General features: G+C 37.8%; 1 protein-coding gene across 1 annotated transcript; it reads right to left on the reverse strand.

The window, feature by feature from the left end:
• Window positions 1-34,921: 34,921 nt before the first annotated feature.
• Window positions 34,922-49,132, reverse strand: LOC149087337 (uncharacterized). The gene is made up of 4 exons (XM_089231392.1): window positions 48,999-49,132; window positions 39,461-39,630; window positions 37,849-38,040; window positions 34,922-35,718 (listed from the first exon to the last, which is right to left on the reverse strand). The coding sequence occupies exons 1-4, from the start codon at window positions 49,006-49,008 to the stop codon at window positions 35,635-35,637; spliced, it is 456 nt and encodes a 151-aa protein (XP_089087518.1). The 5' UTR covers window positions 49,009-49,132; the 3' UTR covers window positions 34,922-35,634.
• Window positions 49,133-57,623: the final 8,491 nt, after the last annotated feature.

Genomic DNA, 57,623 nt, shown 5'->3' on the forward strand with positions numbered 1-57,623 from the left:
TAGTCTTTTCATAAATTATTGTAATTTTTCAGTTTTCTTAAAAAAATTATAGTTTTCTCAAAAATAATTATAATCTTCTCAAAAATAATTAGTTTTCTCAAAAAAAATTATAATCTTCTCAAAAATAATTAGTTTTCTCATAAATAATTATATATTTTTAAAAATGGTCATTTTTTTTTTCATCAATAATTATTTCTTTATTTCTTACCTTCACTCAACCTTCATTTATAAAAATGTGGTAGCGTCTCTATTCAGTGGTATTGTTATTATTACACCTTTATTATAACATCAACGAGTTTTATATATTTGTTGGAGTATATGCACTATTTAGTATACAAGCTCTAGGCACACAAAATTAAATATTCGCATAATAAAACATCTTTCAATGCTCATAAATTTTATTATTTCATAACAAGTTAATTTTTCATTTCATAAAATTATAATAAAAAAAATTCAATGTTTTTTTTACTCTTTTTTTTATTATATAAATTATATAAAATATAAATATATTATATAAAATATTTAGATATTTTCACTATTTTTGTTTCTATATTCCTTATCTATGTGAACTTCATTTATTTTGATAATGAATTATAATTTTGAAAACATCTCACTATTCTTTCAAAAGTCATGAAATTCATATAAATGAAGATACATTGCGAAATTTCAGTTTATGAAATTGAATACACGGAAACTGTGAATTAAAGTTTAACAATAAAACAGATGTATTTGTTCTTCACTTTCATGTACAATTTAATATACTTTTTCAAATAACAACTTATTTTACTGGGTGTAAGATAAGAAATTATCCTTAATCTAATGTTCAGAGTATTATGTGTTCAATCCTCATGTACAAATTTACAATTACAACTAATGAAAATATTTATAAATTTATTTTCATAACCAAACTTTTATCAATTATAATCAAATATTCAATTGGAAACATAGATAACCATAGCTCTTATAATTAAAGGTGATTTTTTTAATCCTAAATTTTTGTTTATAAATATTATAAATAATCTTCATGCGCACAGTATTCGATTATGAATAATTACACGTTTTTTTTATTAAATATAATGGTAAAGAAATTCGATTTTTTTAGTTTCTATTATGCATAAAATGTTGCCATTTAAAAATGCTTTAACCATGCATTCAAAATTTGCATTTGAAAATGCATCTAATTTTATATATTTTCTCCTAGTTTTACGAAAAATTATTTCAAAATAATTAATAATTTTGAGTAATTATAAATATTTATATAGAAAATACATTAAAAGTATGTATTGAAAAATATCGAATTTTCAATTTTATGTAATCTGGATTAGGTAACTGTTCAATTTGAATTATATTCATCGTTTACAATCAAATAATTTAATGCTTTCGGTTTTCACCAAAAAGCAATTAACATAGTGTGGAACATTAATTTTAAGGTAAACGTGATTCTTTTGTCATTCTTCTTAGCAGCCTCTTAGAAAACTTTAATTTATTAACATGAGGAAATTAGTTGTATATGCCCAGTCCAGCTGTGCAATATAAATTCATATTGCAATTTAGCATTCAAACAATGTACTATTGATGTCCTTAGAAACTGAACATAAAACAATTAAATTAATATTGGAGTTAGATTTAAAAATTTTAAAAACTGGAAATCTTTAAAATTGGTCAATTACTTTCTTACAAATATTAACTAGAACGATAAGAAATTTTTAAATATCACTGATATCATAAAATTTAATAATAAAATTGATAGTATTCAGCATAAATCTTCAGTTGTAGATCTTGCATGAGATGTACGGCTGGTGAAATAATTTCAAATCGTATTTAAAATTAATCAATTATTTGAAAACTTATGAAGAAAATACATGAAATAAATGTATGATAATTACTCTCATAGAAAGATTGAAATTCAAAATAATTATTTAATTAAATTGTAATAAACATCAATTTACTCATCCAGTTATCATAAAACTCAGTTATACAGTTGTATTTTGTCCACTGATGTCTTTTAATACTTGTACTTTCTCTCGTGCTCTATTGGGGTTCAATTTATATCCGTAATATTCATTTCCATCCTGTTATTTTTGTTGTATCAACTAATGATAATCATGTGGAATTTAAAATAAAAATCATGTATTAAACTCTAATTTTAGAAAGGTAAAAAAATTAAAAACTATGAATTTAATTCAGGAAGTCTGAAAAATGTTTTCATTATACCTATCGATTAAATTTACAAAAGTTTTCGCGTTCAAAATATAAGAAAAAAAATAAATGTTGTAGTCATTGGTATTTTTGTCAGCCCATAATCATTAAAAACTTTTTTAATACTGAATTATTTATTATTTTATTTTGTTTCTTACTCTTCTTACTTCTTGGTTCTTACTTTAATATTTTACTTTGTGATTGCCAATTGTTTTAACTACTGAAAATAGTTTTTACCAAAGTAAGAACTTGATAAAGGACTATTCTTCGAATCATAGGTGGAGATAGACTTGCATGTCTGGGGATGGGGGGGGGGCACCGCCCATGCCTAGGGCCTCCGAACTCTTAAAGCGTCCTCGAGAGTAGTGGATGTGATACTCTTATAAAAGTGTTCTTAATACAATAATATCAGTGATTGTAATGACCTAATTATAACACTTTTTCAATTATGAGTTATTTTGGTGGAAAATTCAGACGAACTAACCTTTAAAAATATTGCATTATTATATTTTGACTAGTAAAAAGTTTGTTGTGAAATATGTTGGTAAAAATTATAAAAATTTACGAATCTATAAGTTAATTAACTTTATTCTTATAATTATTTAACATAATGAAGAGAAAAGTTAATCAAGTTGATATTAAGTTAGAAATTCATTCGACATTTTTTTTTTTTTTGGTATACTTGAGTTTTGTGATGAAATGCAGTGATTATTTGTTTTAAGTTTTTATTCTTTTAAAACTAACTTCGTCTAATTTTACAAAATCATTGTTTATTTCACATGATTCAAAACAAAGTTGTTTTACTAATGATACAACACTGATCATACTTTTCCAATTGATTATTTTTCTAGTTATAGATTCTATTTCTCTGTATTTTTCTATTGATTTCTTTAATTTATGAAGTATCTTCAAGTTTCAGATGAAATTTTGTGATTATCGACTCCTACATCAGCCTAGCCTGACTCTCCGTGTTCACTGTTGGCCTATATGTTACTTATTTTGAGCATAAGGCACGCGGTGAATGCCAAGAGAAAGGTGATTCTATGTCAACATAAATACGTATGCAGGTAAAATATTTCTGATATTTGACTCTTTCACTGTCATAGTATTCAGAAACAATAATGACGAAGGATGGTGTCTTGAAGCTACATAAAATATGGATACTTTAGCAAGGGGTATTCTAATTCCCCCCCCCCCATATTTTCTATTATGGGGCCGTTCAAGTATTACGTAAGCAAATTTTTAGTCATTTTTGACCCCCCTTCCCCCCCCCCTTGTCAGCAAAATTTCGTCATCAGCTCTGCCCCTCTGAATCCTTACTGATATTTTCATAAAGGGTGGTTGATGACGTAAGCATTATCCAAATCCTCTCCCCCCCCCCTTGTCATCACAAGTCAGCAAATTGGAAACCCCCTCCCCCCACATCGATGATGACGTAATACTTGAACGGCCCTTATTTACAGATACTCCGTTTTTGCTATCAAATTTTAAATCTGAAACAATTTTGTAAACTTTCTTAATCTTGAATGATATTGTAATAAATTGAATGATTTGCAATTCAAAAATTAGTTCACCAGTGGACTTTTTTGTCTTATTTTTGATTGAGCACACCATAAGTATAATACGCACAAAAAATTCATTTTTAAATTTAGAACGAGCAATATATATATTTCTCTTATCAAAAGGCTCATCAACCTTCACTGGAGTGAAGATTTAGATCAGGGTGGTGGTAAATCGTCATTGGTGATGTCCAACGTGAATGTCTGAACGATATACCTCAAGTTTTTCCCAACCTATTTTTTACAAGGAAACCGATATTTTCTGGATATTATGCTGAAGCGAACTCGGAAAGAAAAGTCATTTTGCCTCCACCAGGACTCGAACCCAGATCCTCTTGCATACCAGGAAAGCATGCTACCATCTACACCACTGGAGATACGACCCAGCCTTCCTTTCGTGGACATGCTTACCCGGTATGCAAGAGTGCCTTTGTTCCTGTCCCGGTGAAGACAAGACGACTTTTCTTTCCGAGTACACCTCAGCGTAATATCCAGAAAATATCTGTTTCCTCGATATCTTGGGCTGAAAACAAAGCCGTCCATCTCAATTTCTTTACAGTTCGGGAATTCAGGGATTATCATCCCAGAAATTTACATTATTTAGGGATCAAAAACTTCTATCAATAGGATAGGTTATGAAATTACCTATCCTATTAACAGGCATCAGGATACGACGAAGCCATCAGAATTGTTAGCTCTTCATTTGAAAGAGCTATTCACGTTTGTTTCAAAATAATTGAAACTTGCAATCATAGTTCACGAAATGCTCAAATTGGAAAACTTAAATTTACAGTATGACATTAATTTGCATTTTCATCTTCTATGAGCTTCTTCTTGAGTATATCGTGGTAAAAAAAAATACATAAAGCACATTTAATGTCTCTTAAATGACAAATTACTTTTTCCTCTTTGTTATAAAAAATCCTCATTTTTCTTTTTTGTTTTTAACCCTTTATTTGGCAATGTTGCTCTCAATGTTTTTTTTCAATTTTTCAAATAAAGGCATTTTATATTTTGAACTCGTTTCGATATTAATTTTCCTAAGCAACTTCTAAACATTCGATTTTTACGTATGAGCTGTTCATGAAATTTCTATAATTATTATTTCTCTTATTTCTTAACAAGCCAAGCAAGAACGATTTTTGACCCTTGCATCTAGGAGGGAAATACCATGTACGGAGGAGATACAATGCGATGCATTCTTCACCAATGATAGCAAAGTAACTTGGCAAACAATAAATGATATTTTTATACTATTCAAATCTATGTAAATCAGAAAAGTTCAATGTGCTCCCTGAAGTGCAACATCACATTATTTTTTTTAACATTGGCCATAATCAAGGAAACAGTTATTTTCCGGATATTATGCTGAGGTGAGCTCGGAAAGAAAAGTCATCACGTCTCCGCCCCAGGACTCGAACCCAGGCCCTCTTGCATACCGGGCAAGCATGCTCCAGCCATCTATTGGCCATAATTTTTTTTTTCCTTGTTATAACATTTACAGGGTACCCCCGTCATTTGCTTAATATAACTCCTCAAAATTTTTCTCCTATGGATACTTCAATGCTTACTGATTGAAGGGTTAAAAACTTAGCACCACCTGAATAAAAATGGATTATTACATGAATATTTTCATGTAAATGGATATGAACTTGCCCGAATAAGTATTGTACGTCTTTCCTGACCATGTATGTGAATCAAAACTAGTTCGCAAATGAAAGATCAAGATGTGTCATTTCTTAATGATAAAAACACATGTGCTATATTGATAGGCACAGGACACACACACACACACACACAAAACAATAGACACATGCAATGATATAGACACAGGACATTTGAATGTCTAAATATCCAACATCAAGGGAAAGATCAGCTAATACTTTTTTTAGATATAATACTAATATTTTTTTCATACCGCAGGAGAAATTCAAGCGACTATTTGAAGGTCTGTCGACAAACACAACTTTGGAGAACTTGATTTTGGCTAATACAGAGTTAAATGATGTACCTACTAACGTAGAGAAAAATTACGGGTAAAGAAGAGGATATATATCTCTGAAAATATTCAGAATTACGTGTGCGTTTGCTTGGACAGTATGAGAAAATGCATGCTGATGTAGTAAAAAATCGTTATATTGTGTTCTATGCTTCGATCATGGACTTCGTGAATCTAAGCACTGAATCAATTTCTGCGGCACGTTTCTAGATTGAACCTCAACCACGGCTCCTGTAGTCAATGCTGTTTAAGCGATGACAGCTGGATTGCCTTTTCTTCATAGTACTACACCACACTCACGCGGATAATGTCATACCCGCTGTAAAAACCAAACTACGCTTAACAGTTTTTTGAACTTGATGTTATAATCGAATATTAATATGTACAAAATAACTGTCAATATATATCAACCACTATATACATAATATTTTTATTGGATAAAATACGAAAATTATGGCAAATATGTTCTTAGTTGAAACATAATAAAACCTTAGACATAAGTGTCGGTACTGGTCAAAGCGCTTAGAAGTATCTAAGCTGTCTTAGTTCACTAAATTATTTTATTTTTGTTATCTGTTGACCCCCCATAGAGGGCACAAACTTTCTCAAAAGACAGTAAAATTCTTTAATGTTGGTATGTGATTGTAGTAATTTAATGTAACTTTCATTTTATTTTGATGGCTGATTTATATATACAGTCAAACCTCGTTAGTGCGTCACCCGGTGAACACGTCACTCCGCTTACCGGATCACTTTTTGGAACTCCCAATTGGAATTGCCACAGCTATGGCTTACTCCGCTTAACGAGTCACTCCGTTTACTAAGTCATATTTTTGCTCTCCCATGTGTTTGTATAGAAATGGAAATTTCATGTGGACATAAAAATTTCACCCATGTCCAAGAAATTAAATGGATACTGCCAAGACACTTCTATATCGAGCCTCCTAAACATTAATTGCAGGTGAATTTATAGTTTGAAAATATATTCAATCTTTTAAGTCCCGAGGCCTCTTTGTTGTGGTCACGTGTTTCGTGCCTGCAGCTAGACAAAAAGCTATGGTCTCAGCACATCGTATTAGAAAATTTTTGGCCTGTAAACTCTTCAGTGGCTTTAGTAAAATGAGTGTTCACATTTTTTCCATTCAACACCATTTTTATAATACTATTTTTCCTACCGTAAACACAGGCTACTTTTTTCCAAAATGAAAAAATGATTGAAACATGCGTCCTACAGGCTGATTGCTTCAGGTTCATATAGTGTTGCATAGTCAGCATAGTTCCGCCCGTCCGAATAACTAGTTAGGCAAGCCCACCTTCTATAGAGGTCTAATATTCGCAGTTAGGTTGTAGCAGTGCTGTTTTTATAGCCTCGTTAAATGCACTTGTTTTGTTGTTGTAAAACTTTCGTTTGGGCAAGGAAGTACAGTACATGCTTTAGTTTGGATGAGTACCAAATTTTAAAGCCAATATTATCCTGATAAAGAAGATATAAAATGGTTTTGTTGAACTATCAAGGCCTTTTCGTGAAATGCATAGATCTAAAAATTTTACAGTAGTCTCGCTTATCCGACCTAAAAGGGGCCGACAGAACGTCGGATAAGCGAAATTGTCGGATAATAAGGAGGTGTTAAGAAAAAGCCTATTAAACGTCAAACTATGTTATAATTGTACGAATTACGGACCTAATAATCATGTTTTACAACAAAACAACAGAAAAGTTCACACCTGTGATGATTTAAACAAATTTTTTATCGTAGTCTCTACTTTCTTGACGAATGTCGTTTCTTCTCTGCCAAGTCTCGCCATCTCTGCAGCATTATTATGTCGATTCCTGTAGCTTCCGTTTTGTTGCTCAATGCATTGAATTGCAGTTTCTAGAGCCTTAAATCTGTCCTTATGTGAAATTATGAGAGGCTCAACAGTTGATATTTGATCTTCAATTACATTTGAGCGACAACTTCTTCATAAGGTCTTTGATACTGATCCCCATTCTTTTTCATAGTGTAGACGGGTGCGCCACTGTCCAGACGGGGTAACTAATTAGCTGCGGTAGGGTCGAAAGCAACAAAAAACGATTCCGCTCACACTCGCAACTTGCAGTTCTTGTTGCCGATTGATGCGGCTTTTTTTTTTTTTTTTTTTTTGGTGGGACGTCGGATAATACCGAATGTTGGATAAGCGAAGGTTGGATATACGAGACTCTACTGTACTGGTAACTCCAAAAGACGGGTAACTTTGTCCCAAAAAAAAGTGGGACAAAGTAGTGGAAAATGTTTGAGCCAACACCGGGAACCGGTAGTGGTAAAACTAACATCAACTCTCTGTTGGCGGAAAATGAGCTATTAAAATCAACACCGCCAAAAACTGTGGAAACCCAATCTTTCTCTAAAAGAACACTTTGGAAGATGTAAACATTGTAGCAGCTGCTCGGAAGAAAAAAATATTCTCCAGGACTGGTTGCAGAAACTGGAGCTACTGTGGACTGCATGGATATTACAAAAAAAGGCTTGGAATTGGCCAACAGAAAAAAAGACACCTTTTTCTACAAATGGTCTAATATCGCACAAGTTATCACTTTTTCTGTGAATATTGGGCATCCAAGCAAGAATTCAAAATTGTTTTTTTTTTTTTTAACTTATGAAAGACTGATGCAAAGATTATACTTAGGTACTGTATACATATAAATGTAAGACTTCTAATAAAAGATTGATGTTGTTTAGCTTTTTTTTTATTTAGGGGACCGTTCAAGTATTACGTCCGCAGATTTCTAATCATTTTTGACCCCCCCTCGTCAGCAAAACTCTGACCCCCCCCTTCCTTCCCCCTTGTCAGCAAAATTTCTTCAGCTGTGCCCCCCCCCCCTTCCTAACGCATATTCGTATCAGTGACATAAGCGGTGGGGTGGCAAATTGTTTTTCTTAACAAAATAACATTATATGTTATTATAACCAATTTCTGTTAATTTCAATGCTATTTGAAGGCTAAAAACTCTCAAAATTTCTTCTTAAGAAATTCATTAACAACCCCTCCCCGAAGCCATATATGCTAAACCCATGGCCCGCGGACCAAATGTGGTCCTCGGACTTATCTGATGTGGCCGGCCACCTCAAACTTAATTTTGTAAGATTGAACTGACACATTTACAGATCACTTAAGTGACCCGTGGACAATTCCAGATCATTTAAGTGGTCCGTTGCACATTTAGAGATCCCTTGAGTGACATGTCACACAGTTCTAGAGCACTTCAGCGGCTCTCAGTGCAGTTCTACATCACTCAAGCTACTCCGCAGCACATTCCCAGATTACTTAAGTGATCCGCGGCATAATTACTGATCACTCGAGTGAAGCGCGGCACATTTGCAGAGCACTTAATCGGCCAGCGACACATTTCCAGATCACTTGAAGGTTCCGCGGAACATTTAGAGATCACTAAAAAGGCTCTGTAGAGGATTTATTAATAGGGAGAAAGTTAGTTCAGGTGCCCAATAACCATCGGAAGATTCTTTTTCATTTTTGGCACACCGAGTTAGATGCCATTGAGAATATTTTTATAAAGGGTGGTTGAGCTAACGTAAGCATCATTCGAACCCCCCCCCCCTGCATCAACAGTCAGCAAACCCGGAACCCACCCACCCCCATCGATGCTGACGTAATACTAGAATGACCCCCTTATTGATTGGTAAACCTTTTTTTGACAAAGAAGTAAAACAGTGTAAACTAAGTATAACGATAAAGTGTATTTTTGTATTGATATGTGAGAATACTTTTTCACCAACAACCAATGGGTTCCATTGTTCCAAGCATGTCTTAGGCAGGAATTACATTGTAAAATTTTTAGAAAAGTTCTTTTATAAAACTTGGAAAATGCAACCGATAAGGTTATTGGTTATATTTGCTCGAATGCAACCGATGCGATCATAGGTTGCATTTCTCAAGTTTTTCTTACGTAACGGTCTTAGGCCGGGATTACACTATAAAAGTTTTGTAAAAGCTCTTTGATAAAACACGAGAAATTCAACCAATAAGATCACCGGTTGCATTTTCTCCAATGTAACCGATGCGCTTATTGGTTGAATTTTTCAGTTTTATAAAAGATCTTTTATCAAAATTTTATGCCAGTGCCACCAGCGTGGGAAACGCAATCTACCAGAAGTAAAAATTGACGGAGATGAATATCGCCACATTCGTCCCGTATACACGGGAATCAAGTCCGTACGCAGGAAGCGGAATGGTGTGTTGCATTGCATATTCAGGAATTATTGGAAAGAGGCTCTCTCAGCCTCCCTCATAAAATTTATTGGTGGGGGGGGGGGAGCTCAAACAGCTTCAGCGCCCAGGTTCCGGTGACGATACTATCAAAAGAGTGACATTGGCTTGATCGAAAGCGTACAAAGATGTGTGACGGGATCATTGAGAGACGGGCATGCAGGGTAAAAACTATGAAGATAGATTACAGCAGTGGTTCTAAACCAGGGTTCATAAGCACCCTTCCCCCTCCCCTTTTTGGCCCTGGAATATTCTAACATTCTGGGAGAGGGGAGGGGTTACGGGTGGACGTAAAGTCGGAAGGCAGCCATATCATTTTTTAGGGGGAATACAGAACTAAGGAAAAAAATTAGTACGTGAAGAAATGACAGGTTTAAATAATTATGGTGGGAAAATTTCAGATTCTCCAGCAGAACTGCCCATGCATAGGGTACTTGACAGCCAAGGTTGACTTATCCGCCGTCTTGAAGCGAATCGTGACGTCAGTATTATCAGTATGGATAACATCATCTATATCAGAAGGTCTCCGTGCGAAACTCGTGAAGTCACTGAAGAAAATCATCTCACCTATACAAATTGGATATAACAGGCCAACGCATGCGCCATCTTTACTTATTTTTGCGTAGTATATCCAATGGGTATAAGTGATGTCACGAACTTTGCGAAGAGGCTTTCTACTGCAGATGGTGTTGCTATAGCCCAGTGTTTCTCAAAGTGTGTGCCAACCTTTGTCATGGGCGTCGCGATGAGTCGGAGATATTGATTTGTGTACATATTTATGCTTTGAGTTATTTTGTATGGGAAAATATCGTCCAAACTATTCAGAGGGAGCCGCACATGAACCATGAATTTGGCAAGAAACCTACGGGTGACTAAAGTTTGAGAACCACCGCTATAGCTAATCACTATTCCTGTCCTGCTTTTTTTTATTCCCTTTGGAAATAAAAATGCTTTTTCCACTCTACCATAGAGAACGATGAGCCCAACCGGTTGTATAGGCACCTTTTGCCCATGCACAGTGCCGTCTTGACATATGGTCTACCCGGTGGGAAATATTTTGATAGAAATCAATACTGAAGTATAAAATATTTGATGATTGTGAAAACTCACTGAGGCTATAAGTTTTATTTACAAAGGAATTTTTTTTATGCTTTACGATAAGCTGCAGAGAAGTTTCAATAGTAATTGTATAGTGCCATGAAAGTATATATTCCCGAAATAATAATGGTATGTATTGCAAATCAATCCCATAATTGGGAGAATGACAAGACTCTAGCCCGAGAGCAAGTGGAAATCCACTTTTTTTTTGCTGTATACTTTATATTAAAATTTTCAAAGGTTTCACCTATGGGAACCCCGAGAATCCTAGTCTAGTTGACCATCACATTTTGGAGTGGGGAGGCCCAATTAGAGAATTTTTCACGAGCCTTTCCTCGCAAAGTTAGTTGTATAGTGCGAAAAAGCAAAGGAAGAAAGGATTCATTCCGGGACCGAATCATGTTTGTACTATAGAACCAACCAATTGGATGTGGAAGCCGGAACTCCCCCCCCCCCCTCCCAATAGAATATTATCTATTTTCTCGAGGAACAATCTTAACTATTTCTGGTACAAGTATCCCTCGCTTTACGCGATTTTAGGAACTATAACGTGCAAAATTCGGCTTGGAGTTTAATCCTGTGTAAATGGGCTTCCGAATTGAAGATATAGCATAGTTAAATCCTTTGACAAAGAAATACGTGTTATTTGATGATGCAGTTGAGACGAATATCAAAGATATTCTCGGATACAAGTCACTCACTGATGAACAACGATTGGTAACACATTGACAATGCCATGAGAAATTTAATCGAGAAAAGTGGTTCCAGTGAAACTAGAATTTTTCATATTTGCGAGAAAAATATGAGGCTTTGCTGCTAAAGCTTTTGTAATCAGACGAAAAATGCTGCTTGCCAGCAGAATATCGGTTCTTTCAGTAAAAAAAGAGTTTTACCAGCATAATCATACCGGGCTTTTCCGGAAAAAAACCATCCACACTCACTACAATCAATTAGAAGTTTGCGAACACAGACTTTCCCATGTTAAATTCAACTTAACGCGATTTCGTCTTACGTGACTATTTTGCGGAACCAATTAATCGCGTAAGGCGTATTTCGTAGAATAAGCGCTTAGTGCTTGAGGCGCTGATGTTAAGATATAGCGCAGACGCTAGTTCGTATTTTGAAAGTTTGAAGAAAATTCGAAAAATATTAAAGAAGTTGCAATTTATCTCTTTTTTTCTAATTCGTGACTCGGTTAATGAATGGTTAACATTAAAACTACGGCTCAACACGGCTGGGCATAGAGCCCCTGAGTCAAGCGGGGCCCTCAAAAACCTTTGAAGACATTTGTTCCTTCTGAATTTATTGTTATTATATTTTATTATTTCTTCTCAATATTTAATTTTTTTATTGCTTTACTTGTGATTTGATTCAGTGTTATCGCTATAAAATTTATATAAGTTATGGGCATCCCCTTTTACCGAGAACTCGTTAAAATCGCTTTGCATTCGAACCTTCGAAGAGGAAAAACAATTACACTGCTCTCAACACTGATTTTGTTGACAAAGATAATTTCAGTGATTTTAGGATAATTCTGGAGTGCTAATTTCGCGTCTGGCATTGGTTTTGTCAGATTAGCTCTAGTTTCTAAGATAAAGAAAATTATATTTCAATGGCAATACACACACACACATATATAAGCAGCGGTCAAATCACATTAAAACTGTGCACTATAAATGAATACAGCAAATCTTTGGCAAAGATATTTCAGTGATTTTGGGGCGTTGATTCCAAATCTGGCATTGGTTTTGTCAAATTGGCTCTAGTATTTGATATAATGCATACGCTCATCAATGTGATTTGTATGCTGCTTATGTATTACCATTGAAATTTAATCTAAAAAACTAGAGACAATCTGACAAATCAATGCCAGATTAGGAATCGGCAGTCCCAATATACCCTGAAATCATTAAAATTCCTTTTTAAAAACATAAAAAAAAATTTTTTTGTTGAATAGTGTTTTCAAAAGACATCGTTATAGCTCAATATACAGGGTCTTTATAATTAAAGTTCCACTTTGAAATGACCATAAAAGGAAAACTACTGGTCAAAATGCTATCAAACTTGGTAATAGTTTACAGGAGGTCATGGGACTCAATTTTCCGCAAAAAAAAAAAGTTCAAAAACTCACCACCAGCGAAGAATGGCACTGTGTGGAATATTGTTAAACGAAATAAGACATGAAGACATCAGTTTAAAATATTTTTAATCGTTTCTAAAACGAAGCTGTTATGGGTTGAAGAGCAATCGACAGTTGGGCCCGTGACATGCACTGCGAATGCTGCTCGCTTAGAGTCGATATTAAGACGTTTCGTGATATCTGAACTTCAGCAACGTGGCATTTTAGACACCACGATTTTTATGCAGGACAGGGCTCCACCTCACATTGGAACATGTGTCAAACAGTAACTTCAGCACCATTTCACGGATGACCGGATTATAAGCCGACACTTCCCTACTTTTTTGGCCACCCCGGTAACCATACCTCAACACCTGTGACTTCTGGCTATGGGGTTACCTCAAACCCACTGTTTATGGTGATAACATTAACAATTTGGCGGAATTGAAAATTGCGATGCACCGACATTTCCGTAACATTCCTCTTGATATGCTAAGAGCCAGAAGCGGATTTAACGGTGCTCACACCACGCGCGCCCGGGGCCCCGACTTCTAAAGGGTCCCGAAAATCCCAAACTTCACACTTTTTCCAATTTAAGGGGCCTCGATCCGTCACTGAAGCTACTGTTGCAAACGCAGTAATGCTTTCAAAAATGGTGGCGCCACATTGAACATGCTTTGCAACACGTTTTAGAAACGATTGAAAACATTTTAAACCGATGTCTTCATGCCTTATTTTCGTTTAACAATATTGCACACAGCGCCATTCCCCGCTGGTGGTGAGTTTTGATTTTATTTTTTTATATTTTGCAGAAAATTGAATCCTATGACCTCCTGTAAACTATTACCAAGTTTGAAAACATTCTGTCCTGCAGTCCTTTTATGGCAGTAATGGAACTTCAATTATAAAGACCTTGTATAGTATTTGCATTTTTCATATTGTGCAATGAGAAACGTATGTTTTCATTACGTCTTACTGTTGTTCCTGGAACTGATGATCCAGAAGCCATGTTCTCGTAGATTATAAGATTACCCTATACCCTGGAAACGTTCGATCCATCTAGCATATGGAGCACTTAATATTTACAAGTTTCCTGGGATCACCAAATGCATCCCCTAAAGACCTCAGTCAGTTACGAAACTTTTTATATGAATAAGACTTTCCTCAGGCTCAAGGGTCATATTTGATCCGAATTGGTCAAAGGGTTTAGTGGGGCTAGAGATGAATATTCTACTTAATAAACTTCATAAACACGAGCATCATAACGCGTGGATGTAACATAACAATGGCAATGCTTGCTAGTCTTATTGAAGCAGGATGATTTTCATCACAAATAAATTCAATAATTGATTGATAATCATCCATGAATAATAACAATTTATACCGCTTTAATTGCGGTGCGATTTTTTTATTTTTGCTTTTCGAAAGAATTTGGATAGAATAAATTACAATTAATGGAAATTGTACTTTTGCCAATTTTTTTTTAACTCTGATTTTTTTTTTTTTTTTGGCAATTTTTTGGTATTATGTCATTAGCTGTTGAGCTCAGCTTCACGAATTTTCAAAAAAATTATTTCGTTTTTTCAGGACATGAAGATTTCGCTACACAAAGAAAAGTACCAACTGTTATACTTGCAAGAAGTGTTGCACCAGGAGAAGAAAGCTTTTACGTAGCTTAGATCTGGAGAAGGGAAAGTTAAATTAGATATGTCACGGCAATATACAGGGTAATTCAGAAAAGATGAGAAAACCTTTTTTCCCCAGAAATTTTTAGCCATTTTTAACTCCCCCTGTCAGCAAATGTCAGTAAATCTCTGACCCCCACTCCATTCGACAGCCCTCCGATTTCGTCAGCTCTGCCTCATACCTCCTAACGCTTATTGGTGGGATTAAAGCGAAGGGCACGAGCTCCCCCCACCAAAGACGACCAAAAATTTATTTTTTTTAATGCAAAAAATTTTAAATTTGTAAGAAAATTAAAATTTGGAAATATAATACTTTATATGATATTTTAATAAATTTTCAGTTAATTTCAATGCTATTTGAAGGCTATGAATTGCGATCCACTCCATAAGCCAGAGGATTCTCAAACTTTCTCCACCCGCGACGCCACTGACAAAGGCTGGATGAACACCAGGGCGCCGCAGCGCATAGTTTGAGAACTCCTGCCCCAAGCTATATATGGTAAACCCTTGGCCTGCGGACCAAATATACCCGGGTTATCCGATGTGGCCTACTCTCCCACCAAACCTAATTTTGTAAAAATGAACTAGACGGCACATTTTTTTACAGAACGCCTAAGTGACCCGTGGCACAATTCCAGAGCATTTAAGCGGCCTGTGACGTATTGTCACTCAAGTAGGTCCATGGCACATTCACAGATCACTTAAGTGACACGCAACACAGTTTGTAGAACACTTAAACGGTCCGTTGCACATTTGTAGATCCCTTGAGTGGCATATGACGCAGCTTCGGAGCACTTAAGCGGCTCCCAGTGCAGTTCTACATCAATGAAGTGACTCTTGGCACATTTGCAGATTAATTAAGTGATCTGTGGCATAATTAGGGATCACTTGAATGATTCGTGCTACATTCCCAGATCACTTGGATCCGCGAAACATTTAGAGATCACCAAAGTGGCTGTGTAGGGGACATCAATGTTTTTAAAGTTCATTCCAGTACCATTGCATAAATAAAGTGCTAAGAAAGGTAGTCAGATACCTTAGTACAAGGGTCTTCACCCTTTTGTAGAAGGAGGGCCAAATTGAAGCTTCCCATGAAGCCCACAGGCCATCAACTCACGTAATTTATTGACATCTTCATAGAAGGAGCCAATCAGGGCTTCGAGTTAAACAGGCACAAAAATAATTGAAGACTTTTATTTATTCTATAATTACTTCTTTTATCAATTTCGATTAGTTCTTAAATAATGTTTCCACTAATTCTGAGAAAAGTTTTTGATTAATTACTGATTTTAAATTATCTGAGATTGAATTTTAACCTGAAATCACTTTAAATGATTCTTTAATTATTTATTTCGATAATTCTGAACAATTACTTTCTCCTTCTCACAATGTATCATAAAATAATGTCTTTCAATAATTATGTAACGACTCGTTCGTTGATTATGAAATAATTTCTATCAGAAATTACGAAATTATTTCTCTAAAAATTTCGTAATTTCTGATTATTTCTCTCATTGATTTATAAGTTATTTTTTGATTATTCTGATTCTATAAAAAAAATCAATAATTCGGAAATAATTTGTTTAAAAAAAAATCTAAAATTATTTCTTTCAATTATTTCTGAGTTTTTATCAATTCGTTCCGGGATTATTTCTTTCATTTATTCTAGAACTATTCATTTTATTAATTCTTTAATTATTTGTTTCATCAATTCTAGAATTAATCGCTTTTCATTGTTTTCAACCATTTTCTGAAAATTATCGGCCAAGTGTGACCAGTGGGCTATGCGTTGAACACCTCTGCCTTAGACCGATATTACACTATAGAAGTTTGATAAAAGGTCTTTTACAAAACTTGAAAAAAAAACAAAAACAACCAATAAGCCTATTGGTTACATTCACTCGATTGCAGTGTTCACCAATGAGGATCTAGATGCGTGATTCACGCATCAAAATTCAATGTTACTCCTCTAAATTGCGTTAAGAAGTGAAAAACCACTCCTTCAAATGTTACGTAGTATGTTTGTTTGCTTGTTTAATAGAATTATTTCACTTTTACTATTTTTCACTGAAAAAATTCCCCTATTTTTACAAAAATACTCCTAAAAATTCTGAAGAGAAGTGAAATTACTCATCAAAATTATTTTTTCTGTTAACACTGTCGGAATGTAACCGATACGCTTATTGGTTGCAAGTTTTACGAAAGAACTTTTATAATGTAATCCCGGCCTTAGTACTTCCAATGACTTGCTAAAGCAAACTCCGTCGCTTCCAGGTCAAATAATAGCGAACTAAAAAAAACTAAAACTGAAACGGGAGTGGTTATAAGAAAACAGAAAGAAAAAGAACGGGCTTGTGATTTAGCGCTAAGTTAACTTACTCATACGTCGTGTCATAATAATAACACTACTTTCGACCGGGTGTGGTCAACTCAACAGGCTGTCCTAGTTCCTCTCCGGGAAACACAAGCTAAACGAAAAGAATAGTAACAAGAAAAAAAAAAACGCAAAATATAAGAGAACTATCTCATGCGTTCGATCGTTTTCGATGTTCGGCCATTAGGCTTCGAGAAACCGAACGGTAATTGCACTCAACATAAATTGCGTGACCAGAGGAAAAACACAGTCTCCATCTCTCTCTATTTTTTCTCTTAATACACATACACTACATTACCTTTCTGTATTTCAAACGCCCACCCTCTCCTAGCCCGTAAGCCCTCTCTCTCTCTCTCATTGAGTTTATTTTGATCTTATCTCTTCTAAGTGAGGGAGCTTCCAATTTCCTAGATCGTTTTCCCGGGGTAAAAATACGGGTAAATTAGCCGGGTAGTTCAGAGTCGGAATGCTCATTAGCACGTACGGAGAATATTAAAATTTATCCGTAGTGATCGTCGAGATCGATGGAAGCTGGATGTGGTCATTAAATGATTCTAGGAATTTTTATTACCAGGGTATTCATCTATTTACCTACTTTATCTGCTTTATGGTAGTATTAGAAATATTGTAAATAAAAAGAAAAGTGTCGTAAATATATATATGTGTGTGTGTACGGAACAAAACATTTTTATGGAACGAATGCGCAGAGTTTTTGGTAATTTTCTTATAAATTTTTGAGATACAAATACAAAAAAACAGATGCTTCAAAGACCTATAGTTTAATTTTAGGGGAACCTGACGGAAGATCGCTGTGCCTCCCCCCCCCCCCCCACTGAATGTTATTATTATACAGGGTGGGTAAAAGGTCCGTAGAAACTTTAAGAATGAATAAGAACCGGAAAAATAACCGAAATAAAAAACGGTTTGCAGGGTTAGCCTCGCTAGGTCACGGAAATTCTTTTGTCAGGAAAAAAATAGCTAAAAAAACAGCCGATAGGTGGCACTGGTACGAGCAACTTCGGTGGAAATATGCAAATGAGACGGTTATAAGAACTTGCGCTCCTAATCCACAATCAGTTCACCGTTGGAAACCATGTATGTGCACAAGGATGCTGAGTGCGAAGGATAAAGCTCTGTTAATGAAGTTGTTTTACGTGAACCAGGAATCAGCGACCATCGCCTTGCGTAAATTCGCAGTTCAGAAGAATGTGAGGACTGGAAAAGGGCCTTTAACAGCGACATGTAAAGCTTGTTCAGCATTTTGAGGAAACTGGAACGCTGGAGGAACGTGTAAAAGCCGGACGACCATGTTTAAGGAAGGCACGTTCGCCGCGTGTTGCAGCCGAAATGGAAACGTTAGCGTCCGAATCAGCTGCAGGGACCAGCAGTGCTCGTGAAGCCGCCAGACGCTTGGGCTTACCACCATCCTCGATACACAATATTCATCATGGAATCCTTGATCTTTACCCATACAGATTGCAGTCGTGCTATGAACTTTTATCAGAGGATACCGTACAGAGGGAACATTTGTGGGAGATGGGCTTTCTCCAAAATCGAACAGAATCCCACCTGCGCCTTCATCGCTTCATGGCGACGTTAATACACATAACTATCGCATCTGGGCGGCGTCTAATCCACGTGAGTACACGCAGGAATCATTGCATTCTCCAAAAGTGACAGTGTGGTGTGGGTTCACAGGTTCGTTCATCATAGGACCCTTATTCTCTGAAACGCAGTGCCCAGTAAATGGGTGGAAAACGGCTTCGGTGAATGCGCAGCGGCATTTAACGCTTCTGCGCGAGAAGGCCGTGCCATGTTTGCGTGAAAGAGATGGGCTTTCTACCGCCACGTTAAAGCCGGGTTTTCCTAGGAGCAGGTTTTCTATGGTGCGCGCAGCGTGAAAACGCTGATTGGTCAAAAAACCTGAATTTCAGGTTTTTAACCAATCAGCGTTTTTGCGCTGCACCCGGCGCTGAAATTCTACTTATAGGAAAACCCAGTTTTATGCAAGATGGAGCAACTAGTCACACTGCTACTTCGGTCAAGGCATTCCTGATACAGACGTTGGGGGAAGACAAAATCATTAGCAGGCGTTGCAGGTTCCCATGGAATCCTCGGTCTCCAGATTTGGCACCGGCAGACTTCTGGTTATGGGGATATTTGAATTCCCGGATGTATTGATCCGGTCCATGCAATCTGTCGGAACTGAAAGATGCGATCCGCCGAGAGGTGTCATGTATACATCCGGACCTGCTGACTGTACCGTTGCTTGATTTGTGACTCGCCTGCAAGATGTTATCCCTTGTGGTGGTAGTGGTGGTCACGTGGAAGACATACTGCTGTAATAAACGATTTGGTTGGCATTCTGTTCGTTATTTGCATATCTTTTCTTTGACTTGTGTACGTCATAGCCACCTATCGGCTGTTTTTGAGGGTTTTTTCCTGTCATCAAAAAATTCCCGTGACATAGCGATGCTAACCCTGCAAACCGCTTTTTATTTCGGTTATTTTTTCGGTTTTTATGAATTTTTGAAGTTTCTACGGACTTTTTGCCCACCTTGCATTGTTACGGGGCATTATTTATTTTTATTTATTTTTTTACATTATACTTACTATAAAAGGACCAGCGAAAAATTCTGGCCTGGGGGGAGGGGGAGGTCTTCTGACGACCTCAGCCAGCATAGGGAGCAAGACTCCTTCAGTGCAGTCACTGTGTTAAGACACTCTCAAACTGAAATTACTCGTACTCGTAAGAAAAATTATACAAACGCGCTCTTGGCGGAAAACAGAAAAGCGAAGTTGCGATAAGGTACGTGTTTCGAAAAATTCCAGCTTCTTGGATTATCCGGAACCTCGAACTTACGGAACTCGAATTATCGAGAACCATTTCCGTCGGTATAGAATTCCTATTTGTGTATCTCCAATTATTTTCATTCGCTCGTTATGCGATATTTATAAATTTATAATTAAAATAAACAGCATTTATTTTTTCCCCGTGCTCACTAGAAACGAACTCCATATCCACAGAAACGAAGATAAATCAAAACGCGATATTTGCATATTATAAATATAATTCTGAGAAATAATCAAAAAAATATCTCGGATAGAACTTGTTCTGATCACTTCGTATTTTTATATCAACTGTCGCATATTATAATGGGGGAAAAATAGAAAATGATAAACTTTTGCTTGGCAATCCAAGTAAGGTTAATCCGTCTAATAATAATTTTGATGAAGGGTATACCTACCATGTTAAGAAATAGGGGGTAAGGGCAAATGCCCTGTTCTTTCTGAAGTGAGAGCAATCGCCTTACTTTTTCTGAAAAACGATCAACCTACACCCCCTTTTTCACATGACATTGACGGAATTTCACTCAGTGCACTGTGGAAATTGGATAATTCGAACATATTTAATTTAAATTTTGTGGATAATTCGAACTTTAGGAATTCCTCTTGAGTTTCCCCATTTATAAGGATGTTGAAATTACTTGTTTAATTCGATTTCTTTCCCTACTGCTTTGGATAAATCGAAGTTTGATCAATCAAGTCACATGTAGAATGTGACGTGTCCCTTTTTCCTCAGAATTCCCTACAAAAAATTTTAAACTTTCAAGCATAATTTTTTTGTTTACTAACTTTTTTTTCAGCCACATGTGTAGCCAATATTTAGAAAAAATTACAATCAACAAAATCTGAACTTTTTGTTTCTGCTCCAAGCGAGAAGCAATGATTTCGTTACCAAAAAAGCAAGGCTTTTTGTTTCTGTAGCTGCTAGAGTTGCACTGGATATTGAATGACTTCATTATCACATGTCAGTGACGGATGAATATGCTACTACTCAGGAAATACGAAAGTGTGTATGCGTGCTAATCAAATTCACTGAAGACAAAATTGTTAAAAGCTGTAGTGTTGTAATCCCAGTCACTTGTCTAGTGAAAATGTTTTTGAATTTCGCGTTTTCCTAGTCCCATTGCTTATTTATTTTGGAATATCTATGCCACTTAGCAGCGTTTACAATCATGTCTAAACGATATTCATACTCTTGTTAAACTGTTTAAAAAGAAAAATTGTGGTTGACTTACGGGATGTGATTAAAAAATAGAAAATAAAGTTACTTTGAATCTTTGATGAAAAGGACGGAAACGAATCTTAGAAAATGACAGTGGTCCCTATCATTTACCGAAGCTACGGGCATGTTAAAAGAACATTTTCGACTGTTGAAGCTCGAAAATTACGTCTTTTATTCTCTAGATGAACCGGAAGATGTTGTACAATGTTTAAATGCATCCAGGAGAAAACAAATGGAATAGTTTTCGTGATCGTTTACAGTTTATACCAGCGGTGGCCAATCTTCTTTCAATGCCACCATCAAGATTATTTTCGATGCGTGTGCCACTCTACAAATTTTAATACCTAGAGTATACGTCCTGTTTTTACGGGACACGAGCATTCTCTTCGTTTTCTTGCAAATTATTGTTCAATCCTCTCCTTTTTATCGTGAAAGTGTTCAGTTTGTCACTCTTTTGAGTTCTTGTTTTTATTTCCGGGTCATAAATCCGATTATCGTAATGCAAACTGTGTAAGTACGTATATCGGTAGAAGTTCAACTTACAACATGTTGGGTTTGTAGATACCGGAACCTAAGGACAATGTTCTTACCTCACTCCCAATAAAATTTTCCAGAGGGCTTAGCTAACCCACCCCCAAAAAAATTCATGGATATACAATGTAATTGTATTAGGCAATGCATACCTCCCATGTAGACGGCCTGACACATGGGACGTCAAGCAACTGTGGCCAAAAGTGAGAAACCGTACGGAGAAACGCACGAACATCACATAATTATTATTGTAAGAGTGCCTCCCATACTAAACATAGGTTTGTCAGCCTACAAGATCGTCATTCATAAGAAAAGCATTGTTTAAAAAGATGGAGTGAATATCTCTTTGATTGAAAAATTGAATAGAATTTATTTAATTTTTGAAAAGCCTTCGCGTTTCCGCGTGCCACGGGTCGGCCACCCCTGGTTTATACAAACACTAAATGCAACAACGAGAAAATTGACATGGTAAGTGATAGCATTCAATGCATTTTTATATAATCATTAAGAATTTTTTTGTGAAAATCTAGTTATCTTACGTGTTTGAATTGTATAACTCAAATTTTGGATAGCTCGAACTTTTTGCTGTCCCTTTGAGCAATTCGACTGTATTCGTTAAAATCTGAAATCATAACGTGATACGTAATCAATGCATTTAAATCCAGTTTTATGACTTCTGATATTTTACGGTCATTTTGTATCTATCTAAGTCTGGCCATGCGTTTGGGGGGGGGGGAGATGTTTTAGTGAGAAATTTTTTTGTCGTTAAACCAAAAATCAGGAATCAAACTTATTCAAAATAACCCGCAACAACAAAGTCTAGTTCAATATTTCAATTCCGTACCTGTTGAAGTTTAAGAGCTAACCACTTGTAAAACTAAAACCCAATCAAACATTCAAATCTTATAAATTAAGAAACCCAATTCTTTTATAGAAATTTGTATCAGTAAATTAAGCAAAAAAAAACCCATAACAATTTAGATCCCAGAAGCGATGGGGGAAATAATATCAGACCGCCATCAAAAATCCAATCTTTATTATCGATCTAAAAATTCCACGAAAAATTCCAAACATATTTTAAAAAAAGGAGAAAAAAAAATCCTTCTCAATGAATGGGGAAAAAAAAACGTAAATTCCTGATAAGGAAAGAAAAAGTTAGACTGAAAAAAAAAATAATAATAAATGTGGGACGACGATCGTTGGTGTCCATAAGCATCAGCTCAATGTGTGTTATGTAATGGCGGCCATTCCGGGATCGTCGTCGTCGTTGGGAATCACGTCTGGGAGTTTTCTTTGGAGCTGCACGCGTTTTCAGTCCCACCACACTCACGCACCCAAGCTTCCATTCGAGTTTCTAGTGGCATCGATCGTCATCCTCGCTCTTGGGCATCCGTAGCCATAGCGACGCTATAGATCTTCCACATCCAACTCCCCATGCTTCCACTTTCTCATCCTGAAACACCATCCAGTAGAGGAATCATCATCCTCTTCCACCACCACCACCAAGTCGGATGTCGCAGCTTGCCTTTCCCAACTCTCACGCGCGCACACACACACACACCAACCTACACCATGGTTGGTTCATACTCATGGGCCAGTAACGAGTTCTACGTGATGGTTCGTTCTTACCCACCTTTTCTCTGGAAAAGGGGGTTGGGAAATACTCTCATTCTCTCCCCCCTGTGCTGGACTCTTACCCACTGCTATTTCCACCACCACGGCTTTTGTCTTGGCCGTTCACAGTGTAGTATAATACAATGGATTTTCCCGGCCACCACCAACACTTCTTGGCGAGTTCCCACCACCTACCGCTCTCGTATCCTAAGCTATGTTATTTCCTCGCAAATTTATGCGAAACTCTAATTAGATATATCTCAGTCTCGCTGCTGCTGCCAACTACTCGAAGCTTAACTTATTATTATTCTATTTTTGTTTTAAATTCCACGAATTTCCTCTTGAAGCTTAACCACTGTCTCCACACTTTCGACTTCCGTACCCTGGAAATAGGAGGGTAAAGGGAGTTTTTTTTTTTACGAAAAGATGTCTTCCGTCGACTGGAAAATTGCCTTGTTGTTTGGAAACAAAAGAGATTTTTTTTATATATATAATTATATTTCTTGTTTGTTTTTGAAGAATGTTGTTGTTTAAATACCAACAAAATGCATTTCATTCGTCCTTAGAAACCGTTTAATTAATTAGACTCAAGATTTTTTTGTTGTTTGTTTACGAAATTTGTTTAGGAAATTTCTGGTTTGTTTGGATATTTTTAGCATTTAAGATACCTGACTCAAGCGTCATTTTGAAAGAAAATACAGATTTTCATTTTTTATGAGAGCCCCATTTTTAGTGATTTCAAAACAGACCTTGTTTTGTTTTTATGGCACTTAGAACTGAAGTTAACTCCACTTTAGTGCTGCGTTTTTTACATACTAGTCATCTGAGAATAAAAACTTTAAACGTGTTTTACGAAGATTGCTATTTTTGACATTTTACATGAGTTTGAAACTTGATTTTTAAAACTATACTGATTGCATCATCACAAAATTTTAATATTACATTTTCCTATGTGCAATACTGTTAAACTTTTGTACCAAAAATACTGTTCACAGTATAGTATAACATAAAATGTATTTTCCATCCACCGCCACTCCTTGGCAACTTCCACCACCTACCACTCTTGTATTCTAAGCTATGTTATTTCCTCGCAAATTTGTGGGAAACTCTAATTAGATATATCTGTCACACACGCAATATATATCTGCGCGGTCTCCCTGCATCACGCCGTGCTGGGTGGAAAGTCCCCCTCTCCCGTAGTAGTCGATCGATCGTGGCGAAGGTAGTATGGAGCGGAAAACGCCTCATCGGATAGTGCTGTTGGTACATCCGCTGTGCTAAGCGCCCATTGCTATCTGCTCGACCATAAATCAGGTGCATATCAGCGTATTTCTCATTCGTGTCGTCAGCCATCACGATACTCATTGAAACAGACAACTAGCTGCTACACGTGCTCACTACCGCAATAGCGCTAATTTACGTCGACAGCAGCGCGTGATTCTACACCAGCGCATGCGTTTCGTGACGCTGCTTATGTCAGATATGGTGAGCGAACCCACGAACGCATTCAGCTATCAACTGACATCCACCTTTTGTCTCCTCTGGACTCGGAGCCTCCATGCGTTTTTCGCGATTTTCACCCTCTCAGCGTGATTTGAGAGACCATATTCCATTGCAATTTTTGTTCCTCTTGATGCCTACTAACAACCGTGTGGGTTTGTCGGTCCATTAACAGAACACCCTGAATAGTATTATATATCAGGTGTTGTTTATTTCAATGCTGCACACCTGTTTTAAACGCACGGCCAGTTCTACTTTCACAATCATTGGCATCAGTTTCGTTTCCATTTGACAGAGGACAGCACGAGTCTAATGCTTTTTCTCTTCTGATTTTTGTCAGCTGCGCTGCAGGAAGTTGTCGACAATGTTTTTCCAAACGTCCGTGGAAATTTTAAAAACACCGAATGACTATGGGAACGAGCAATTTTGTCACCAAAAAAATGACAAGGTTAATGCAATAAATATAATAATACAAAGCAAACTTCCTGACCCAGACGTTGTTTATAAATATTTTAACTCAGTGGTAGAAAATGACTAAGCCACCTACTATCCAGCAGCATTCGTCAACTCCTTAGAACCGCCGGAATTGCTACCTCATAGACTTGTTTTAAAAGTCGGTGCTCCAATTATGCTTCTGAGAAATCTGGATCTTTCAAAACTGTGTAGTGGAACCAGGCTAAGCATCAAGAAACTAATGGTCAACGTCACAGAAGCGACAATATTGACTGGAAGTGGTAAAGGTGAACACGTGTTCATTCCACTTTTCCTATGATACCAACTGACATGCCTTTTGATTTCAAGAGATTGCAATTTCCCATAAGATTTGCCTTTGGCAGCATCATAAATAAGTCTCATGGACATTACAAAGAACACCGTTATAAAATTATCGAATTCTAAAGTCCACACGGGATGACAAAATAATGGCCTGGGCGGCTGAATCATGTTTGTCCCGGGCTGTAAAAATCCTAGTTACGGCCCTCACGCACCCCCCTCCCCCTCCCCCAACATAACGCCCGTTTTCGTTGTAACGAAGAGAGTCGTAATAATGAGTATCTACTGTACTTTTTCACGGGTTCGCAAATCATTTTTCCTCATAAATACGTGTCCGTGAAAATTGTTCACTAAATTTCATCGGTCCACAAGTATCAAAAAGGGATTGAAGAACACTTCTCTAGAGCTCTTCCTTATAGGAGGTTCTGGATGATTACTGATATACCCACAAGGACAACAAGAAAAAGTTCGCTAAATCCTGGTAACAACAAATAAAACCTAGATTCAACATTTCATTCGCTAAATCGGGGGAATCTAGATTATCACTTTTATCAGCACAGGGACTTCAGAAAACTTCGTGGAATCGGGGTTTTACTGTAATGTATATCTATAGTTATCAAAACTTCAATTAATTAATGCTGATTTTTTTTTCAGTATCTTGATTATACTTGGCAAATGCTTCAATATTAAATAAAGCATTGAGCCACTTGGGCAAGGCCCGACATATAAATTGAGCCATGGTGACTAGAATACCGGGCAGACTCATCGTTTCCCATCTTAGCTCAGCAAAACCAGTTTTCAGTTCAAAGTGATGTCCAATCGTTATAAATAAAAGTGATGTAAGGAACTGCGGTTGGTTGCAGTGATGATACTGACGTCACACTTTGCACAAAGATGGCGGATAAGTCAGCGTCGGTTTCCAGGGATCCAATATTGAGCATTGATTTTTGTGAGATCAAAATATAAAAAAGAAAATATTTAGTGAAACATTGATTCTAAACTGGGTTTACTGATGCTTCAGGTCAATTAAGGTAAGACCCCCCCCCCCAACTCCGAAGCAACTCTTTCCCCTGCGGCCAACGATGCTGTTAAAACGGGCCGAATCTAGAATTCGGGCCGTGTAACGAATTCGGACCGTTAATACGGGCCGTATTTCAATGCTGATATGAACCTATAATTTGAATCATCAAGAAATTGATTTCAAAACGTAACGATTTTATAATTTCATAAAAAGTTAATTCATTTGGTACGCACTAAATAAAATTAATGATGTATTTCCATACCAGTATACAGAGTCGAACCCCATTATAACGAACTCAAACGCATTATCTGATCTGATAAGGCAACATCAAGACGCACGACAAGAGATGCAAAAATTCCATTCGTTACATTCGGAGGTCGGTTATTATAGGCAGCGTTCGCTATAGCGGGGTTTCACTGTCAGCTATCTGCCAATTTTTCATTCTTGAAATTGCAACATGAAATTATATGTCCATGCTGCAGGGCAACAATTCGATAAAACTATATTTTTTGGCACACATCAGTCACCCTCGTTTTTTGACCAGGAAATTTGGTACGATCACTCCGGGACTAGAGGTAAGATTTCTTCACTGTCAGGTTCCGAAGACCCCTTGTCGGATTCATACACAGGCCACTCTCCGATGAATTCCTCGCCATTTTGTAACATCGTCTCTTCAATTTTGATTTTTTCCCCGTCAGTCTTTTTGTAGCAGGATAGTATATGATTGAGCCTCTCTTCGAAGATCGAACTCCGTTCCGTGTCCGGGTCGTTGTCTCGCAACAACCTGCACATTTCACCAGCGAGTTCGAAGACGGTTGTGAGCGTCTGGTCGTCGAGTGACCCGGAACCGTTGGTATCGTGTAGCTCCCTGGGTTTGTTTCCGAGTAACTGCATCAGCTGCTCGTTTGTCAACTCGCTGCCGTTGTACGCTGCGACGACATCAACGTCTTCTTTGTCGATGTTGGAGAAACCCACTTCGTTACACAGCTGCACGATGGTCTCGTGAATCTTATCCACGCTGCACCTGGCACTGGACGATTTGCACTGAGTCAGCGTCGGCAGCACGTTCTTCCAGCAGGAATTGATGAATCGGTCTTCTATCCCATCCCACGACGAGCCTATCTTGACCACGGCCGAACTCAATTGGTATTTTTCCAAGAAATTCGTGACGTCACGTTCTCTGCTCATGCCCACGTTCGAAGCGATGTCTTCTATCAGACCTTTCAAATAAAGAGCTTTGAACGTAGCACCTATACCCTGCTTCAAAGGGTGGAGATCGGATCCTGTGCTCGGAGGTAGGAACACGGCTCGGATATTTGGTATGATGTCCTCTATATTCCTCGGGTACCAAGGACAGTTGTCCAGTATCAGCAGCGATTTGTTTTCGAGCACGTTCTGCTTGCAATGACTCTCCACGAGCGGTGACACGTAAGTCGTCAGATAGTGGATGAAAATCTGATAGTCCACCCTGAGATTGTTGTTCCAGTAACACAAGACTGGAAGAGGAACTTTATCAGCGAGCATTTTGGCATCTTCGAAGGATTCCGAAGTTTTAGATTCTGGACAATGAACCAAAAGGGGTTTCAACTTAACGCTTCCAGTGAGATTCGACCCAAGCAAGACCGAGAAGCGTTCATTAAAGTCACCCAATCCCGGTGGACGAGTCTCGTCGTCTTCTTCGTCTTGGATGTGGTACGGTATCTTCTTCCAGAAGAGTCCGATCTCATCGATGCTGAATATCTGCTCAGAAGCGTAGCCTTCATTGTCCACAATTTCTTGGATTTCGTCCCTAAAAGACTGAACACACACCGAATCGTTGGCAGGTACCCTCTCTTTCCTCTGCCTCGCACACCCGTGAAGATTCGATCGTCTCTTGAATCTTTCATACCAGCCATGACTCGCTTTAAACTGCAAGTCCTGAACGACTTCCGACCCTTCGCCTCTGGCCTTTTTCTGCAAGTCACGGAACAGGGCCAGCGCCTTATCCCTGACGGCGTTGTAATTCAGTACGGATTCGTCACGGCCGTGGCTGTCGATCCAGTGCAACAGGAGAGTCTCGACCCGTTCTAGGATCGCGTCCCGGGACTTCGTCACTCGATACAGATGAGCGCAGGAAGCCGAAGACTGGGCGATGTCCAAGATTTTGTCTCTGTTCACGTATATCGTCCTAACCGTGGACGACGCGAGATTGAATGCTTCGCAGACGTCTTTGGAACGTTCACCTTTATCAAGTCTATTGATAATCTTCAGTTTCTGGGCGACACTGAGTATCTTCCTCCTCCCCCTGCGGATTTTCGCTTTAACGGTATTAGTATTACGCTCCATTAATCGAACCAGTTTTCATCGGATATTGATTAATATAAAAAAAATTGAGGAAAAACTTCACGATTGTCCAATCACAGGTACACAATACCTGTTCCGGACTCTGCCACGAAGCTGGCCGGGAAAAGATCTAGGCAACGGGACAAGTCCGGCAGCAAAAACTTCAGGTGCACAATAGCTATTGTTGACGGATATAGTAATGAAATAACGACCGTAGAAACGAGGAAAATGATGGGGGGAAAAAAAATATACGACATCCACTCATAACATTATCATTCTTACCGATTTTCGTTTCTCTCCCGATAATCCGTCGTATTACCGGAATGACAGCATGGAATTTAAGAAAATAATTGAATGACAATTAAATGTTGAGAATAAGATATGTGCGTAAAACGTGTAGCTGTTGTTAGACAAGAGGTGGCGACCGTATCTTCTTCTCGTTCGACCTTCGAAAAACGCGAGCGCCGCTTCAAATGGACGTTTTTTTTGGTTTTTATTTTTTTTCCTGCTACTATCGCACGAGTGTAATAAGGAAAAAAAAAAAGAATTATATAAAAGTAAAGGAACGTCTCTATATAATATAAAGGCGAGGGCGAAAAAAGCTCGTAAAAGCGGAAGTAAAAGCTCGTAATTCGAAATGCCTATTCTCTTGAACTTTTTTTTTTTTCCTCGTAACTGGAGGAGGAAACTCGTAAATCGATTGCTCTTAAAAACGAGCAGATAAAGGATCGTTTCCAGATTCGGAAGACTACTAGCGCCCTCTGTTAGTCGTCTTTGTTCCATCGATAGCGGATATTATCCTTTGAGCAGTGGCGTGTTTACAGCGGGGTACGGTGCGGTGCGGGGCGGGGGAGGCTTAGCGGGTTATAGCTCAGGGCGGCAAAATTTGGTTTTTACTCCCTCAAAAAATCAATCTCTGTCCAGATAGCTGGGGAAGAGGGGCTGGGTCAATGAGTGATTAAGAACGTGAGCTAGAGAGTTTGCAAGCACGTGAGTGAGCAAAAGGGTGACTTAGAGCGTGATCAAGCATGTGAATGACTAAAAGGAATGGCCTACAGAGCAAGGGATCAGGTCAGTGAGTGACCTAGAGTGCGTACAAACCTGTGAATGGCCAAAAGAATAACCTAAAGTATACGTAAAGGTGTAAGAGTGTTGAAAAGAGTGACCCAGCAAGGAACCATGTAAGTGAGTAATCGAAAGAGTGACCTAGAGTGAAGCCTGTGCAATTGGGTTTTTTATTGCTCTCTTATTGGGTTGCTGTATTTTCTCATTACTTTAGATATGTGTATTCGACATACATATTTTTTATGGGCATCTTCTTTCAGCCAACTCGTTGGGCATTTTGTCTGTTGTGGCCTTTGCATTTGCAAGCATGAGAGTAACCAAAAACAATGTGCAAGCATGTAAATGACTAAAGGAGTGACTTAGAGAGTGTGAGCATGGAAGTGACCAGAAGACTGACTCAGAAACATAAATGTACTTGCAAGAGTGAGGGGGAGGCCAAGTGAGTTGTAGCACTGGATGGCGAATTCAACGAAAGATTAGCCAAGAAAATTAGACCAGAATGGAAGAAGGGTGGGCCTTTGAGGTAAGGTAGTGTTTCTCAAAGTGGGCGTCGCGGCTCATACAGAAGACGCCAGCTTCTGTCAGGGTCGTAGCCAGAGAAGCAATTATGGTTTCGCAGCCTGTGGACTACCTGAATTTTGTCGCTTTTCTCCCCTATTTGGTCTAATTTGTTTTTACTATTCTTTCCTCGAATTCGCCGCCCTCTGTGCTTTAAATTGATTTTTCTCTACCCACTCCTGCAAGCATATTGGTGTTTCTGAGTCACTGTTTTGGTCACTCCCTCATGCTCACACTCTCTGAGTCACTCTTTTGGTCACTCCCTCATGCTCACAAACTCTCTGAGTCCCTCTTTTGGTCACTCCCTCATGCTCACAAACTCTCTGAGTCACTTTTTTAGTCACTCCATCTTGCACACTCTGTGCAAATCAAAATAAGATCAACTTCACGACCCATGGGACTGATTGTTTTCCGAAATTAGTGAAACCGGTGACGCAATAAATGCATTAACAGGACTTGCAAGTGAATTTGTACAACTTATCTGGGAAGCCCTGTGAATCACGTTTCCGTCGGGACATAACTCAAGGATCTTTGGATATAAGTGGATTTGTACGACCTATCTCAAAAAAAAACCTAGAAACTGGTGCGCCTGCACTGGCGCACCAGTGTAGTGTTGAAACTGCGGTTGAGGCTAGTGGCGTCTTTCGGACAGAACGACCAGAGTTTCAAATTGCAGAAAAATGGGAAAATGATTTTTATCCGCCTAACGAGGAAGGGCTCACCAAGGCGGAAGGGCGCAAAAATATTTTAAAAGACGGTTTTTTTTTTTGGGGGGGGGAATTGTTGAGCCGATGATAAATCGGGAGGGGGTGGACAAGGGTGCTCCAAAAAAAAAAGTCCCGCACTGTTTTTGTCAACAGGATTCAGAAGAACCGCTTTAAGGTGCCACTAAAGTGACTCTGATCGGGCTTGAATGCCGTGAAGTATTTGAGATTATAATCTCATTCCTATGGGGGTCATGGACCACCACAGGGGTGGCACTGGCTCGCACCCCTGGGCCGCAGATGATTTTTGTCTATTTTTTGTTCTTTTACATCAGTGTTTCTCAGACTTTTCCCAAACCGCGGTTCCCTGACCTTGGTCAACGTTCCCCCTCGGCTCCCAGAATAGTCTAACGAAGAACCCTTCAAAGCAACGGCATACATCAGGCGGATCCGGAAATTTCACCTGCCCTGACCGTAAGAGTGTCCATGCGATTTGGTGAGTGAGCGAGTGTGTGATTGACCAAGTTAGTGGCCGTATGTGTGAGTAACTGTATGAGTGATCAAGTGAGTGTGTGATTGACTGTAGGCGTGATCAAGTGAGTGTGTGATTGACTGTAGGAGTAATCAAGTGAATGTGTGATTGACTGTATCAGAGTGATCGAGTAAGTGTGCGATTGACTGTATCAGAGTGATCGAGTAAGTGTGTGATTGACTGTATCTGTGACCAAGTGAGTGACGGTCACTCAGACTTCATTGACTTGATCACTCATATTATAATGCACTTGGTCACTCATACGGTCAAGACAGGCGAAATGTCAGGGGTGAAATTTCCAGTGACGAAATGTCGGGGGGCAAAGTTTTCGTTAACCACATCAGACACCAGGCACACACCGATATCACCAGTTCACCGCGACGCCTCTGACAAAGATTAAAAACGCTCCTAGGAGCCACGACACACGCTTTGAGAACCACTGTTTTACACTATAGTCCACTCAGTATTTTCACTTGGCCTTAAGTGCCATTTCGCCTAAGCTCCTATCCTAGAGGCCCTGTTGCAGTATGTGGGGGATATATCTATGGGTGAATGTAATTACCCAAACTTATTACGAATATCAGTTAAAATTAGATACTTCACATTAAAATTATATTTCGCGATAATAATTTAGCAATTTTCCCTTTTTTCAGTGAGTATTCAATAATTTGAAACAGTTCTATCAAAATGCTAATTATTGCCATCGACTAAATAATTTCCAATCAATTATTTTCAAATGAAACACCCAACGATTTGGAACATTAGCAAAATTAGAACATTTATTTCATCTTGGAAAATAATAATACACATGCGTATATATATAACATTGATAATAATGATAATTGCAATTTATATAATAAATGTAATTAATTTCGACAAACATTCACAAGCATACTTATATGTATGTCCGTATACACGCACCATAGTTCATTTAAGTACCATATGCAATAAATATAGTATCATAATAAATTATAAATTAAGTACAAATTCATGTATTAATTAGAAAAGTAGCGATAAGTATATAAATTTAAATAATATAATTGGGTAATAATTTTATCTCAATGAATAGGCTGAGAAATATACCACAAAACATGTGATATGTTGTGTAATTTACACATTTATGGGATAATTTCTAAATTCGACCTCCAAGAGTTATTTATTCCATACCAACTATTGAATGGTCTTATAAATTATCCATAATTATCTCAATAATTAACAAAATCATAATTGGTATAAAATGTTGCGTTATCAACGAGAAATCATGTGAAAAGATTTATGTAAAAATTCTACGATAAGGTTTCGAATTTATCTAGGACGAATAGAAATTATCTTCATTAAATAATTGAGAATATTGAAATTATTAAAAATTATCGTAATAAATTGTGTTATTTTCTAAAAAAAACTGTGTACTATAACAGGTACAATACATTGGCAGTGGGCTCTATATGGAAATTATCAATTAACATCATATTTTTCGAAATTTTTCCTTTCTGTATTTAGTTGTTGTGTGGGTTCAAAATTTTTATTTATTTTGGTTAAACTGCAACTAATTATTTATATTATTAATAATAGTTAATGAATAATCTTTTTGTGCTGTAAAATAAGTGTTTTCTACCTAAAAAAACATTTTGAGCAATGAAACAGGCATATTTACGTATTTTCAGAGTCACTTTTTTTGCTTAGAAAGATTATTTTTGGATTATTTAGCTAAGCATTCACGTATTTACTGTTTGAATAATCATTCAAGAACTCTTGAAATCAATTAGAGTCGCATAATAATTATTTATGATTGAGATTAATCTGTAATGTCAATTATACAATTCAGAAAAATGCTCTTATAAACATTTTTTTTAGTTAATACGTAATTTTGCTAGAGAAAGAAAGTATACTGTACATAATCTACACCAGAGAAATAATCAGAAATAAATAATTTTCGTTTCATTAATTTTACTTTAATTTTTATAATTAAATATTTATTGCATATTTATTAAACATCATACAGTGAAAATTGTATATATTTTTCAGTGTAAACTCATAACACTGAATATTATGAGTGAAATATTACTCAAATTAAATTATTTTGAAGAAACCATCAACTGCATAAATTGTTTTAATAGTTTTATTTTTTCCATAGTTTACAAATTATCACTGATTAATTGCCAGATAATGATTTGATGAAATTTAGAGATAATAAAGAAGAATAACAATATACTGTACTTAATTCACAAATAAATAATTAGAAAGAATAATTTTCGATGTATTAATACTTTAATTTCGATGTATTATACTTTAATTTTTTTATATGTATAATTATTTGTTTATTCTTTACAGAATAAATTGAATATTATTATAAATATTAAACTTATTTCGAAAAATATTAGCTGCATCAAATTTTTTTAATAGTTTTGTTTTAGAAATATTTTGTCGATATTTTACAAATTATCACTGATTTATTGATGGATAATAAATTTGATTAAATTTAGAGATAATAAAGAAGGAAAAATATACTGTTCATAATTTACAAAGAAATAATCATAAATGAGTAATTTTCGATGCATTAATTTTACTTTAATTTTTATAATTAAATATTTATTGAATATTTGTTAAACATTATACAGTACATACTGAATATTATATTTAGTTAAATATTCCTTTAAATAGTTTTTTTGAAATATTTTGTCGATATTTTGCTTTTTTTTCACGGATTAATGAATAGATGATAATTTTTGATTAAATTTATAAATAAAAATTGAGATATAATTTTTTAACATATTAATTGTAACTTTTATACTTCTTTTTCTTTAAAAATATAAGTAAGTAAACCACATAAAAACGTAAATTTTTAAAATATTTTAAACGTTTTTTTTGTGCCTGATAGATAGATAATTTTGAGATCATAATGATTAGGAAATAATTTTTGAATTATTTTTTTTTTAATAGATTAACTATAACTTTTATATTATTTGAACATTTATTTATTTTTGAAAAAACATATATAATCACGTGAAAATATTTATATTTTTTTAAATATTCAGACTCTTTACCAATATTTCCCAAATTATCACTGATCAGTTATAACTAAAATTTACATTTTGAGAAATACTACTGCAACAATCATGTACTAGTCAATGCTACTGAAATAAAATTATATTACTTTTGAACATTAAAGTAAAATTGAAGTTAACATTTAAAATAATTGCTTATACTGACCAATTTAGAAGTGAATGCATTATTAATTATTTTTTTGAGGACTCAGCATTGTATAAAAGTAATATGCGTAATTTTCACTAATTATTCGACCAACTATTTTTTTGGACTTCGGTCTTCGATATGCAATACAACGGATAAGTAGCCCTGCCTATGTTTTATTCAGGCCTATGTAAGCGCATTTCTTTTGTAGCCCAATGAATAGATATGAATGGCATTTGAAGCAATTTCCTTTGTTCCCATCTTCTTGTGATATTATCAATAATTCAAGTAAGCGAAGCTGTTGAAAGGACAGAAATAAGCTTTTTTTCTTTGAGAATGTGTTGTATATGTGTACGACAATACAATACAATACTATAAGCATATTTATGATCAACTGGAACGTTATTTTTATGTTTAGAAATCATATCCAGGATCCTCCTCGTTCGCCGTCAACGCCGCTTAACTCGAGGCCTCGATGCCTTTATCATCAGACTCTTGAGGACTCTGTAGCTTGGTCTGTCGAACTTCCTCGATACGTCGTTCCTGAAATACAATGTATTGTTTCGAAAATTATGTAAATATTCATTATTTGTCATGTATTAATCAAAAAAATGTGTAAAGATCACGTGAGAACCGGCGATATTGTTCTAGAAGTTTTCATTACATTATATAGTAGCGCTGCTTCCGCGGAACTAAGAGCAGTTTGTTGAATTTTTGTCGGAAGTCAAGGTCTTATTTGTAGGTCACGTTGCAAATCACTGGTTGTGAATACGTACATGATTGTTCTGTAAAAATAAATTTGTGTTGTCCGTGAAATTGCTTCGTACTTTATTATCCAAGGGGGGTGGGGAATGTAAGTCGCATTGCTCTGGGGGTGCGGGAAGGAAAAAAAGGTTGGGAACCACTGAATTAGACTATATTAATAAATTTAGCTAATATTTTTACTTCTCTCTCTCTCTCTGTCTGTCTGTCTTCGGTACTTCTGATTGATTCTATTGTGAGTGTGGATGTGTTTTCTTTCCTACTACTACTACCAAAACCAAACATGCACCTTTTCCACATTCTTCTGTGGAATTTACTAACAAATCAGTACATCTTGGAATGTGCTTGTATATGTTGTGAACCTAACGTGAAGTTTGTTACTGTGTAGTGCTGCAACCTGCCATCAATTTTTTTAACTATGAGGGAAGTGCATGATTGAATAATTGTACCGTTGTGGGCCTGTTGCTCTCTGTGGCGAGACTTTTAAAAGGGGAGATCGGCTCGTATTCGCTCCAAGGTTGAAATCACAGAAAACCAACTTCACAGATGGTCTCGTACTTGGTCTTCCTAATTCAGAGATTGCTAGAAAAATTCTAACTCGCAAATATAAGTTCACAGTGATCGTTTGGAACTACGGGAGACTACCAACGGGCCAAACCATCTCCACGCCAAACATAAGAGTATTAGGCGCTACGTACAAAGCACCGAGGGTGCTTGCAGCAAATCTGCCTCTTTATAGAAGGATTTTCCTCATCGATTGTTAAAGAGAAAACGTGCGTGGACAAAATTATTTCTGTTTGTGTAAAGTCCGGAGAATTCATTGGATGCAGCAGGTGCTGAAGCCCCCACCCCCCCGCCCCACGGTATTTTGTAGAATGGGCCCTTGCACCCTCAGAATTCATTCAGAAATAAAGATTTCCAATATAAAACCCAAGACGAGCACCCCAGGACCAAAACACTTCCGATACCCCTGAGTGGATATCACAATGTCTCTCAGCTCTAACGACCCCGCACTGCATCAATGCCAGGTCACTGTCATGAAAGACCAAGTAAACCTTTCTGATCAACCTGTCCTAGCTTGAAGTTGCGCAATTACATAACCGGGCGAAGAGATCTTGGCAACTCGATATGTCCAATGCCTATGTTCTGCCGTTCGAGCATATGTTCTTACTGCTGCGAGTTTACAGTTTCTTTTTACAAATATGGCACCTTACGGGCTTGTTTGCACTCAATACCCCGATTTTTATTGCCACAGCGGGAAGCAAAACGTGCTGCATGTCGCAAGAGATTATTTTCAATCTCTTTACGATCATAGACGAAATATTTCGTCCAAACGTCAGTAGAATAAATTCGATTCAGTTCTCTGTGTTTTCTTTCCTCTTTCCTCGCCATCACGAAGCTTTATTGTAATCCTATTACCGAAGTTGGTTTTTTTTCCTCCCCGTTCTTTCTATAGTACTCCTGTTAGTGATTTTCCCCCAGGTATAATGTATAGTGAAATAGAGCACGTAGGATGAAGGTGAAAAGAGAAATCTACGGAATACTCACTTATCTATTGTAATGTTTTTCGTTCCTTTTTATTTTTTCTTCCTTTTTTTTTTATTTTTTATTTTTTCCTTTCCCCCTTCTTTTTTTTAACGTACGGTTAGGTTCGGACAAGATTAGCAGATTTATCGCCAATTCGTCAAATATTGATCATCCAAATTTGTTGGCAAGGCTTTTACGTGAAGGGATTAAGACCAATAGGTATGTGAGATACTCGCTGTATAACGTTATTGTTTCCAGCGATCGAAACGGCGTTAAGAACCTGTTTTTTGTTTAGTTTATGATTCGGATCGATTCGGGTGATATTTCGACGTCATTTGCGAATGAAGACGTAAATAGTTTTGTTTTTTTTTACATATTTCTTACGTGTTCCTTGAGCTTATCTTGTAGGGCTTTCATCCTGGCTTCCCTGTTTTCCTTGATGGCCTCCATCTTCTGTTCCAGAGTCTCTTTGGTTGATTGTATGAAGTCTTTGTTGAGTTCCTGGCGTTTCTGATTCGCCTCCTGGAGTTTGGCTTTTTTCTCGTTGAGCTGAGATACTTTCTGAGCTTCCAACATCTGCAATTCGGAAAAAAAAGAAAAGAAAGATGAATGAATGAATGAATGAAACGTCTCTTTATGTGTTTTTCCCTTCGTCATCTTTCACCATCCAAAGACGTTTGCGTGTCAACTTCGTCATAAACAATGGGAAGCGAGTTTATTTACTAGAAGAATGAACTTGTTCCCCCACTGCCATCATTCTTCTAGAGTTTTTAAGTCTAAAAAAAAATTTTTTTTTTGTCTGAGAACGTCAAAAAGAAATGTAAATTTTCTTTTATGGTGACGTTTCTTTTCCGAATTCAAGTTATAACTTATACATGTTTTGTTGTCGAAGTTGAATGCATTTTTTCCTTGCAAATTTCGTGTCTATTTTTTGTAGATCATAAATTGAGGGACTGAAAATTCTTATATATTTTATGTATTTCCAAATATTTTATGGGCTGTTTCGAAACGAAATTCAAAATTTACCGTTTCTCTGATCTTTTGAGTAGTATCTTCATGCATGATTGTTAGAGATAACTCTCGTTAGAGTGGGTTGTTTGCGTTGAAGACAAAAACATGATCATTTCCAAAAATTATGTGGTGTGCTAAATTTTGCAGCGCATTACTCTAGTCACCTGAGTACTTCATTACCAGAAACGTCTTAAAACCATAATTCTTTATGGGGTCCTTTTCAGTCTTCTGTAAAAATGTATTTTAAGTGGTAAAACACCGAATCGAATCGGCAGTGACAAAATAGATTGAACTATCGGGATACAAGATTGGACTGCATTGGCTGACCGATCACTGTACCAGTAGTTCATCAGTTTAATTCTTGGCTCACCTAGGCGTTAAATGCGGGTAAAATGGTTTATCTGCATTTATCGCTGTTCTTTCCGTAATTTCTTCCGTTTTTCGAAGTCGAATATATTTGTGAATATTGCACTTATAGACATGGAAATTTTTTTTTATTGCATCAGGAAAGGCAGGGCAACAACTTTGTAATTGGGTTCTTGATCATACGGGGACTGACTGTTCAAAAAAAAATTTTTTAATTTTGTTACACACTGTATTTCCATTCCCCAAACTACTACAGGGTAATTTTTGAACGCCTGTTGAGCATTTTATAAATTAGAATCGTACCTCTACGATGGACGGTTGATGAGATATAAGCCGTGCTAGCATTTGCAGGGCACCCTGCATAGTAGCTGTACAGTATTGGATTAGCTCCATATGTGACGAGAAGAAAAAAATATGCTTCTTTTCTTATGGGACTTTGATACGGCTACTTCGTGAACTGGCTGGCCAAAGCCCAAAATTCGGACATTGGCCAAGTTAATTTGCAATGAAATTGGCCAATTCGCCACTTCACGAATTAGCCAATTTCGGGCTTTGCAGCAACGTGTTTGTATACTACAGGTACACAAGTATACAGACAAGCGTCACAATAGCGGCTCACCTGTCTTCTTTCTTCGGCGGCCTTCAGCTTCTCTTCGATCTCTTCAGCCGAAATGTTCTTTGGAGGTGAATTGAGGATTTTGCAAGGGACATCGTTTACCGAGGGCTCCTGAAGGACGAGCTCATACTTGATGCCTCCCTTCGATTTCTCTTCGGATCTGACCTTCTCAGCTGCAAAATAAGAATTTCAGATTCAATGTTATGATGCAAAATGAATAAGTTGTAGTTCATCAAGTTACTTTTCTGAGTTTCAAATAGAGTATGCATAACATAGTTTTATTAAAACTAATTCCTCAACCATTACTCTAACATTTTCAAGGTATTATACCACTGGTTCTCAACCTGGTGCCATATACGTAACTGTGCAAGCTGTGGATTTCGAATGCGAGCTCATTCCCCCCTAAAAAGTTCCGCCACAGAGAGCAACAGGCCTACAACGATACAATAGTTCAATCATTGCACTTCACTCATAATTAGAAAAATTGATGGCAGAACTGCACGTAATAAGCATTCCACAGTAACAAACTTCACGTTAGGTTCACAAGACGTACACGCACATCCCAACATGTACCAATTCGTCCGAAGCTCTGCAGAGAAATGTGGACGAGATGCATGTGTGATTTAGTAGTAGTGATGGACCTTTTTTATGTATAAAATTTTTGTTTAAAAACTTATAAAATCTTCTGTTTCTAAATTTAGTTCTGACCAAATTTAATTCAAAAGTAGAAAGTGTGTGTGTGCGCGTGCGTGCGTGCGTTGCTCCTGGGTGAAAGCCCCCTGTGTATAAGGCAGTGAGGCCAGGAGATGAAAATAGGGCCATGGTTAAATAAGGCCAAATAAGGGTAAGGCAAAAAAATGAGCACCATGACCCCCAACACGGGGCAAATCTTATTATTATTACTATTATTATTATACACTGTAAACTCAATACAGAGGAGGCTCCACTAAACATCTCGGTCTAGGGAGACACCAAGATACCCTCAGGGAAAGGAAAATTTCAATTCCGGCATGAAATGTGGCTTCTAACTTTGTTTTCTTTCAGGTGGGGGCACATTGTCTTTTATTTCACCTGCACTGATCTGTTTCTCTTTGCGCCCAGAATTTCTATATCTGCGAAGATTATTTTCAAGTCATTTTTGAAAATTCGATTTCAAAAGAATCGTAACACCAATTAAGGGAGAAAAAAAAAACTTAATTTTTCCCCGATAGGGGGCAGTTGGTGCTTTATCACGGAATAAAGCAATAAAAAAAACCTCTAATCCGAAATGTTGCATAGCGTACGGGTTTACAACTGGTGTTCTGCAAAATCATGGGGTGTCGTGACAGCTTTTCTGAGGTTCCGCATGATTCAAACGCCACGGAACCACCTGATGAGCTTTCAAAGGAGAAAATTTTCTCAAAACTGTTACTCACGGATCTGTTCTTTGTTTTGAATTTCAATGAGATAGTGTCGTTTAAAAATGTCCAGATCACTTGAATGACTAATCTAGAGAGTGTGCATTCACCGTGACACCCCTTAAGCAACATTTCCATTGCTACAGGGAAGTCCACTAAAAAATCAAAACAATTTTGACAGGTGGTTCTTATTCAGATCAATTTTAAAATCAGAAAATCAACAATTAGAGCTACTCTGTATATCAGATGCAGGGTCTTTATTACAGTTCCACTTTGAAATAGCCATAAAAGGCTACTGAATAAAATGTTATCGAACTTGGTAATAGTTGACAGAAGGTCATGGAATTCAATTTTCCGCAAAAAAAAAAGTTCAAAATCTCAACGGGGAATGGCACTGTATGCAATATTGTTAAACGAAATAAGGCATGAAGACAACATTTTTAAATGTTTTTAATCGCTTCTAAAACAAGTTGTAAAGCATGTTCAATGTGGCGTCCACCATTTTCTGACAGTAAGTTAAATCGCATTACTGCGTTCTCAACAGTAGCTCTTAGCATATATCAGGAGGGATGTTACGGACATGTCGGTGTATCGGTGGCATTGCGATTTTGCATAACACCTTAAAAACCGATGTCTTCATTTCTGTAATTCGTTTAACAATATTATATATAGCGCCATTCCCCACTGGTGGTGAGTTCTTAACTTTTTTTTTTTTTGCGGAAAATTGAATCCCATGACCTCCTGTAAACTATTACAAAATTCGATTAAAATTTTGTCCAGTAGTTAATGATCATTTCAGAAAGTGGAACTTTATAAAGACCCTGTACAAAATTCATGTTCGATCTCAGAAAAGATTCCAAAGATGTTCCGGACATTAAATTGAGCTCCATAAAAGAAAACATGGCATCGTTTAAGATACACGTGCTGTATTTATCATGTTTCTCTTTTTTCACACATCAACGATATTGTGATGTGTCTCCTCTATTTTACATAATCACGTATAAAAGGACCTCGTGGAATTCGAAATGCATAAGGTCATCGCCCGTCAAGAAGATCATCATTCGCCATCGCGTGCTGCCGAGAAAACATGGCGGAAAGAAATAAAATAAAAAAGAACCCTATTAAAAAAGGAGTTTTATTTATGTCCGCGCAAAAAAAAAAAAAAACACTCTCTTTACGTCTCTCCCTCGTAAATTTCTTCTGACGCGACACGTAATATGCAAATATGGCGAGCACTAATCACGTGACTTTTCTCTTTCATTTTCGAAGAGAAGAGATGCCATTCACTCTTCAGAATAATACCTTTTTTACAACAGAATAAGTTCCAGACGGGAGAGAGAGAGAGAGCTTTTTTTTTTGTTTAGCTTTTATTACGTCTGCGGATTGTCTGGATCTTTTCTACCAGACGTTCGTCATGGTTCTTTTTTCTTGTCGGCTGAATCATCAATGAAATACAACAAAGCTGAACCGAATTTATAACATGTAAAATCGATTTCGTATTCAGAACCAAAGGCGTATTTACAGAGAGGGATAAGCGGACATTAAGATATACAGCCCACATCGTCAAATACGTACGGGTGGTGAATTCGAAGAAGGAAGGATCAAGAAAATTAAAGTAGAATGTGAGAGTGAGAAGCGGCAGCAAACCATGAATACTGCTTCTGCCTACGGATTGGGGGAGGGGGGACTAGGTCAGCGACTGACCAAAAAGAGTGACCTAGAGAGAGAGGGTGAGAGTGCGGGCCAGTTCATTGGTTTGGAAACGTTTCTCGAGCTGCTTAAGTGATTTAGAACTGTGCAGCGAGGATACTTAATTGATGTGAGAGTGTCCCGCGAGCCACCTTCTGAGTGATCTGTTACAATGCCCCAGGTCACGTTAGTGACATGTAAATGTGACCCAGGTCACTGAAGTGATCTGGAAATGCGCCGTGGGGCCACTTAAGTGATATGGAAATGTGTAACTGCCTGCTTAAGAAATTTCTAAATGCGCCGCGGGTCATGACCTGTAAATGTGTCGCATGCTGCTTATGGGATTTTAAACTGTGTCAAAGTTCGTTTAATTGATCTGAAATGTACCGCGGATCACTTAATTAAGTTAGAGCGTGCTGCAGGTCACTTGAGTGATCTGTTACAGTGCCCCAAGTCACGTAAGTGACATGTAAATGTGACCCAGGTCACTTAAGTGATCTGTAAATGTGACCCAGGTCACTTAAGTGATCTGTAAATGTGTCGCGTACTGCTCAAGTCTGGAACTGTGCCGCGGGCCATTTAAGTGCTCTGGTACAGCTGTAAATGTACCACGTATAACTTAAGTGACCCGAGAATGTGCAGCGGAACACTTAAGTGATGGGCAAATGTACCGCTGGTCACTAAAGGGATCTAGTAATGTGCATCTTAGTTAAATTTTTACAAATTTAGGTTTGAGGTCGCGGGCCACAATTAGGCTCCATGTTACACAATTAGGCCAATTAGGCCATGACATGTTATCAGTAGAGAGTTTGCAAGCACGTGAGTGAGCAAAAGAGTCACTTAGAACAAGCATGTGAATGACCAAACGAGTGACCTAAAGTGCGAGGGATCAGGTCAGTGAGTGAGCTAGAGCGTGTGCAAATATGTGTGTGACCAAAACAGTGCGCGTGCATGTATGACTAAAAGATTGACTTCAACGCAGGTGTTTTCAGGAGTGGGAGGGGGGGCAAAGCGGGTTATGGTAGAGGGTGGCAAATTCGATGAAAGAAGAGTCAAGAAAACTAGACTGGAATGTGAAAATGGCGGTGAAACTATTGATAGATAGATAGATAGAACCGCCCACAACCCCGGACTGATGCAAAGCACCTTACTTCCCTTACCTCAAAAGAGGCAGAGTTGTGTCGGAAAAGTTAGCAAAGATTTATAGTGGTGGCCTTCCGTGCTCGCAAGTTTCGAATTACTCGTGTCGTTCTCCCCATGAAGACAGTCATCAACCAATGCAACATACAAGCCATTTGACAAAAATGGGTAACTGAATCCAATGACTAGGGAGAAAAATTGCACGTGCGCCCAGTGGCACATAAGGGCCAGAGACCGCAGTCTATAAATGAGCCTTTGACCGTGAACCGTAATTTGTATATCACGGTAGCCGTAGATGAGCCTATAACAGCACATACCTCTCATCATCGTCATCATCGCTCCGCTAATAAATTGCAGAAGTATATTGAAGCCATATAAGAGTCGTCTCACACCATCAAATGATGTCTTAAGTCAGCGGTTCTCAACCCCGTAGGCCAACTTTTTAATTATTCATCAAAGTCACTGATTTATTTTCACTATTTAAAAGTATTTATAATTATTTTTTTTAATTTTACTTTTATTTTTATTTTCCTGAAGCGGCCGCGGAGCTCCGGTTGAGAACCGCTGTCTTAAGTTAAGAATAAAATGAGAATTCTGGCACATTTCAACCCTGGCAAGAACCGGACTCGGCTCCTCGGAAACTAGGATTAAAAACATTGGGTGATGAAAATGGTGAAAAATTAATAAAAATGCCAACGTTATAAATGATAAATTATGATGTCTGAAACACTGATGAATGAGAAAGACGGAAACCAATAATTACAACTCAAAATACGAGAATAAAGCCGGGTTTTCCTAGGAGCAGGCTTTCTGCTGCACACTGCGCAGAAATTCTACCCCTAGGAAAACCCGGCTTAAGACACCAAACAGCAGCTTCGTGGCTAATAGAGCCCCTTCTTCAGCGGTGGAAAGGCTGTTATATCGCAGGCATACTATATACTCGCATTTCATTTTCCATATACTTTACGTATACGAGTTTTCGTACTTTCGTACACTCGATATCTTATTTTCGTATTTTGTGTTATAATCGTTAGTTTCCATCTTTCTCACTGTACTCAAAAGATATTTCTTTTATATTGAGTTCGAATTCTATTCATTTTCCCGTACCGATACTTTTGTATGCAGGAGAAATGCACATTGACATTGATTGAAATAGGGGACGTTTACGCTACGCCTCCTGCTGCCACCTAGTAAATAAGAACGAAACTATAAGTTATAAAATCTCGAAGTAAAATTTATTGTTTGTTTTATAGTGGTGTGCTATTATGAATTTAAATAGTATACATTGTGTAATACCATACTTTGTTTATTTTCATTAAGTACACCGATGTAAACCTTATGGAAGCACTATAATACCCGTTACTGCATTTTTATGTTTATTCGTGGGAAGCATTCGTGGGAAGTTACTAGTTTTTATGTTTGCAGTTACTAGTTATTATTATGCATATATATATTATATGGTGCATAAAATTTACACCAATATGCAGCATGGGAATGAAAAATATACAGTATTATATCATGTACTATTTATTTTCATGCTGCTCGCCAGTTTAAAACCGACAGTCATTGGAGAATTTATAACAAATAGTTTCGTTCTTACTTAATAGGTGGCAGCAGGTGTCCCAGCGCAATTTTTTTTTTTTTTTTGCTATGTGTAGCAAAAATTGTAGTAACCAGTATTATGAAACAGAAAATTTACAAGTGCGCATCATAAAAACAGAAAATAAATGTATCATACCACGGACGAAACATTTTCATGCTACAGCCGGTTTACAAAACTAACGACTAATTTTCATTGAAGAATTAAAAATATATTTTTTTTATTTGATAGGTGGCAGCAGGGTGCCAGCTTAACTACCATGATAAAATGTTATATGTTGTAAGGTTAGAAAATTTTCCACCCTATTGTTTTCTTTTCGCCGGTTCACAAGTTATTTGTCCTGTTTCCACCGATCCGCGAAATTATTCGCATAATCTCAACAGCCCGCAAGTAGAAATAAGTTGATGAACATTGTTTTAGAAAGGTGGGGGGGGGTTGACACCAGGTCAGTGAGCAACCAAAACAGCTCGCAAGCTTTTGAACGGCAAAAGAATGACCTAGAGAGCGAGAAAACTAAGTCAAAGAAAGACCAAAAGAGTGACCTAGAATGTGCAGGCATGTGAGTGTCAATTGAGTGGTTTAGAGACAGAGTGGCATATTAACGGGGAGGGGGGCTAAACGGGAGGTGTTAAGTTTCGAGTGGTTGTGAATTTAGAGTTACCAAGTCTGGAAACCCCAAAATGAGGATGCACTCTTATACCGTCTCAGTAATGACTCATTTATCTCTGTTCAAGACAGGTGGCGCCACTATGCTTTCAAAAAGAAAACCCTAATCATTTTCAAATGCAAACACAACTGCTTGTTGTATTTTTCATTTTTTCGACCTTTGACATAGAGAAATGACAGATGAGTGTGCATATATGGTGGCGTCACTCACATACTTTCAAAATATATGGCTCCTCTGTACTAACAAAAACAGCTTCCCCGAACCAAAACAGATGTTTTTAATGTGTATATACAGTTTTTCTTTGGGGGGGGGGGAGGAGCATTTTAATAGAGGATAAAAACGCCCTGGGTTCCCACGAACTGTGTAAATGTGGGGGAAACGTGGGAAAAAGGGAATAAATATAAACACAACAGTGATAAATAGATTTTGATTTCACACAGAACGATTTATTTTTCTCGGACAGAAAGAAAGGGGAAAAATTATTCTGGAACCTTGAAAATGAGGACAACAAAGGAGAGAAATTTTGAAGACCTGTGAGGACGAAGTACGAAAGCCTGGATAACCAAGCGGAGATCGAGATTTAGTTCGAGAAGAAAATTCACATTCCTCTGTGGGGAATCGGACCACCAATCTCTCACTGTCCAGGCGAGTGTTCTAACCATTGAACTACCGAGGACAGACACAACGGTGGAGACCTATGAGGACGTTTAAATTGCAGCAAAAATTAGGACACCCTCATAAATGAGGAAGGTCTGGTGACCCTAGGCAAATTTGAGAGATAAATGGTCAAGAAAATTAGAATAGAATGTCAGAAAGATGGAAAAATTTGGGTAGCCCACAAGTGACAAGACCATAATTTCAACTCTGGGAAACCCGGACTCGAACCCACAATTTTTAGATTTTGTTTCTTAGTAACGGATGGAGTACAATATAAACATTAAACACTTTTACTGAAATCGATTCTTGTTTTCATTTTTCTCCTCCATATTCGGGGAGAGAGATTGCCCTTTCTAGCTAATAATATATCTATTATAGTCCGTTTCTGGTCTTTTCTCGGGCAAAAAGCCAATGTGATCCCTGGCCATTTTATGACTATACATTATCCATTCTTTAATGAAAATTTTTCTCATATATCTCTTTCGTATGGAATTTCCATGTTTATACGAAAGTTCCGGTCATTGATGTAGATGATTCTGCTTCGTTGATTATGAAAAAATTATTTACTTATCAAATACTGCCAAAAAATATTATTAAACATTCATAAAAAAATTTAATATCAAATATAAATGAAAATAGAAGTAGTTGTATACTTATATCATGGAGAGTTCTTGTATTTCTAGGAATATCTGATTAATGTAATGGAATAATTTTTTAAATGTTTTTCGTGTAAAAGAAATTTAAAAAAAAAATTTTCTTATTCACAAAAATGTTTAAAAAAAAATTCAGAAACCAAAATTTTTTCTTTCTAACAATTGTATGAAACATATAAGAAATTTCGAAATTGGGACATTGATTCAATTCAAAATTAAATTCGAAATAATTATAAATTTATTTTTATTTGAAAAATTTGAAACAAAGGGATATGTGTCTTACGAAAATAAATTACTGTATTTATGTTGAAAAGATAAAATTATTTTTGTGAAAAGATAAAATTATTTTTGTGAAAAGATAAAATTATTTTTGTGAAAAGATAAAATTATTTTTGTGAAAAGATAAAATTATTTTTGTAAAAAAATAAAATTAATTTTGTGAAAAAAAATTCAAATTATTTTGAAAGAACTGAATATTGTATTGAGGTGGAAAATTAATATTGTGGAAAAAAATTGAAATTATATTGGGAAACAATTCAAACGGAGAAAAAAAATTAAAATTACACTAGAAAGCAATTCCTGTAATGAAAAAAATTAATTTTGTATTAGGAAAAAAACTCAAATTATTTTTGTGAAAAAAAATTCACATTGAAAACAATTAAAATCACATTGGAAAAAAATTCATGCTTTGAAGAAAATTATAATTATTTTGTGAGAAAAATTCTATTAAAAATGTTCTTTGTGTGTGAAAATTTTGGACTTCTTTCAGAGAGAAAGAATTTCCTACTTTAAGTAAAAAACTAAATAACAAATTTTTTTAATTACTATTATTTTCGAAAAAGCAAATTCGCATGAAGACTCAGATTGTGCAAAGAAAGGGGAAAATATCACTCAAAACAAAAAGAAAAAGTGCTGTGTAATCTATATAAATATACAAAATCTAAATAACAACAATGCACTAAAATATGCATTAACTTTCATTTCTTTCACTTGGCCATGTAACAAATAATTTTAAAATACACTTCCAAATTATTTATTCCGAAAAAAGTATACTTTCATAAAGATTTAATTACAAAAAGGGGGGAGAAATATTACTCAAAAATATTTTATAACAAATAATGAGATGAATAATATATAATAATTCAACCAAAAAATTTATAATTTAACTTCTTAAATTACAGTTTAAAAAAAAAACGATTCGTACATTATTAATGATCATTATTATTTTTTTGCAACTTATTCAATACGTGAATAATAATTTAAAAACTTAAACCCATCATCAAAATACAATATCTCCGAATTCAACGAATAATTAAGATAAATACTATATAGTTATGTATGTGTAACACTGGTCGAATATTTTTTAATCATAAAATTATCCCAAATTTTAAAACCAAGACTTGATAATATAATCTTTAAATTATAATACAATCAAACACATCCACAGAATAAATGTGAGTGATAAAATCCCATCAAATTCCCACAGAGATGTTCATTATAAATACACATCTGTCCATTAGTTGATGGATCGATGGGCAGTTCAGTGACTCTCGGGTGGGGCCCTTCTCCGCAAAACACATGGATATTCATCTCAAATTTAAGCAATGTTAAAAATTAAATCGTAATAATTTACATTAATAGATATATATATATATATATATATATCTGCTTATAAATAATGTTTTGTGAGATATCTAATAAAATCGATAATGGTTATATTCGGAAAAATAAGACTTACCGTCCGTCATGATATAGAGTTGTATTGTTATCCTGAAAAGTAAGCTTCGAGGGGGTAAAGTAAGCAAGTACCAGTCGGTGGTCGCTGATTCGTGGCTGCCCCGAAATATAGTTTTACTTTTTTCTCTCTCTCTCTCTCTCTCTTTTATCTTTATTTATTTATTCATTTAGTCGACCGTTCGTGGGAAGTTAGTTGCCGCGTGAGTCACTAGAGAGCGCCACGTGTCGTTGGAAACGTAATGGTTACAGACAGGTTGGCGTCCCCTGCGTGGAGTTATTCACTACTGACGTTGTGTGTGTGTGTGTGTGCGTTTAATGATTTTGATGCATGTTATGAGTCATGTTGAGGGGGACAGGCCAAAATGATAATTTTTTTTCCTTTCTCTTTTTTTTTGGTGGGGGGGGGGGGAGAAATCGGGTCATTCCTGGAAAGAAAAACAATGAAACCACACCCAGCGATGTCATAGCTGCGTGGGAAACTCCCCAAAAAATTATGTTAATTTTTTTTTTTTTTATTCGTTTGTTAACTTTTCTTTCAATCCCCTGTGACGTGTTGAAGTGGAAAAAAAGTCTAATCAAAGAAATCCCTAAATCATGAAAAAAATTTTGTTTATTCTGAATTTTTCTCCCAAATTCTTGCTTCAATACACTTCATTTTTTCCCCTTCATTTCAATTCGATGTTTTACAACAGTTTTTTTTTTTTTACATCACTGTAAAAGGGAGGGGGGAGTCAAAAAATATTCCTAGTCTTCGGCCCACTGAAGTCATAAAGAAGACCCTTTTTATTCTAAGTCAACGAAAAAAGTTATTGAATTGTGTTTTTGGAATTCAGTTTCCGAAATTAAAATTTTTTACTTTGACATACAGAAAATTTTATTACGTACATGCACTATTGCAGGTCGTTGCTCGCGAGCACCACAGTGCTACCCTAAATTACCCAGAGTGCTCGATGCTCGTGTCCAATTTCGTGCTTGCGAGCACTTGATCAATGTTCCAATTCAAGCATCTCGTGAAACATGCATTGGTAGGTTAAACTTACCGTAAGGGTGCTCTTATTTTGATGACGGGTGGTACAGGCGGTGCTCGCGACTGGAGAAAGGTTGAAGAGACCTCTGCACTATATATTGTATCATGATTCATCATAAGCGAATTAGGGTTCCCCCGAACTGGGGGGTGCGAATCACTGAAATTACACATGTGAACGGGGGCGGCGAATCTCCACTTCCGCCTATATCATAGTTTCCCAACCTTTTTTGTCCCATCGCCCCCTTCTTCAGAAATTTTTTTCTTCCATCGCCCTCCAACGCAATAACCCATGGGATCCTACTATGTTAAATCCGTAGCTTCTACCGCCCCCCAGAGGGAGTTAACGCCCACGTTGGGAATCACTGGCCTATACCAATAATACATTTTTTTTCACTAAACGGGGAGAGATGATCATCCTTTCTCCCCCCCCCCTTCTCTGTAACAGTCTATGCGCCTATGCTGTACCTACATGTGGTTATTTATAATAACACTAAAAATTCTTGCTCCTTCTCCACATTCAAAAGTCTTTATTTATAATAAAACTTAATTTAGAGAATTTTCGTTTTTGAAGAAACCAGAATAATATAGGCCTACATATGTAACGAATAAATACGTGTGATATGCTCTGTATTACATACAGAGTGTTTCAAGTCTATTGTCACAAACTAAACCGATGTTAGAATGCGGTTGAATCGCGAATGCATTAGAGACACCTTTACAGTGCCCGAGTGACATGGTGGTAAGATGCTCGTCTACCATCGTAAAGGTTGTGGTCAAGGTCCTGGGTTCGAACCCACGGGAGGATATAGATAAGATATTTTCCCAAACGAACTCGAGGCGACCACCGATAGACACCACCTTCACTTCCAACCAATCTCACTAATGGCAGTAAATTGCAATATAGCGATACGGCCAGAGTTGGTGTTTGGTGAAGTAGTGTCACCTTCACATCATATCCCCCCTCCGAGCCAATCAACGTACTGTCTATCCCCCCTACAAGTCTGATTTGTTTTATATTGATTACTGTACAAAATCATGAGCAACCCCCTTCCCAATGCTCCAAGATACCTACGTGCCGTTTCCGGGCTAGCCAATGACTTTGAGGCAGCAGTCCTAGAGGACGCTTTTTTCAGAGTGTTTAACAACACTTAACCAGTAGTAAGTATAGGTTGTCGTCTAAAGTTGGTTTTCTGGGGTTCCCAACTCCGAGGCGCGAATGCGAGTCGATCTCCCCCGTTAAAAAGTCTCACCACACAGAGCAGCAGGCCTACAAACGGTAAATATTCAATCATTACATTTCACTCACTTCACTTCTGAAATATAGATGGCAACATACGCACTCGGACTGTCACGTATACACACACTCACACTTCCGGCATATCTCACTAGGTAATAAATTGTCCACGGTGATAGACCTGAGTTGTGTTCGGTTTGAAAGAAAGAAAGTAGTAAGTATACAATCCATTTTCTTCAAGAGGAAGGTGACAAAAATCCTGCAGCGGAAAGCTCGGGATATAAAGCTGTTTTCTTCTATTGACATTAGAAATTTAATACAGATGTGAGCGCGTGAAAAATTTTGTCAAAGGTAGTGCATTACTAGGTGCCCGACTCCAGGATTTCGACAACCTGGATGTATATGTCATCAACCATTCGTGTGCCGGTCAAATTATACCTACAACCACTTTTACTTCTGCTCCGATGGATTGGGCACAGCGGGTCACCTCACATAGACCCAATGACTTAATTTTCTTGTTATGAGTGGGGGAAGTCATCTCTGATGGCATTGTGCATGCCAACTCCCATTGGACGTCTCCGGAGATCCAAATATAAGCGTCGTTGATATGTAATACTCTACTCACGCCTCAGCACTTCACAATCGTTCACGCATTTCACGACAGAATCTTTTTTTGCGTATTCTATCTCTCCCCCCCCCCAACCCCTACATACACACATACAGTATCGTTTGTAACAAACCCGTTGTTCATAGAGGTATACTTCTGTGGCGGAGTTTCGCCAACGCTTGGCGTAAAAAGTGACTAAGCAGGTTCCGCGCGCCAAGCGACGGAAAGAAGAAAAAATATTCAGTGGTTGCGAGTGAGTGTAAATGACATGTTCATGTTTTTCGTGTGTGTGCATTTTTCATCAACATGTCATTTACACTCACTCGCAACCACTGAATATTTTTTCTTCTTTCCGTCGCTTAGCGCGCGGAACCTGCGTAGTCACTTTTTACGCCAAGCGTTGGCGAAACTCCGCCACACATCCAGGTAGAAAATACATCCAAATAACGTGTATGACTCGAATATGTTGTCATTCATATTGCAAAGAGGTTGTATATTTATTAAAAGAATTCCACGTTTCCAAGTGCAATATTCAGAGACATTTTATAAATTTAAAAAACAGCATAAACTGAAGGACAACATTTCTTTTTCCCCTCATTTATGCTATTCTCTCTCAACTTTTTTTTCCAGTTTTTCAATTCAAAAACATCATCTCTGCGAATATTGCACTTAGTTACGTGGAATCTCTTTGTTGGCTTCAGGAAAGACAGGGCAGCAACTTTCTAATTGGGTTTTTGAGGACAGGGTGTCCGTATAATAAGTTAATTTTTTTTGTTATTTTAAAACTATAAACCTCTTGCAGCACGAATGGCATATCTGAGTCATTTGAATGCTTTTTCCTAATTGGAAGTATGCTTTAGGATCAACGGTTCACCAATAAAAGACGACTAGGGGAATTGCGGGAATCACCCTGTATAGCAAGGGTGGTAAACTTTTAGGAAGGTGAGGATCATTTCATTGGTCTAAAAACCTGTCGCTGGCTTATGCATATGTGCCGCGCTTAACTAGAGTGATATTGAACTGCGGGCCGCTTAAGTGCTCTGGGTCTATGCCACACGTCACTTAAATGATCTATAAATATGTTGCGAGTCTCAGTGATCTGTAAATATGCCGCGGGTCACTTAAGTGATCTGTAAATTGTCGCTTCGTTCATTTTTACAACATTAGGTTTGAGATAGTGGGAAATATCAGATGACTCCGAGGGCCACATCTGGCCTACGGGCCATGGGTTGAACATATACAAATAAATACAAATAAACGCCACAACAGGCAAAATCTCCAACGAGGTGGTATAGTGTATAAAAGTACATCGACACAAACCACTTAAAAAATGAATCATATTCATAGTCAAATGGATAGAGCATCGAGTTTTCCTCAAATATAACTCATCCTAATAGCGAAAAATGCAGTAATCAATATTATATATATAATAAAACTGGAACGACAATGGCAAATGTTTAGCTTAAAACTCAAGTTGCGCCAGAGTTACGAAAAGTGGAAAGCCCGACCCTACAAGCTACATGGTGGCATCTTCATTATAAGGGTCTTCCTCTTTCGCTAAGGTTATGTCTAAGCACAGCTTGACTTCTGCCGTGACGTCCGAGAGGCTGGACGCGTCGCCAGACAGGCTCGTTCGCCTTGAAGTCGGTTGTATCCAACTGCTTGATGTCCCGGCTGGAATCTGGACCTTGTATGACTGTCTTTCCGATGTGCTGAGTGAGCTTGAACGTCTCCTAGTTTGCGACGACTCGGTTGTGGTGGTGGTGGTGCTCTGGTCTCGACAGAGACCAGAAGAGTCATCGCTCGGCTTACGAGCGACAGAAACCGATGGGGAGATGGTCTCGTCCGCGAGTAAGTTCGCCTGAGAAAGTCGGATGATTTCCGGTATCAGGATAGGGCAAATGGCATCAGATATTCGGGTGGCAGAAGCCCTGGTGGCGGTGGCGGCGTCCCGGTAAGCTGCAAAGTTGGTGATTTCCGGTGGCGGCACGAATACTTCCAGATCCGATCCCCGTGAGGTTGCCAAACTCGCCCGCGACCAGGATGAATCCTGTCTGGATCGATAACGGGATCTGCTGCGCTTGCGGTACTTCTCCAGTTCGATCCTCTCGATTTTTCTCGCGCCGCTCATTATTTCGTGCATGACGGTGTATAGCTTAGAGTCTGCGCTTCCTTCGGGCAACCGAACTATTGACATGGTCGGATAGATGTAGGGCAACAGATGAGCTTCGTTGGGATTATTCGGATGACCGGCCATCCAAAGGGATGAGATCAAGGTGACGTCTTCGGAAGCCGACTTTCTCCCGGATGACCTCCTAAGGAAGATGCCACTCCTCCTCTTATCCTCCGAAGGTTTCTTTGGACGACTTACTTGAAGCGTAGATTCCGTCGGTGGCGGCGGGTTGATGCCGCCATCCATGCTGTCAGATGTTGATCCTCTCCCTGAAGATTTCTTTCGAGGAATATCTTGAGCCTCGTCATCAGGTTTTTTCCATTCTGAAGGAACTTCTAGATCTTTAGATCTCGCCAGATCATATTCGGTTTTCGCTCGTTCTTTCTGGGCCGATGATCGACCCTTGTCTGGAATTTGCACACCGGGTTCGGATTCCGACCTCTTCTCAGAAGTTGAAGGACCAGGCGCAATCGAAGCATCCGACAGCTTCGTGAATTTCCCCACCCTCATGTGAGAGGGTACATTGTCGTCGGCATCCAACGTGCTCATGTCCATGCAATCGGTGAAGTGCATTTCCGACGTGTCGGTTGGAGATAGCGGGATGAACGGTAGACTTTGTCCGACGTCGTCACTATCCGTCGTAGCGGGCAGTGGTTCTTCGGTGTCTTCGGTAGCAGAGGTAAAAGGAGAAGAGTCACTCGTTTCTCTCGATAGCCTCTCTCTCTCGGCAATAAGATTCGCCAAAATCTTTTTGCTCTCGATTTTCAGCTGCATGTGTCTCTTCTTGAGGAGCTCAATCCGCAAGTTCTCGTGCTCCTCTTTGTCTGTGTGACGGCGTCGGCGGAGAAGGTCCTCGTAGGAATCAAACCTATCTGTGAGCAGGTCGTCGGGAGAACTCGTCACTCTCAGCGGGCGGTCCACCTTACCGAGGATTTTCGTATCCATGGGACCATAACGTGGTTGATCGGTGATCGGCACATCCTTGGGCTCCTTCCATCTAGGAAGTTGAGGGGCGACGATCTTCAAATCCTCGTCACAACTGTCTTCGCGGACAAGTTCTACGGATGTGCTTTCTCGTCTATTATCGCCATCGCGCCGGAGAAATCGTTGATTACTGCCACTGGACTCACCGAACACGTTTTCTTCACGTTCGTCAGAGAGAGGAACCTGCGAGTATCTAGGTTCCGACTTCCTACTTTGCCCGTCAAACTCCATTGTCTCAGTTCTACCATCGTATGAGTTATCGGTGCCATACGTGCTCGTGGTCTGGCTCGGAGGTCTTTCTTCACATGTCTTGAAACTGTCAAAGGATTCTTCGCTCGGGATTTTGCCTTCTTCTTTTGGTGATGGCTCGCTTCCCAAGTCTTCGGTGTCTTCTGCGTTTCGATCAGGAGTAGATTTATCCTCCTCTTCGCTTGGCATTATGTAGGAAAGAATACGACTTATGATGCTTTTCTTACTGCTGCGACTGCCTTCACGTTGAGCATCGTCGTTGGAGCCAGATTTACCCACATTGCTGAATGAACTCTCCTCGACTCGCTGTACCGAATCATAAGGAAGTGGGGCATCTTGATAGGATTCCGTTGAAGTCGAGGGTTGGGTTCCAAACGCTGACCTGCTTCTCAAGGAACTGCTGCTACTGGTCTGATCCAAACTGAAGTAGGCATCGCTCGTAGTTCGTTCAGCAGAACCGAAAGAATCCTCTTTGGGTCTTGAGACTCGATTGGTAGATTTCAAGTAATCTTCAATCGATGGACTTTCGGAATCACTTTCCATTATCTTAGATAATCGAGAAACTTAGAGCTCAGCTCATTCATAAAAACCAATGAATATTTTCGGAACAATGTTTGGAAACACTGAATTCATTTGGAAAATATTACAACCATCATGCGATGTTGCCAAGAGCCAAAAACACCATAAATAAAATGAATAAGAAAGTTTTTAAATAGCCTTTATAAAGACGGTCCCATAATAATAAATACTTTTTAAAATTAGACGACTCACCCTAACTGATGAGGTCAAGCGCGTATCCGGAAGGGGCGATGAGAGCGATCGCCCCTCCCAAGAGACGAATAATACGGAAAAATTTGTCTGTCCAGTAAAATGCATTTAAACTTGCGCAGAGCCACTGACGACATGAGTCAGGTCCTCCTTTGGGTCCCATGATAGGGCTCAAGATTTTTCTCTTTGTGACTTTGCATTTACATATTGAGAATTGTATTTTTGAATCACAAACTAATGCATATTGTGACAACGATTGTATGCATATTGTGACAACGATTGTATGTATATTGTGAAAACGATTGTATGTATATTGTGACAACGATTGTATGTATATTGTGACAACGATTGTATGTATATTGTGACAACGATTGTATGTATAACGATTAACGATAGTATATTGTACCCTACAAAAGGGGGCCTTCAATCTCCCTCTCTGTCTTCCAGAATTTTCTCCGGTACGACCGCGCCCTCCGGGGCAATGAGCTAAAATCGCGTAAGTGAGAGAGCGTGGTCATGCTCGATCTGTTCTGTTCCGATCTGTGTCGTAAAATACGGGATGACACGATTCACCTACACCCTAAGTCGCTTCTCCAATACATCGTCCTGCATGCGACTGCCTTCACTTTATTCAAAGCTGAAGACCTCTGCTCCATTCGCAGCTAAAGATATCTGCCTCTGCTTCATTCGTAGCTGAGGATGCTGCTTGCCTCCACTCCATTTGCAGCCTTACAACGAAAGATGTCTGGCTCTGCTCCATTCACAGTTACAAACGTCCACTCGGCTTCATTCGCAGCTGAAAATGTCTGCTTACACTCAATTTGCTGCTGAAGATTCCTGCCCCCCACCTCCATTTACAGTATTACAGAAAAAGATGTCTGCCTCCACTCCATCTACAACCGATGACGTCTGGAGATTTGAGAAACCGCGATACACCCAGGCTCTGTCACACGAAGCAACGTAAGCACTAAGAACTCGCCCGCCAAGGTTAGGCATCTCCGGAAAATTACGCCTGATGAATTCTGTCTTCACTCAGGCGAGGATCCAAAAAGGCTCAATGGGAACCACCACCCTCCCAAGAGCCAAACAATATGGGAAAATTTATCTGTTCCGTGAAATACAGGACTATCAAACGAACTTACACAATTCGTCCCTCCCGACACATCGTCCTGGATCCACGCCTGGCTGAGGTTTCCTCGGCCGTTGTCAATTGAGATAAGATTTCTAGGAGCAGGGTTGTCGTTGGTATACGCGTTTTTTTTTCAAGGTTAGGCACCTCCTGATGATGCCAACCGCTAACGCTTGGAGAACATTGATAAGAATTTACTCGTACCATCGATTAGGGCCGGAGTCGGGCAGATACGAAAGGTGCAGCCTCACAAACCGAGTAGCCTCGATTTGGACCATCCATGTTACCTGCATATTAAGGGGTGGGGGGAGTATTCTTGTATTTTAAGGTATTTTTGACAGTCCCAGCTTTTTTTATAATGTCCCCTTCATATTTACGATATGAAAATCATCTTTTAATTTCATGATTTATATTCCTACATTATTATAATTTTGATAACAAAACAAATAGTGATA

The sequence above is a fragment of the Pholcus phalangioides genome, unplaced genomic scaffold (genome assembly GCF_987345545.1).
Source record: "Pholcus phalangioides strain wild (caught in Gottingen) unplaced genomic scaffold, Ppha-v1.0 ptg000004l_1, whole genome shotgun sequence".
Classification (NCBI taxonomy): Eukaryota; Metazoa; Arthropoda; class Arachnida; order Araneae; family Pholcidae; genus Pholcus; species Pholcus phalangioides.

Bases quoted from the DNA above. Each gene is read 5' to 3' on its own strand.
- LOC149087337 (XM_089231392.1), bottom strand. The intron at 38,041-39,460 runs GTGAGCCGCTAT...TCCGAATTGCAG, and splicing joins CCGCCGAAGAAAGAAGACAG to ATGTTGGAAGCTCAGAAAGT. The intron at 35,719-37,848 runs GTAAGAAATATG...ATTGTATTTCAG, and splicing joins AAGATAAGCTCAAGGAACAC to GAACGACGTATCGAGGAAGT.